We start from the raw sequence: 70,881 nt of genomic DNA on the forward strand, positions 1-70,881 counted from the left end.
AAGAAATAATTTATAGTGAATTTTACAAAGTCAGAATTCAGACTTCTTTAAATTAGGAGCAAACTTTTGGATCGATCTGACTCAGGTCTTTTTTTCTTTTCCGCCTACTTCTACTCATCAGCCCCTTTATTTTAAACTATTATTGTTTTGTCTTTATAAAGCAGCAACATATTACATATTGCTACAAAGTCCATAGTCATGTCAGCTGTCCCTCAAAGGAGCTCACAATCTAATGTCCCTGCCGTAGTCCTATGTCATTAATACAGTCCAAGGTCAATTTAGGGGGAAGCCAATTAACCTAACTGAATGTTTTTGGAATGTGGGAGGAAACCAGAGTACCCAGAGGAAACCCACGCAAACACGGGGAGAACCTGCAAACTCCATGCAGATAGTAATCTATCATTTATATATAATAATTCAGATCTTGTGGCAATTGAATAAGATTTTTTACAGTGCTGGTCGATAGCAGAAACTTTCTAACTAAAAAATACAAAAAATACAAAGTGAGTAGAATTCCCTTTTCACAAGGCTGTCACCAGTATAAATGTGTCTGTTGAAAGTCTTGTGTTCAGGGGACAATTTAAAATGATGAATTTCCCTTAACATTCTGCTTCGGGGACACTGATCATCTTTACAAAGACAGTTGTGAATCTTCCCAATGTGGAAATGTGGACATAGACAGCAATAAAACCTATGAGAGTTTAAGCAGCTCTAAAATGCAACAAAGGATGAAAACTGATGAAACATTTGTTTAATATGATATACAACACTTTAGCTAAATAAACATCAGTCAGTAGAATTTACATCTACTTTGAGTCTTTTTAGGGGGTTAACCATACTTCTTCCAAACTTAATAAAATCCTCCAACACATTTGGAACAATAGTCCTACACCAAGACGTATCGTTTATTTTTAAACGCAGATCTCATTACTGTCAAACTTGAAATGGAAACGAAGCACAAAAAACACATTTGATCGGAGCGACGGCGTCACACCTGGTCTATATTAGTAAAATACCATTTAGCTGCGGTACGTGGTGACAGTTAATATTATTTGTTTGGGCAGAAATAAAAAACCTCTTACTTGTAGCTTTTGGCAAAGGTGTTCGGCTTTAACAATACAACACTGAGACAGTGAACGCACATAGAAGCTTAACGCTAAATCGCTGCAGCCAGGGTCAAAGACACGCCAGGGTGGAGAAGTAACAAAGTGTTCTTTCTCTGATTCTGGCACTGGGGACCAATTTTGTTTCAGTGGCTCCTTGTCGGCCATAAGCGAGGTGCCATACTTCCTCCATTCAGAGCTGGCTGCTGTTAAACATTATTAAAACGCTGCCCTTGTGTCACACATCATTCAAGAGATCCTTTTTTTTCTTGCATGACAAAATAAACTTAATACTTCTTTATTCTCCAGCAGAGAAGCCTGTTTTGGGGTCTTTTATTTTTTAGGAAAATATATACCGTGTTTATTCACTGTGAACCTGGCCCGATTGACCCCCAGACTATTAAACCAGGGTAACCATATACAAAGGAAACACATTTCTGTACAAGGAAAAGGTGAAAGAATACAGACAGGAATGTGTTCGATTTTGTTTCTGCCAACGCTGATTATTCGCACTTAGGGATTTGCTGGAGGGACTCTCTTCTACAAATTTACTACAATGGCTTTTCTATTTAAAGGCAGTTTATATGACCTTTTATACCCAGGCAGCTTTTTCTACAATGGTGTAAGGTATTTTGCGGAGCTGCCCACATTTGGAATTTGGGGTTGGGGTAAATGTGCCCTCAGAATTCACCATTGGAATTAAGGAGAGTTTAGGCTAATTTACCAAAGTAGCTGACAAGCTTGATATAATAAATTGTGTGAATAGTTACTTCAATTATCTAATCATGTGAAAATCCAATCCCAGTGTGTCTATTTCATCTTCACATGATTGGATAATTAAAGTTAATGCTTCCCCAATTTATTTTAAATAATTAATATAGAAGATTATAAACTGTGTTACTAAATCAGCCCATATGTAGCAGTGATTAGCATTAGTGATTCTGCTTGAGAAGTGATTATTTTTGCTGCACTTTTTTACCAGTCGGTGCCTGCACTTCTAAATGAAAGCTGTTACAATTGTGAACCAAGTGTTAATGAATGAATGTAATATATGCTGTAGTTATAACTGAAGCACTATACATAAAACTTAACTACACTTGCTAGATAACTGTTGCCCAAGACTGGGGATAACCGCTGTAATTTTTTGGGGGAGGATGCAGCGGGGTGCCTCTCCTGTTTCCTCCTCTTCCCCACTCATAGGAGGATTCCAAACATTTGCTAGCACAAAGCAAATTACTTTCCATTCCAGGTTTGCTGGATCACCCAGCTTCACTGATAAAAGTGTATCTTCTCCAGCCTTGAGGAGCTTTCATAAATCAGGCCCTTGGAGGCAGTGTGAGAATAAAAGACTGCCTTTTATTTTGTTCTTACTGGACTATTACATGGTTTTGTTTTGTTTTTTTACCTGGATTTCTGTTTTAGGCTTCTTGCCCAAGCACAAGAATGCTAGAAGTGGGCTCAGTCATCATGAGAGACTGAGTTGTGAAAATAGTGGAACTGTGCATTGCATAGAGCTTTAAAACTTTTGATTTTAGTAAGAATTACAAAGCTACAGCGTATAAATAGGGAAAAGTATAAAACCTCTATATCACATGTGCGTTCTTGCAAAGATTATTATTAAACATAAGTACACTTGCTAGATAATTGTTGCCAAAGACTAGGGACATCACTGTAATTTTTTGGGGGAGGATGCAGTGGGGTGCCTGTCCTGTGTCCTCCTCTTTCCCACTCATGGAACTGAAAAGTGACATGTGTACAATGCTCATTCATTCTACTGTCACTGGGTACAATTGCAGAAGATTGTTTCTGTTGTATTTGACTTATGTATGTTGCTTTACTTTTACCAACTGCACAAGCAGTGCGGCAGGTGATTGCTTTGCTAATATATATATATATATATATATATATATATAAATATAAATACACATATATATATATATCTAAGGGGTCTAAGGGTTATTAATACAAAACTGTTCTAACACGGCCCCAATGAGCTCTCAAATGTTACAATTGAAACCTTAGTGTTGTATACAATAATGGTGTGTCCCGATTTATTAATTTAATTTATTCTTACCCTATTCTATCATATAGTAAGGGTTTATACAGATCAGATGCCTCGTTCTGCACTAACTGCATTTTTCTCTGTACAGGAAGATGGAATGAACTTGGGAAAACCCATTTGGGGTGTAAAAAATATAAAATAAAAATTTCTTGCATATGATTGAATGGTTGAAGTCAGTAGAGCACCATCCTATTTACCTTATTTACTAAGCTAAGTGATCTATCTCTTGCAAAGGGAACATTCATCTTCATCTGTGAACCAGCGTGGATTCCTTTAGTATATAAACCCCATTGCCTCTAGTATCTGAACCCAATGTTTATATGTTCATGTTGTGTTGCTGTGCATTAGGTAAAGGCATGCATGTTATATGTCATCCTCTCGTTGTAGTAAAGCTAGATCAACACCTTCTCATCACGATTAGACTATAAAACTTTCAGCCTCAAGAAAAAGCATGAACTGTGTTGGATGTCATGTAAATCTAGAAATCTGGTCATGGAATAGTTTATTCTTCTGCTTTGGTGGTGGCAGTGGACAATCCTTATTACTGTATGGAATAGTGCACATATAATAACATTTAATCTCCATTTATTACAGAAATACTGTGAGCCCAGGCTCAAGGGATGTGTTCATGACATGGGCTCAAAAGACACGTCTACTGAAGCATAGGACATTTTGGGCCTGATTTATTAAAGCTCTCCAAGGCTGGAGAGGATATACTTTCATCAGTGAAGCTGGGTGATCCAGCAAACCTGGAATAGATCTGGTCCAGGATTCAAAATATTTGCTATCAATAAGCAAATGACTTTGAAGAAATCCATTCCAGGTTTGCCGGATCACCCAGCTTTACTGATAAAAGTGTATCTTCTCCAGCCTTGGAGAGATTTCATAAATCAGGCCCTTGGAGCCAGTGTCAGAATAAAAGGCTGCCTTTTATTTTTGTTCTTACTGGACTATTACATGGTTTTGGTTTATTTTTACCTAGAGTTCTGTTTTAGGCTTCTTGCCCAAGAACAAGAATGCTAGAAGTGGGCTCAGTCATCATGAGAGGCTGAGTTGTGAATATAGTGGAATTTTGCATTGCATAGAGCTTTTGATTTTAGTAAGAATTACAAAGCTACAGCGTATAAATAGGGAAAAGTATAAAACCTCTATATCACATGTGCGTTCTTGCAAAGATTAATATTCACCTGTTTTCAAAATACATTGCAAAAAGAAAATAACAGCAGTTTCGATGGAGCAGGTGCATGGGAACGTCATCCATTGTCAGGCCACCATGGGAAATATCAGCAATCATTTCAGATGACAATATCCACACAATGACTATTACAAATACCTGCACACCTATTACACAGGTGGAAAAGAAGCTTGAATAGAAATGTTATATTAAACCTACAAATGGGAGATTTCACTTGATGTACTTTAGATAACAGTTTAATAACCTTTCATGACTTTAGCAGGTGCATGCTTAATATGTCCTTTCTCCAACATGGATGTGAATGATGTGAAGGTTTTCATGAAATTGATTCATCTTTTCATACCAATATATGGATGGGGCATTTATTGTATTTCTTAAGCTAAACTTTTTAGGAAGACTCCTGCCATCTGCTGACTTACTAAGAATGGCATTTAGAGAACCCCTGGAAATCTATTGGGGGGTCATTCATGTTTCCCCTCCCATTGGATTTATATATTGTGACACCAATGCAGGATTGGAGGTGGAAGGGAGATATATTTGCCCAGGATTCCTCTCCTGTGTGAAGTAGCAGGTGGAAGACTCCAAGAAGCACTGAGGGTGGGGATATAACATAGAGCCAGGAGCTCAGTCAGTGGTTCAGCTCTGTTTGGAGACACAGACAGGTGGACTGTGTGAGTAAGCTCTGCTTGGAGAGACACAGACAGGGGCGCTGTGTGAGGGAGCTCTGCGGAGAAACTCAGAAAGTTGGTCTGTGTGAGTGAGCTCAAGTCAGTCTGTGTGAGTGAGCTCAAAAGTGAGTAGAAGGTTGCTGCAAGCTTGGTTTTGAGCTGACAGGGAGAAGCCCTCCAGCTGATAGACAAGGACGTCTGATGTATAGTGCCGGACATGCAAGGTTTTCTTTTGCTGTTTTTGTTATTTTATCTGCAACCTTCAATAAACCTGGCTGCAAGCCAGCTTAAGGCTGATATCTTGGTATGTGATCTGAGTTTGATGAACCAGACAAGTGTCCTTTGACCCCAGCAAAGGCGATCATAACCTCTGAGTGTAACCCCCCACAATATATATATATATATATATATATATATATACATGCTGATTTACTAAAAGAGTTGAGCATATTTACACCAAAGTGTATTAACTTCATTACCCATTACCATAAAAAGCAAATTAATTTTCACCTAGAAAATCCAATCACATTTAAAATAAAAAAACAGGAAAGAGAGTCAGTCCTGCAAGAATGAAACATTGGGAAATGTGTTCATCTGTTAAAAGAAAGCTGAATGATTATAAGTATCTATGATAATAGCATGAAATTTTTTTTCAATTTTTTTTTCATTTCCTCTGCAGTCATGTGATAAAGATTTACTTTGAAATGTATCCCTTTTGATTTCCTTTGTTTAGCCTATTTTATATGAAAAATGATTCTATATTAAACTATAGGCCTCTATCACACAGTACATCTAGTATGGAGCTTGATGGACATAATTTTTATACAAAGTACAGTTATGTTTCTTGGCTTTGGTCAGGAAAGACAGCAGTCCCTCTGATTACCTCCAGGACCACCCTAGTGGCACCTGCAAAAGTTCCAAAACCATCATAAATTACAATAAAATATACATATGCCTTAAGAATACTCCTGTTTTGCTCCCATTTTGTGTTAGATAAACCATTAAAAGTGTTTCTTTTCTATAAGTGCAAAAAACACCTACTAAACTTTTGAAAAATTCAGAGCTGTCCTGTGCACCCTTCCTATGGTATTTTAGGGAAAATTTCCAGTTCTTATATTGCACCACATACTAGTTAGTAGTTAGTAGAATAGTTTGACCTGGGCCAGGGCTGACAACCAGTCTTGCATCTTTGATCCAATAGGTCATGTAGACATTTGGAGTTGCATTTTGGCAGACCAGCCTATATTCTGTACTTGGAGTATCTTTAAAAAAATAAAAGATAGGGTAACCTGTGTATTGTAGATATTCTTTTTTTCTTTGCTCTGACAAATATTCCAGCGCACCTTACACCTTCTCAATTCCTTGGGCATAAGAAATGACAGTGTTGAAACAATACTGGCTCCACTTCCTACAGTCTGTGTTATATGTTTGGTTTGTGCTTTCATTACTTAAAGTCCCAGCACTTTATTAATATTATTATTATACTTATTATTATTAATAATATTAAACAGGATTTATATAGCGCCAACATATTACGCAGCGCTGTACATTAAAAAGGGTTTTATAAAAAAAATTGTCTGGCAAGGTAGAAAGATGCTACACTGTGGAATTAATTTTTAGAAATATATAATAATATGCTGTGTAAAATAATTGTGGTGATGTCCTGTAATTTGCAGAGAAGTAAAACCACAACTGTTTATAAATATCCCAATTTTCTGTGTTGTTTCTATGTTTAGCCACAAGATGGCGGTGTCTGCTCCACTAACCTTGAACTGAGAACACAAGGGAGAACTCAAAGTAGCAGCAAAGTATTGCAACCTGTGCTAAACATGTTTGGAATGAGAAAATGAACTGCAAATGATTTTAATTATCAGCAAAAAAATGTATGAAATGTTTCCTGAAAATATTAAGACATTGATTTTTATTTTTATTGGTGAGCTTCTAATCATCCTTTTTATTATTCACAGCCATAGTAAACAGATTGGACTTCAATGTATCAGAGCAGGTAAACCTTATTAGTGCCCAGCCTAATACTGAAATAACTCAAATTTGGACGTGATAGGGAAAGTGAGGAAAAGAACAGACTTTTAAGGTGGCACTTAAAATGTAGTTAAGATTTTTGTGTTCCAACTCAATGTATAAAAAATTCCAATAAATGGAATATCTTTAATTATACTTTCATAACATAGAAATATTTTGCTACATCTATACAAGTACAGTTGATACTCAAAAAAAATACTTGATTCAAAAAGTCCTAACTCTCCTTTTACCGATGCATTTCGCCACTTAGGGCTTCCTAAGAGGATTTTGAAAAATGTAAAAAATCTTCATTTCATCATAATTCAAGTTTACACAGTAAGTTTCTTTTTATTAATTCATTTGGAAACCATATTCCTAAAAATCACAATATCATTATGTACTATATCAATTCTTTTGTGTTCACTATATGACGATTTTGTTTTTGTACTACAGTATTTCCTGTAAGGATATGACGAAGATTCATGTATTCTACTTATGTACAAATATATTCTCTGTAAAGTTAATAATAAGTATTTATATGACTTGTCCAACAAAGATGAGTAGGACCTAAATAACTATATACAATTTAATTTCAGTTTGTCACTGTATATTTCTCCAAATCTCCTGAGGAAGCGCTTAGTGGTGAAACGCGTCGGGCAAAAGAAGATTCAGGACTTTTTGAAGCAAGTATTTTTTTGGGGTATCAACTGTACTACAAAATATTTCTATTTTATGATTGTATGATTGAAAATATTCAATTTATTGGGATTTTTTATACATTGAGATAGAACACAATAAAGTAAAAATTATAACTACAGCCTTGTATTAAATAACATTTTAACATAAAATATTCATATTGTGGGTCAGCTATTGAAATGTGTTAAATTCCCTGGGAGACCAAAATAAATCAGGGGTATAAAAAAAAATATATATATGTATATATATATATATATAAATATATATATATATTTGTTTCAATATATACTCCATACACTTTATATTTATATTTTATAATATTTAAAAAAATGCCTAAATATAGGGATTAAAAGTAGATATTGAACTGAAAAATATTCATATAAAACATACATTTTAATGCATATTAATAAATATATTTTTTATATAGTGACATCAACGGGTAAGGGTAAACAATTGTTTTCAAGCATTATTGCAGCAATACTGAATTAATTTTTTGTGTCAGTGTTGGGTGCTGGTAGGGAAGAAAGCAGGATGGAATTCTTTCTACACTGACAGTTTTCCTACAATTAAATAAAATATATAAATGATCCAGCTTACTGAGTTCTAATATATTGTCTTGCTGCAGCTGTATCATGATCATATTGTTACATTCTTACCAATATAATGACCCAGGGTAGGGCCAGTGTTGGTGTACAGATACACATTGCATACATTGTTTTTTATCCTGTTTGGTATAATGTTATATTTATATCTTGTGATCACAGCTTATTGTAGTGTAGATTTAGGGCTGATGTTACAAACCAACAGCTGCATGTTTGCATTTGTGTGAGGCCGTAGAGGGGTTTCTAGTGTCATCGGGGTGTGAAAACATTGTAAGAACTGCTGTAAGCAACAGCTGCTTTGGTGGAACAATGCCTGACTGTAAAGAAGGGTATGAGGTATTCTTTACGCTCTACTCTCACCTCGAACATCACCCAATGTTAAAGCACAACTCCAGCCTTACCATCAGGCTTACAACATGTCCTTTCCTGTATTGTAATTGGTAAGTGTGATTTCACCGCACACTGAGAACTTCTCACAATGTACATTACAAGTTCCAGCATCCTTTTTCCTGGCTGATGGACATCAAGCATGATTTATCCCTTTCCTTCCCAGGCTAGTTTCTTTCATTGTTTTTTATTTTTTTTTTCAATCATGAAGGCTTAGAATAACATGCAGGTATTATCTAAGGTTTGTTTAAACACCTGCACCTCCAGAATAATATCCACCCATCATTTTATATTTTAATATTTGCACAGTTCATCCCAAGAGCCAGCCCTATTCTTGCATTGAAGCTAAGAACATGTGAGGGGTGCTGTGATATTATTATTATTATTATTATCAAACAGTTTTATATAGCGCCAATATATTACACAGTGCTGTACATTAAATAGACAGATACAGACAGTGACACAGGAGGAGGAGAGGATCCTGCCACGAATTGTGTTCAGGTAGCTTTGTACAACACCCTGCCAGCCCTTTCCACCAGCAATGTTCTGACTGTATGAAATAAAATTGCACAGAAGCCCAATAGTAATGTTGCTTGGTCTGAACTTGGATTTGTAATAAAAATGATTGGAATTCATATACCAATTTTAGTAGCATGTTAATGAGTTGGGTAGGGAGAAACCAGGGGTGGATAATATAAGCTTTAAGATGCAAACTTTAGCTTCAAGGCTCAGCTTATGCTTTATGCTCAGCTTGGTAAAGGGCTACAATCACTATCAAGGTTTGTTTATGCCTGTATTGGTTGTATAGAGCAGAAATACCCTGCATGGAACAGAATTACCCCCTCCGTCCTTGACAGGGAACCACAGGAACTGGAATCAATGGGATATCTACCTATCCCTGACCCAACCCAACCCACCCAGAAATCTTTAAAGTTAGGTTATTACCGGTAGATTGTCCATTCTATAAAGTGTCAACTACAATACAAGCAATATTGCTCTGTGTCTGCCTGCCCTACTCTTCATTTTTTTAGGTATGGCAATACAGAAGGAGCAAGGACTGAACTACCTTTGAAAGCTGTGGTCACATCGGGTTTGTATTTTTCCCCCTAGGCTAGATAGCTTGTGCTTGTGTGGCAAAAAATGAGGGTGACCATCATGTAAGTTGGCACCCATTCTTGGGAGCCATGATGACTGTGAGCAGAACAGCCCTATGCTAAGCACTTTATGTATTAAAATTATACTATTACAGCTGCTGTAAAAATGCCACTGCTAGTGGTCATGGCACCCTAGGGCACAGCCTAGGTGGCCTTGTGAGAAATCCTTTAGTAAGCACCTTTAGTAAGCCCCCGCTCGGGAGACAGGTTGGGTCTCCCAGCACTCGGTTGCCCCCAGGACTTACTGCAGAAGGGATCGTGTCTGGGAATGGACTGGCAGCAAGCCAGGAGCCCACAGATAAAGCAGCACCAAGATTCCAACAGAGCCAAGTCCAGAATACAGAGCATCATACACAGAATATCTGTCCATCAAATGAAGTACACAAGGGCAAAACACAAGCTGAGTCGGGGTCACAGGCAAAAGGTCGGTCCAGGCTGCATGCAAACGATAAGCCAGGAACAGGCAGATTCAGCAATGGTAAATCACACAAATACACACCAGCAGCAAGTCAGCCTAGCTATATGCTACAACAGGCACGGGTGACGCGGAGCAGAGAGGCTATAAAGTCCCAGCAGCCAATAGCAGTGCAGGTCTGAGTCCGGAGCTGATCAGCCTCTTGGATCCCCTTCAGCTGTGCACAGCCTAACAATGGATGCTGGGGATGCCATAAATCCATCAAGCTGCACAGCTAAAGGGAAGCAGGGGCTGCAATTTCTCTCTGTCTTGCTGCTGCAAGACGTTACTGGGCAAAATAGGCTTTGTGGGATACTGAGCTGGCACACAGCAGGGAATCGCCGGGCTGATAAGCGTTTACTAACATCTGTCAAATTTTTCCTGTCTAGCAACTGTTGAAGAGTTGAGCGAAACTAACTAATCAGGGGATCAGGGTTCATTCTGGGTGGCATGGTTATTACAATGCTCATGTGGTGCAATGGCAAAGGGCAAGAGTCAGGTGGCTTCAACTCCATGGTCCATTACTAAGCACAAGTAGGGCAGGAGCACGGTTCAGGGGGCAGAAAAAAGCTTCCAATATTATTCCAGCCTGTTCATCTCCAGATGGGTCCTGGGCACACATTTCCCTGAACCCATCAGGTGTTTGGGACCAGAAAGTTTGTCCAAAATTAAGAAAAGGGATGTCACCCAGGGTGAATTTTGTATTGTACTCTAACATATTACATTTTGCGTCAGGACCATCTAATTTTTATTTCTTTAATATAAATGTCACTTATCTATGGTAAAGAAAAAAGCTCTGGCACATTCACTTGACAAGTATTGACTCAGATCACAGGGTCGTCCATACCTAGTGTGATCCTGATTTCACACATAGGCTTCTGGCTTTATATTAGGCCGAGCTCCTCTGTGGATTATTCAGTTTCAGACAAAACAAATCATGTAAAAGCAGAATGCAGACTCTGCTGCTATTTTACCTCCTTTGAGGGGTCTACAAAACAGAATTGCCTTCTAAAAACAAACTACTGCAGATTATTTGAAAACAAACACAATTTGGCATTGGTAGTCAGGGAACGGAGCCCAAAAAGTTGGAGAATGACTGAATCACCCCCGAATATAAACGCTCAGAAGAAGCTTTGAACATGATACAGATTGTAATCCAATCCCGCGGAATAATGTGAGGTTTCAGTAGCTGCCCGAACAAACTGTGAACCAGCTTGAAAAATTTCAGTGGCTGCTGATTCACGCAGATTGAAAAAATATGTCCAAGTCATCTCACTTCATAGAATAAAATGTTTATAAAGCCAGAAATAACATTCATTATTAGGATTTAACAAAAACCATATAGGCGAAATGTTTATATTAATCTCATGAACGGCGGTAGAATGGAGGGGGGGGGGATCATGTCACCTCCATTGTCTTATGTATGTTATATGCTTTATTGGACAGATTGTAGAATGCACTTCAATGTCAAATTATTATGAAATATTGCTTTCTATGGCATATTTCTAGGAACTTTGTTTTAGCTGGTACTAAATTCCAAGTTTAGATTGTATTATGGGGTCATTGTTTATGGTATTGTATTATGGGGATATGTTTTCTGATTGGCACTGCTCTGGAGTGTGATCAACTTTGCATGTGGTTTATGACACTAAGGGACTGTTTGTACTTTTGCTATATAGTATTGTTGGGATTATTACTCCCAAGAATGCACATGACATGCAATGGCACCACAATGCACAAAGGCAGTGTACCTGGGTCCTAGCACTGCATCCTGGAGTTTAAAAAAAGGACATTGTGCACATGCTAGGGTACATTGGCATCACATTTTTTGTAATGGGTTGCCCTAATAAAGTGCAAGTTTACACTCAATATAATATGCATTTAGACATGTGCATTAAATAAAATTTTTGTGAATAATTGTGTAAATGTTTTATGTATGTGTCCATATTGTGCACAATGGCCAATGCTGCTCTTAAGTTGTGCTGCTTATTTTCCACACATACCAAAAACTGTTTTTAGAGGAGCCAGTGAACCTAACTGAAGTGTGAGGAGTGCCCATGATCACAGGATGCAAACTCCTCGCAGAGAGTGTCCTCCATGATTTTACCCGAGTTTGCGGTGAGGAAATGGTGCTAGCCACTAAACCATCTTTTTCTCAATAATTTATTAAAATCATTGATTGATATTTGTGCTGGATCCCTTAGATGTCCTCAGTAATTCATTTTTTTAGACCTTGCTTGCAGTCTGGCAATCAGTTGTCTATTCAATCCACTCCATCTCCGACCTCCGTCTGTCAACCAATAAAGCAATGTGGTTAGTGGTGGCAGCATTTATATGCAGTTGTGCACCCTTTTTGTAAGTTGGCAACTGCATTTTCAGCCTTTTCTATTGCTCAAAAAGACAACTAACTGCCAAATACTACAGGTAGTGTCTGAGAATGTAAATGCCACCATGGCAGCTGTTAAATGCCTGCCAACCACCTATTATGATTGCCTTCTGAATGCTCGTATTGGTTTTATTGGGTCTGATTTACACTTTCATCAGTGAAGCTGAATGATCCAGTAAACCTAGAAGAGATCTGGTCCAGGATTGAAAGTAACTCTAGCAAAAAGCAAATGTTTTTGAAGAAATCCATTCCAGGTTTGCTGGATCACCCAGTTTCACTGATGAAAGTGTATCCTCTCTAGCTTTGGAGAGCTTTAATAAATCTAACCCAAGGATGGAGCAAAAGAAGCTGTCATCTACCTGGTAACTGCTGTGTGAACTGTCCATGTGGAGCAACCAACAGCTTTATTAGGATGGTAAATACTAGTATCCAAAGTGGATTCCATTTAAACACCCTATGAACTTGTAGTTTAGAGCTAAAAACAAGACATCCTGAATTCTCCAACTCAGTAGAACGAGTCTATAGGATATTCACCTGAAGTTTCCTAAACTTCTGTTTATTAATGGAATGCTAGAACCACAGTAGTTGTGCTGTGGCTCCATGGACCTTCCTGACTTTCACCTCCAATGCATTCATTTTTTACAATTTTATTTATTCATTGGATATATAATGTATTATTATTAGAGTTGTGTCTTAAGAAGTGCTAAAAAAGATTCTACTTGTTATGGTTTTTTCTTGTGTTTGGTGGAAAACACTGCAACCAATGGTTGGTGGACTGTTCTATATATCTTCTGCAGTCCCGTACATTAGCAAACCATCCTTTTGGCCAGCTTTCTACCCTCCTAACCTTGGTCCAAACTTTATTGGGGGAATGTCGCTAACTAAATAAATGAACAAGCATTGCTTTAATAGTTTATTGGCTTATTTTGAGCTTCAATAACTAAATTGTGACTTGTAGATGTAGACTTTTGGAAAAACCAGCAAGTCAATCACACCAGCAGGAAATTACATTTCTGGGGGTTTTCTGTATACTGGTAGCCATATTGGAAAGAAGCACCATTAGAGAAAAAAATGGAAAGATTATTTTTAATAATGTTGAATTAGAGAATGGCTTATGTAGCAGTTATGTGTGGTTTTATTATTACTATTATATTTTAACTAATGAAGAGTTTTCCTGACATTTAAATAAAAGGCTTTCACATTTACCATACAATTTGACTACAAAAACATAAAACAAAATCAAACTTGATACTGGACTATTATACTTTGGATGTTTTTATATTTTCTCAGAACAGGGACAGATTTTTGTGCATCTGCAGACAGACTGCCATAATAAAGTGTGTTTTGTCATGAAATGATGTCTTCTGTAAAATACAGGGACACAGTTTATTTAAGCTACATTTGCACACATAATTAAAAATGACTTTGGCTTGATGTTCTGAGAAGCAGACTGTGAAGTCTTTGGTCACCTTCCAAGCCTTTGTCTGATTTTCATTTCAGTTTAGTAGTCAGTGTGTTACTGGGCTTTTCACTGTTCTGTGACTCCGCTGTCTGCAGGCGCACAAAATTACTGATAATCTGTGTCTCATGAAACAAAAGCAAACTTTATATCATCACAAAAAAGAAATGATGTGTGGCTGCTGAAAGACGAAATATTTTGGCAAAGCCGCTGTGGAATTGCACAAAAATTTGTAAGTACTGTACAAACCAGAGGTGTTTCTGCTTTATGAATTGCCTTGGCAATTAGTAAATGGTAAGCCTTGGGGTTCATTTAAAAAGCAAGGGTATGGCTGCATCTCCACCTCATCATTAAAAAATAAACCCTACACATTTATAAAGCACAATGATGAACCCACTTTCCCCAGGCTTTATTTCTGGCTAGTCCAGACCCTTCACTTGAACCTGGCTTCCTTGCTTAATAGCCCAGACCCCCAACTTGACTTTTGCAACACTGGAATTTTTAGACATGAAGTCCTGCACCGTCCCGCCTCCCTTTTCTTCCCGGTTATTTTTCCTACACCACCTGATCTTATGCTGTGCAGGTACAAGGTTGGGTGACACGCTTCCAGAAAATGGTATTTGATACTCTACTTTTTTAGGCAGAGGAATCTTTTTCTGCACATGTCCACAGGTAAAGAGGGCCTGATTTAATAAAGCTCTGCAAGGCTGGAGAGGATACACCTTCACCAGTGAAGCTGGGTGATCCAGCAAACCTGGAATTGATTTCTAAAGTCATTTGCTATTTGTCAGCAAATGTTTTCAATCCTGGACCAGATCCATTCAAGGTTTTCTAGATCTCCCAGCTTTACTGATAAAAGTGTATCCTCTCCAGCCTTGGAGAGCTTTAACCCCCCCAGCGGTAATCCCGAGTGTGGATTTTACCTGCAAATAGCGGTAATCCCAAATCACACTCAGGGTAGCTTTAATTTAAAAAAAAACCCACTTACCTTGCTCCATTGTCATCCCCCGTGGTTTTGTTGACACGTCCTGCTCCTCGGATCTCCAGCAGTGCAATGCAGAGACGATCTCTGGGGTTTCCTGGTGACGCCGGTGCGGGCGGGCGGATCGGCAGGAAATTCAAATAATTTTGTTTGGGATTCAATAGCTGTATTGAGTCCAATACAAAGAAATATTCATATAATATATATATATATAATTATAATATAATTACATATATTATATATGCTACTGTACATTACATTACATTTTTAACTATTTTTTACATTTTTTTAACAGATTTTTGTGTTTTTTTATTTAAAGTTTATTATTAATTTTATTAAATTTTGGACATATTTCGGGGAGTTATGCCTAAATTATAGCCTACAATGTAAAATAAATTTCCATGCAAAAAAAAAATGTAACGCTTTTTGCATGTAAATACAGAGAGATTTAAAACACTAGGGAGGTTATTAATTCAAGGCCTAAGTGGGAAACCCAGAGCCTCCTGGAATACATACATCACTTATCCCACGAGGCTCTGGGATTCCCAATCTTTACTGCCGTGGCAGTAATGACAGAAGCACATGGTCTCTCCTTTAAATGGTAAAAAAAAAAAAAAAACATTTTTTTTACCTTATTTAAAAGGGTGGTTTTCTATTTTTTTTTTAAAAAAGTAAAAAATGTGATTGTAGTTCTGCTTTAATTCCATCTCAGAAACATTTTATATAAAATCTGTTACATTTATAACCATTTTCATTTGATGTGATTGTGGCATTAGAGTAGACCCATGCCCTTGCCCATCCATGACACAAAAGTGTCACTTTACTTTTTCTTTAAAGTAGTAAGGTATATTATTCCTGAGCCCAGAGCTGCTTCCGGATATAGAGGACATAGAAAGTTTTGAGCACCAGCTAGTGAAAGGATGCCATATTGGTTCTCACACACCTGTCTGCCAGCCTCCACTGTAAATCAATAATGCAGCTCCCCTTTCCTCCAGTCCTTTGCTGGGTAGTGTAGGTAAGTTTGGTATATTAGCTACAACTAGCTGTTCTAGCAACCACTTTTGTGAAAGTCCAATTACAGCACTTTTAATTTGATGTCAATGTTTACAACCACCATATTTGGGCTATTCCACTACACTTCCTTTTGGTGCCATTGATTGGTAATTTTTGAGGTCGGTATTGGTTGCCCACTCTGAACATTATTGATGGCAGAATCCTTATTGGTTGGTGATTGATGAGTGGTGCCTCTCTTGGCATCCACTATTAACAAAGCATTTAGTAATGTAAGAACTGGTTGGTACAATGGCAACCACTGTGATGTTCATCGAACTTGAGGAACCCAAGTTGTGGAGATTTAGGATGTTATCTTTATGCTCATCTCTTTGCAAATCACCTCCTTTATATCTGAGCCTTGAAAATGGGATATACCTTTATTTCTAAGCAATTCAGTCGACTGTTTAATGTGTTTAAAAAAAAACACAAACAAAATACAACTGAAAGAAAGTGCCCTGCAGAAGTTAAACTCAATATTTTATTGGAGATCAAGAAGTGATTTTTTATTCATTGTTGGGGTACATTGGATCAAGTTTTAAAATGGTTTAATAATTCCACATCACTTACGAGCTCTGACAATGTAATGTATTTATATAGTTTTTTTTTTTTATTTTTATTGATGAACTTGTTACCACTTAGAAAAGTTAGCACTAGACTAAGCCCCCTGGAAAAATGGCATACTCCCTTAATTCTTGGGTATGAAAATAATTTATATAATAAATTGTCAGTTAGCTGAAATATATCCCTCAACGAACCTAACAACTGTGAGAAAGTGGTGTGCTTCTTTACAAATGGCAACATGTATTGTGTTGTTTTGTTTGGCCAAAGTCTTTTATTTTTATATTGAACGCAATGACTTTTTGATTACATTATGGAATGCGTAAATTGAGCTTTCCGCTAACTCCAGTATGCCATATGATGGACAAAGCCAAATATTGCACATCATTAGTTACGTTTCTTACAAATAAAAGGCTCCTCCGTTATGGTAAGTGACACCACTATGGCCAGCTTTCAAATGGTAATACAAACAAATGAACTGGAAGAATGTTCTCTGAAAATGCAGATAATTATCATTTTCTTACTAGACATGTGTTGTAGTTCCAGGTTTTCTAAAACTTACAACAGGACACCACCCAAGGCTTTTGGAAAAAGAGGTTTAAACTGAACTTAGCTAATTTTTACCCATGCAGTCAGTGGTCAGGTTGGTGGCACGGACAAACTTAGGAAGACTTATCTAATGAAGTCTACTTTGAGACCAAGCAGTATACTGTTTGCTTTCTATTACATTCCAGTGGACTTTTTAAACAAAAAAAAAATAAAAAGAAACTGTATATACAAGCAAAATTAACTAGAACATCTACAGCTAAGAGAGAAATGAATTAAAAAAACACTTTGGAGGGATGAATGTGAATGGAAGCCTTCACCCATGGATTTTTACCATTTTGGATAATTTGATCTTCTAGACTTTCTAGTCAAGTCAGTAGTATATTACCTGTATAGCTATTTGATGAAAAATAAAAAAAACAGTTGCCTGTGAAAAACGAAAGATAGCCATGTTTACTGAACAAATATGTCAGATGAAGAATTATAACCCAATAATATGGAAAAGTGAGATGTGAATTGGGCTATAAAGTGACACAAAGGCTTAGCTATACTAGGGGTCATTAAACACTCCCATACGCTGTACCAGCACTAGAACTATCAATCATGCTGCTGTGCAGTCTAAGGAAAAATAACAAGACTTTAACCAGGATTTACACCTTTTGAAACCAGTAAAATTAAGTTAGTGTTAACAAAATGTAAGAAAAGCTGTGAAGGTCATAGGCATCTGTTCAGAGCCCTAACCAGCTTACCAGCAGAAAAAAGGGTTTAGGGAGAGTGAATACCCCAACAACTTGCACTTCAAGGTACCTGGCATTACCTGCATTATCTGTATTTCAAAAGAAACCATCCACCCTTTGAGCCCAGAGGCCACCTTGGGTGCTTGGCCCCCTTTGGTGTGAGTTGATGGCCAAGGTTGATGATGGTGATGATAAGATGGGAAGTCTACAAATAGTTTTCTATCCGCATGATTAGATGGTTGAAGTTAGTAGAGTAAATTCTTATTTACTAAGCAAAATATTCATTGTATGGGGATAATTTATTTTGCCATGTGAACAATGGGAATTCCTTAAAGTGTACCTAAACTCATGGAGGACTTAGGTAGAAGGGCAGAAAACCCTTTTATTCAAAGTAAAAATTTTGTTTGTTTTTTAAGTGCAACACCCTTTATTTAAAAAAAAAAAAAAAAAAAAAGGGTGCAGAACCGCCCCTGCATCCCGGAGGATTTTGGCTTTTGGCTCCTTCTGCGCAAGCCCTAATCTCTCCCTAATTAATTTCATCAATAGAAAAAAAAATCAATAGATCCCAATCTACATCACCCAATCTCTCACCAGCGCAGTGCAAGATCAGGTGATGCAGGAAGAAGAACACGTAAGAAGAGAGAAGAAGATATCGGTGTCCAGCACTCCCTTTGTGCCGGGCCGAAGACGCATACAATCAGGGACCACGCAGGACCCGATGGAAGAAAGCTTCTGATGGATAGACTGATCTGCGGGATTAAAGGTAAATATGTTTTTTTTGTTTTGGGTCTATGCATCTGATCATTTCAAAGTAGAACAGTCTTTTGAGAAGAATTAATCAATGTCCTGAAATCGGCTTTAATGGTCAACCTTTGGTGTTTGTATACTGACTTATCCATCATCAAGTTTTGATGTGTTATATTCACATGCTCAGTTGTGATAAGTGTAAATAAGAGAATATAGTTTATTGATATTGCAGGTAGAGGATTAGCCGGGTTTCGCAGGACATGTAAAAATCATTACGTTTATCCAGAGACACGCAGCAAGGGCACGGCATCTGTTCAAGGCAGTGGAAAGGCTAAAGACAGACTCTTATTTGGAGATTGTCCTGTCAGATCATCACCGTCTTTCATCTGATGCGATCAAAGCATCCAGGATTAGCTTTAAAAATGGCTTTGTTGTAGGGAAAACTTATTGGTTTTTGTGCTGGCTGTTAACCTTCCTTTGAGTGCTGTTTAAGTCATGTCAGCTCTGGCTCAATGTTAACTTTGAATTTATTGATTTTATTAAACCCCTTTTCTGCTTGTGCGCTGACAACAGTCATTGGAAAATGTTATCAGTGAAAGAGAAATTCCAGGCAAAGGGTAAAATCAGTCGTTGAACTGCCCAAATGTTTCACTTTGCATTCAGTAATTGAATGGAGCCGTGAGGAAGTAAGAAGGTAGGTACTGCTGTAGGACCGGCAACTGGTCACTTTGTATTGCATGAGCAAAGCAAAAGTCCAACTCCATCTTCCCAGCCAGTCCGACCTCCGCCAACTGAGCCCTATTGGGGTTTTGTATAATACATTTTGGAAAAACCTTTTTCAGGAAGCCTTCAGACCAGTCATGGTAAGTTTTAATATGTGTAAGCACTGCAACTCACTCAGCTATAGACTAGGATATCAGAAGTCATAAATATAAAAAGTTCATAAACAGTTAGGAAAAGTAATTCTTCTTAAAGCACACCTTCCACCAGTAGGTCCCCTACACAGTCGGGGCTCCCTCTCCCAAAATCACCTACTATGAGTAGGTTTTAAATTCACCTAAAATGAAGACATTAGAATGATACTTACCCAGTGAATGAAGATTCCCAGTGAATGTTGTGCAGGTGAAATCCCAGGACCTGCGTGAGTCTATTGTTAAGCTGCGTACACACGTGCAATTTTTGTCCTTGGAAATGATCTTTCACAATCTTTTCCAACGACAAAGGATTACATGATGCATGAACGGTGCTGTACATACAGTACTGTTCTGCTCTATGGAGAGGGGAGGGGGAGAACGACGGAGCGGCACCCTGCTGCGCGCTCTCCCCTTCCCTTGCATTAGGATCGGTCGTCGTTCATCGTCCGTGGATCTGCCACGACGGTCGTTCGGACGATGGACGCCGCCGACTGTACACACGCCAGATTTTCGCCCAATATCTGGCCGATGCTGATTATCGGGCGAGAAAAATCTGACGTGTGTACGCAGCTTAATATGTCTTCTCGCTTAAGATGTTCTTCTAGTTACTAAAAGGTGATTTAGGAAGGCGGGAGAAAATCTTCCCTTTTTTGCAAAAGGTAGTAACAAAAAATATTATTGTTTTTGACAAAAGACAGCAACACAATGATTACAATTACTTAAAAACAACAATAACAACAAACTAAATATATTTGTGGAATGAATGTTCTGTCATGAAGATGTTTTGCGTGTAGCCCCTGAACACTCCAGTAAGGGAATATATGTTTCACCTTCTGGTAACTGAGATCTGGATCTGATTTGTCATGTCCAATATACAGTAAAAAAGTAACTTGGTGCAATAAATAGGAACAAATATTTTCTTGTCAGTTCATATATATGTAATCTATTGGTCACAGTTATAAATAACTCTGTATATTCATTTCTGTATCAATTTCCCTAATAACCAGTGAAGGACTACACAATTGTTAGCGTATAAAAAGCCTGTTCCAGGTAAGCGGCACACAGGTTCCTTCAGGGGTGGGTGGGAATACAAATATTGTCTTTTTTGTGAAAGAAATGTCTTTATATATTGAAAAAAATTTGGAAGGTCAACATAACATCAGATTTTTACAAGGGTTACCATACCTGCCTGCTTTTATTCTCGTTCAATAACCACAGTAGCCAATTTTGTATGCAATTCTTTGTTTCTTTTAACCCAAATAACACTATATTGAAGGTATCTTTCCAGCACGTGGATTAAAGGCTGCAGATATATTCTTCATTATCTATTGGAAATATACCATACCGAAATTAAAAACTATAATGGCTGTGGGCTAAACCATAAATTCTGTTTTTTTTTTTTCACAAAAGAGCCAACATGTAAATAAACGTGACACCATCCACATAAAACTGAAAGCCGGATTTGGTGATTTTTACTGAAAAAAAAAAGGACTGGAAAAAAAAACACCAAGAAAGGTAAATTAAAACAAAAAAAGAAATATACAAGATCAGATCATAGAAAAGAACTAGGTATGGGCCTATTGGTAACTTTTGGAAATTGGTCATTCTTCTACAAGATATTTATATATAGAACTTCTATTTCAGGAAAGATAATTAAGGGCTTGAGACCACATACAGGAGCATTTCTAAAAAAGTAAAAGATAGCATGGTTTTATCAAAGCCAGATGCCAAAGCAAATTAGTATTTTTCAGAAGTATGCATAAACTTAGAAACAGGCGGGCTATAGATGTAGTGAATTTGGACGTCGCCTAAGTGTTTGACAAGAAACTATTGCATTAGGTAAAATTATTAGGTTTACAAAGGTTAATCTATAAATGGGTAGAAAATTATTTTAAAAGGTTCACAAAAAGATATTTGGGAGTAAAGCAGAATTACAAACTGGCGTAACATTTCCCACCTACTTATTGTCCATAAAGGTATCCTACATGTTTTTGTTCCAAAGAAACTGTGAAAACAAACACACATGCTCTCCTATTTCATTGTACAGTATTGCTGGAAGCAGCCATTTTTTATTTTTAGGCCAAATCTTGTTCACATGGAGAGCTGTACATATCGGAAAAAAAGCATTGTGTTCTTATAGACAGGAAAATCTTCACGGTTGTTCCACTTTAATGAATCTTACTCTGAATGGTCTAGGACTGCAAGCAAAATGGAATATTCATTGTCAGGCCTGGTGATCATTAAATTGATACAAGCATGCCATGACTATCTGCAGTGAAAAACATATTTAGACTCAGAGAAGTAAAATTCTCACTCCAATACAAGGTACTAGTAAGACTTCAAAATGGATAGAAAACAGAGAAGGGCAAGTAGTTTTTTTTGGTATTTGAGGTCCTCAGCTATCAGGAAAGGATACTATGTGGATGTATTTAAAACTGAATTAATTTCGTTTTGGGATTAAGTCATTTTAACGAATTATGAATTTATGAACTTTTATGAATCTATGTAGGAAGAGTTATCTTGTGCTATACAATGCTGTTACTGTGTGGTGAGCAACAAATTAGGTGTACCTCCCTGACTCTCTGACAGTTTAGAAACCAATTTTTTTTTCTATTTATAGGGCTATTTTGTGTCTATCTTCAACAACTGTAGATGCTGTTTAGCTGCTGTGCCCACCATTGTATTTTTTTATCCAGGTAAGATGATTTTGCTCTTAAGAAAAAAGGGATAAGTTTTCAAGCATGCATCCCACTTTCTTTCTGTACCATACCAGGTTCCATGCCTCCCTTAACATTGGAAGGGCCCATTGTTGAAGGACAGAATGCAAGGGTTTGCTGGAACGGGATATCATAGCATCTGGAACCTCTATATTAAATAACGGGTCCACCAAATATCTTCCCCCAGTCCTAAGAAATTAGGGGAACATTCCATATATTACATAAACACATATTCCCAGAAGTAATCCATTATTGATTTGAAATATTTGTGTTTTTTGTGTGTATTTGTACATGTCTCCCATAACAGTACTCAGCTCTCGATACATTGTTTTCACAGAAGTTTGTGTGTGCAGTGAGATCGGCACTCTTTTTTTTAGTTAAAGCAGGCTACATCATCCGATCTCATGGCAGCGCAGTGCGGGATTGTATGATGTAGCCAAAAGAAGGAAGAAGAAGATGGTGGCACCTCGTTCCTCCTCTGCTTTGAGGAAGATCCGGGCCAGGTATGAAGGCATCGGGGGCTCTGCAGAAGTAAAGGTAAGTGTGATTTTGTATTTTTAATTAAATTCTACTATAGGAAACAACATTGTAGCATGTTAACCCAGTGAATCACTGATTCCCTCTTACAGACCAGTATAAAGCCCCTTTTGGAGATCACTTGATGTAGGATATTTTTTTTTGTTTCCCTGAATCCACTACAGAATAACGTTCTCAAGATTCAAAGTTTTTTTTTTTTCTTGAACCTGATGAATGTGTCTAGCCATGTAAGTACATACAGAAGACATCTGAAAACAGAATACCCATTTGGCGTATGCCCTAACCTGGATCACTAGACAAATATAGTCCAACTTTGTATTATCCATCAGGTTATTATGTAAATCCCTCCTGCAATGATTGTCGTATTCTGAAATTGCACTTCTCAAATTGCTTCCAAATAATGTCTTCTCAGACACATCACATGACTTAATAGAGAACCTTTTCCGCTGTCCGCTGTAATGTAATAGCTGTAAGCAGGGCATAAATGCTCCCATTAAACTGATGTCTTTGTTGATTCAGATAGTGACAGCAGCTTCATACATTCCACAACCATCAATGTAATTGTGCAGGAAGTCTTTCCTAAAGACAAGACAAACATTACACCAAAGTCAAATATCAACATTTCAAATAGGCTGAGCAAAAGCTGGGTTTTCCTTCAAAGTAAAATAAAACACGAAGGAAAATTGTTTTAAATATATATATATAAGTACAGTATATTGTATATTGAAATATTTATTTTATAATTATTTGTTTTTGTTTTTTGTAAATAAAAGGTAGTTTCCTTCAGGGGAGGTAAGTTTTTATTTTAGGATTTTTATAAATGTCATTTATACTTGTGATTGGGTCCTGTGGCACTGTGTGTTGGGCACTTGAACGCCCCAATGAGCACAGAAAAATGTGCATACATTTATTATAACATGAATAATAGACCAGGGTAGAGCACTATGTTGTATTGCATTATATTGGAATTCGTGTTGCTAAAAGGTTACATTGAAGTACAATTAAAAAAGAATGGAACTGAATTGCACCGTATTGCAATGTGCTGCTGTGTGATGCTGTGGCAAGCGCATGAATGTGCATGTTCATACATTGCATAGGCACTTACTATTTATGAGTATGATTGGGACTAGAAAGGCCCATAGTATTGTTTTTTTTTTTTTTACATCTAGTTGCTGGCAGCATAATAACAGGAGACCCATGTTTTCCACCTATGGAAGGGAGGATGCAGCAGATCTAAACAAGGACATGAAGAAGGAAGAAGATGGCAATGCCCCTAACGGAACGGGAACAGGTGAGGACATCTGAGAATACACTGAAAGAATCTAATTTTTATATTGATGTATACGGAAATTAACCCAACTTAAAGCAGACCTAAATTCAAAGCCAACTTTGACTACTACTTTTTCTACACTTCCACTCCGTCAATGCAAATCTAAACACTGTTGGAGAACTCACAGTATACTTTAAGAGCAATGTCCCTCAGCAATCTGGGTGAGGCAAATGTTATGCGGACAAAGCCCTAGCACAGAATGGCCTCAAGTAGCCATGTCATTGAATCCTGCGGACTGGTTCTTTCTCAAACTTGAACTCTCTATCTTTGCCCTAAGAATGTAAATGACCCCATGGACTAATAATGAAATTCTACAGAGACTAATGTGACCTCTTCAGAATGTCAATGATATTTTAGATAGCAGAAAAGACCAATCGCTGAGGAGGATGAAGAGAAACATCAGCTCATGACATGATCAACACCACTTTATGACACATGACCTTTGTTGAAGACATTTGTATTTAAAATGGAAAGAACTTTGAGCAGGTTTTAACCACATTCGTCATACTTTGTATCTTCAGTACTAAAGGCTTCCTACTCTTCTATATGTATTTTTGCAGGGACTAATTACCTCCAGTCCCATGTGTGAGAGATATGTGATTCACCAAAGATGCCAAACCCAGATGACCCCAGGTAAAAAAGGTTGATGCCCCTGCAGGCCCCTTGTTGTCCCAATAGGCATTTTGAGGGGGGGAAAGGTTCGGGGAAAGAAGGAAGTGGGGGGGACCCATTGTTCTGTTTTAGCACTGTCAAGCATGTTTTCAAAACTAGTGCCAAAAGTATAGTGCTCTAGTGTCAGTATAAGCTGACATCATGTTCTAGGCTGACCTCAGCAGGGAGATTCTGATTGTTTACTATGGGGTAGAGTATTTCAAATTAGAATAATGCTTATTTAAAAATGTTGTGTAGCATTTTTAGAAATGATTACAAAATCTTTGCTAATAATAAGTCCAAACTCACTATGGTGCATACTGTAAATCAAGTGTGTGCGCATCCCGTTTTTCTATAGGATCTTGCTACCAGGAGAGGGAGCTTCTTGCGCATGCTCAGTGTTAGCTCGGTATGTACTATAGACCTGGCAATCAGCCGTGCATGCTCCCCACCCACCTTGTACTGTGAGATAATCCCAGCAGAAGCAGCATGAGATCTGTGTCTGTGTCCATGCAGCTGTCATTATCACCATGTATAAATTTTCATATCTCCTTCACTGATTATCATAGAAATGTGAAATTATTAGGGTACATAGGGGACCCCGAGAGATGTTACAAAACCAAATATAAAAAACATAACAAGTTGCCAGATAGACAAGCACAAAATCCTAATAACAATCAGGGATATTTTCACATTAAGGGGGAGCTATTTCAAGATCAGGTCCCCAAACTGAGTTCGCATGTAAGGGACCCCCGTGGGACCACATCCATTGCAAAGAGCATTAGGGTACTGTCAGTTCGTCTGTGCTGGGGTGCCTCAAATATATACTTACTCATTCACAAAATTTCAAGGCTACATTCGGACTGGGGGTGAGGTGGCACTGCTGTTACCCCTTCTTCATGCCATAGAACCCTGCTTAGGGGGAGCGCATAGAACTGCTCATTGCCGCCTGTAATCAAATCTTCTGAGGCTGCGGTGCAAGGGACTGAGCGACTGGTACGGTCCCTAATGCACATTGGTCTGGGTATGCCTGAGCCCAGTAGTTTGCAGAAGAAAGAACTCTTGAATAGGCTGACTGGTGTAATGTTCCAATATGATTCACCCCATCATACTATAATTTTTATGTATAAGAACAATCTCAAAGTATTTTTCCAGAAGAGAAGATATGGTTGCTGTTCAGTACAGCTGAGTCGTTATTCAGAACTAGACACTCATACTTATTTAGGACATTTTCTTTGAATGTGCTAAAAAGTATAGGAAAGGGAAAGTAAGAAACATGTTCAGAGAGGTTTCAGCAAAGGAAATGAATTGATTCTCTGCTCTACTAAATTACCCATGAACTTCCTGTCTGAGTGAATTAAAGTAATTGTAGCTGACAGGCCGGGGATATTCCATCATTCAACTATCCTTCCACCTTCTTACATTGAGGGACAGAAAGAGCGAGGAAATAATGCATGGAAATAAACCTAGTACTATGACCTTTTTGTTCCATTACTCTGACCTTTTTGTTCCATTATACATTTTTGTATAATAGCTTTTCTTTTACAAGTAGGATGTTCACATTTTGTGTTGTCTGCCTTAGAGGTATATTTACAGCTATAGGTCAGTAATAAAATACGGAATATCTGCTAAATACGGAGTATCTGCACAGATACAGAATGGCATTGTATCTGAAATTTATACCCGCAACAGTAAATATTAAAAGCCTGTATCAAGGGTTGGTTCCTATCCAGAAGTCAATTAAACATTACCAAAGTCAGAAAAAATGGTATCCAAGTTCAGACATTTTTGTGAGGGCTTTTCTAGACCTTCTATGTAGATGATTGTGTAAAGGACTGCAGCATCTTTTCCCAGAACTCTATGTCACATGACATCCTTATTTGTGTATATCTTATATATATATATATATATATATATATATATATATTTATATTTATATGTATGTCCTATTATATCCAATATCCAATATCCTTTATTGTGTTTCAATGCAACTGCATTAGTTTTATAGAGGTCATGTTCACTGGAAACCAAAAATGATAATGCAAAGGCAGTTGCAGTTATTTACACTTTGTCGCAACAAGTTGGTCCCTTACCCCAACTAAACTATTGTTAATGAGGCTGCAAATCTCAAGGGTGAGCAATATGGAACGCTGGAGGTTGGGAATGGCATGGCTAGACTTGACATAGACTAAACAGCAGCTCTGGATCTACTGGTGATTTAATTTGGTTTTCCACTGAAGGAAAGCTCTACATTTGCATATTTCATCCTATGTTCAGTTTGACGTGCCCAAGATTGTGACCTGCAGTATTGTGTTTGTTTTATGGAAATATTAGGAATGTTTGGTACACAGACCTGTACAGACCCAAACATTCAGGGTTAAAGTAGAACATATGCTGATACTATAGCTTTTCTTGCATATACCCCCCCCCCCCCCCATCTTATTCTCCTGTCATCATTCCAACAAGATATTGCCACCTACCCTACAGAGCCGCTTGTCTAAACGTCTAAGGTGGGCCCATGATTGCACTTTACACTTTCAAACCATTGCTTCAGCAAACTACAAACTCCTCTGGAGGGCCACCATGAATAGAAGAGAATTGGACTAACATAGGTGGGGAAACATAGAAGGGAATCTATCATTATTAATAAAGAGCAGGCTCAGATAAAAGAGGTAAAAAACCAATATAGGAGGGCAGATGTCAATAAAACAAGGGAACCAACAATATAGAAGGCCAAACACCAATAAAGGAGAAGCAAAGCAATATATTACAGCAGGGATTACGAAAGGAAAGGAAGCATCAATATAGAAGTCCAGACATCAATAAAAGAATTGAAACAACAATATAGGAGGGCAAGCACCGATAAAAGAGAAGAAGTAGCAATATAGGAGGGCAAGCACCAATAAGGGAGGATAAACATCATTATAGCATGGCAGGGGTTATTAAAATAAGGCATTCATCAATATAGGTGGGCAGACATCAATAAAGAGGGGAAAAATCATTGCACGAGGGCAAGCACAAAAAAGAGAAAGAATCAACATAAATAGGTAGGCATTAAAAAATAGGAAACACACTAATGTAGGTGTAGCATCACCAGAGGTGCTCCACTTTAGCTCTTCCATCTCACACTCAACAATTGACATTTTAATAAATCTTCCCTGTAATTCCCTTCTATTTGTCATTTACCCCTCTACAACATTTGAAACCATTTAACACACCCAAAGCTACCTATGTTATCTTCTTCAATTACTGATCTGGATCTACTTCCCCCTCCAGTATGATAAGATACACCATCAACTCTTATCCCTCTGATAACTTATATGAGCAGGATTCTCTCTTTTATTGTACCTTGGTAATGCTATCTATTTGTTTTGTAATTGTGATATGCCATTGTATGTACATTTTAATGTTTCTATGGATATGGCTATTACTTCCATGGAAAAACAATTACATATTATGAAATAGTTGAAGCAATTGATCTGTTGTGTGCATGCTTTTAAAATTTATTAAGCTATTACAATAAATATTTGTTATATTTTATTATTAAAAAAATGTTTTTTAGAACAATTTCTGTCCAATCCAATTAACAAACAAAATACAAGATGCAGATGTCGTATTATTCCTTTAGTCTGCTTGGCAACATCTAAAACGAATTAAGCTAATTTTTCATTTTCTTCAGCGGTTTATGATGAAAAAAAACAGGATATGAAGTAAATACGTAATTAAAAAAAAACATTGTCCTGTTTCCAGATATATCTTATTAAAGTACATTCTCAAAATAAATAATAAATAATAAGAGTTCCACACTTTGGATAACTATGGAAGGTCCACATACAGAGGTCCTCCGACATCACTAGGGCAGACTGATGGATAATCAAGCGGGGATGACCACTGTATTTTCTTAGGGACAAGAATGCAGTGGGGAGTCAAATTTGCACCTCTTAGTGACACTACTAGGTTTACAGGGTTTGACATTAGCTTGTAAAGTTGGTAAGGTATATTTATGAAATGGCAAAAGTTAACATAACATTTCACCTCTCTCGAACATACATTTTTAATAGTGAAATATGTTTCCCTGACCATCCCTAACAAGTACTTTATTCTATAAATAGTCAATAGTAATCATCCGTAAGAGCCCAGTTACAACTTCTTCCCAGCTTTCCCTGGGCTCTTCCTCCAAGAAGACATCAGCGAGGTCAGTTCATGTTAGAAAGCAGGGCAACTGTAGTCCAAAAACCCTTTACAAGAGCTTCCTCGGGGGTGGAGCCCTGAGAAAAAAAGATTACTCTGGAGGGTCGCTCCAACCATTTATTTCCTCCCCATTAGCTCACACTGAACAAACTCCTCCCGGAATACCTGGGGATATTATTAGTTTAGATACTGGTTCTCTCAACTATTATTACCCCTTCAATACTATCATCAGGCAGATCAATACTCCAAGCTTAGAAAAAACAGTACAGGCAGTCCCCGGGTTAAGGACATCTGACATATAGACGACTCCTAGATATGAATGGGGCTTCCCTGCTCACTCATGTGCAGGACGGAGGCTGGATGGGGGCAGTTGCATGACTTGCAGAAATAATTTTTTGCTAAACACAGCTGAGCTTGTGGATGATCTTAAGGACTGAGCTCTTTCGGCAGCCTCTTGCAACTCTTTAATGACCAAGACAAACTCTGCAGTTGTTTCATTTTGCATATCAAAGCACAGCTTGCTCCAGAAGTTAATGAATGTTTAGGCTTCATAAAGTTATTTTTATTTTGCTTTGTTTGTGATTAGCTCACAGTGAGGATGTTATACAGTAACTGACACCACGCTGCCTAATAATATGTTGAAACAACTATCTGTCCTAATTCATTTATTAAAATAATGTACCTGTTCTGACTTACATACAATTTCAACTTAAGAACAAACCTATCTCGTATGTAAGCCGGGGACTACGTGTGCAGTGCACAAAAAAGGAAAACACAAAGCTCAGACTACCAACAGACAGGCTACCAAAGCAAACACAGTGTAGATTTGGACACCCTAGTTTTGAGCAGGGTCCTTACGGTTTATATTAGCTTTAATTTTAGCATATTAGAGATAAAGAAGTGGGCATTTCTGACTTGTTTTTATAGGCACATGTTTCACGTGTGTTATTCCTATTTCTTCTTAGTCAGTCACTGACCCAGAACAAGCATTTTTTGACATCCGACTGCAGTTGCTCTTTAAATGGAAGAAGAATAAACGACGCATATTAAAAGTCCATTTAGTGACCGAAGTGGAAATTGTTATCTGTATATCTGTTAGATTCGGCCTTCCTGGTAACTTTATAAGTGTCAAGGTTCTGCGGTCACCTTCCTGAGCCCAGTTACAAGCTGCCCATCATTGAAAGTGACAAGCAAGCAATTGCCTCTTTCCAGACTGTCTACTGCATTACATTGAGGCCCAGCTAGGAAACTTGACTCCTGATCCCCAATGACAGCCAAACACATGTTCCCTTTACACCGAATTATCATATAGATTTCATCAGAATGACTTGTCTTCCCAAGCTATTTCTTTATCTTACTTCTTTACATTACCTGATCAAGTGTAATATGTTTTAAGAACAGGTTAATATATTCTGTAATATGTTTTCCTTGCAATTTTTTTTTCTGTAGATCTTAATCAAGTATATCAATGTAATATTAGTAACAAAGTTACCATTGTGAGGGCATAAAGCTGCACAAAAGCATTATGAAGCCAAAGTCAAAAAAGCACATAAAAGTAATAGTCTACTTTTATTTTTCAGTTTTACATAAATGAGGGAAAGTTTAGAGCAGATGTTACATCATTGGTGTACTGAATAGGGAGATTTTCTGTTGGTTTAATTTTTAGACACCACCTACATAGCACTAATCTGTCTCTTGTCTTTAGAGGGACCTTCCTTCCTTACTTTGGAACAGAATTATCTTCCTCTCTTCTTCTCCTTTGTTCCTTTTTGTCTGATGTTTAGATTCCTACTTTTTTTAGGACAACTTTTTTGTACCTATTGCATTTGCTTAAAGTATGTGGCCTATATAAAGTGCCAAAGTTTATTGGAGTATATATTGAAAGAAAAAAAAAAAAAAATATATATATATATATATATATATATATATATATTCAACATATACTCCAATAAACCTTGGCATAAAAAACACTATATATATATATATAGCTCAGGAAAATATAAATTATTTAAAAAAGTAAATAAAAAGTAGATATTGAACTGAAAAATATTCATACGAAACATACATTTAACTGCATATTAATAAATATACATATAAATAATATTTGCATGAAAGTGGCTGCTCATTGCCTACACTACAAATTGTATTAATTAAAAATCTTTTAATTAAATCTGATACAAATTCATTAACCCCTATATCAATTACAATCAAGTTAAATTTTAAAGATTATCACTATTTGGGGGATTCCATCCCCTATTTTAGCAGTGGCCATTGTTACTAATACTAGTTGTCAGAGAGGTGATAGAAAAACATTATTGGGGAAAATTGTTTCAATGACAATTCTTTAACAGGTAAATTCTGATCATTTTGGAGAGATTTCCTCTTACAGGCAATTTATAAAGGGAAATCTACCCAACAGAGATGGCAAATATTAATTTCAGTGTGCGTGTGTCCAGTCTGTGCCAGGATGAAGAAGGAAGACGGCATGGGACCGACTTGACTAGAATCGTGGCGGGATTGACAGCTTTCCACCTATAAAGGTAAGTGTTATTTTATTTTAATGATAGTACCACTTTAGGTGCAGGCATTGCCCATCCTAAATGTTCCTGTTGTATTTTATCAAAGGTATTATGCATGAGAAGTCATTAATTTTCTCAAGAAAGAGGAAACCACTCATCCTCTATGCCTACTCTTCAACAAAACAAAAATACGAATCACCATCATAAATCTACAATGATTTTACATTGCAGAGCTATATTCAGAGAAGGCTGAGAAATTTGAATCATCACATCCAGTTTAATGAACACAGCAGTGACCAGAGCTCCCAATTCCATGCAGTTTTGCTATGGTGGGAAATCTAAATAGTAGGTGCCAAAGCCACAGGTTTCCTACTGCTGACTAATATGTATCAGCAGAAGGAATGTAAATGTAAATATGTGTTTCACAATGTGCAAAGTATTTTACAGAACTGTGATTTATCTCAATATGATTGCATGCTTTAAAGGAGAGTCATTTTGCAGGAAAGCTATGGCTACAATTATGAACCAGGGGGTATCAGTACAAATCTAGCTGCCAGTAGTTGCCTGTAGCTGGAAAAGCTGTCTTTAAAATCCTACTACTATTTGATGTAAATTACAGGTGCATTAAAAAAAAGTATTAAAAGTCTTAAAGATTGATTCCTATAGAAACGCCTGTCACCTGTAATGTCAGGGCACCCAACAGTTTGACTTTTTAAAGCTCTCCAAGACTGGAGAAGATCGATATCACATGTGAACCTGCAAACCTTGAATGGATTACTTCCTGTACTTCCTGTAGAAGGTTTGTTCCTGGTTTGCTGGATCACCCATGTTCCCCCAGTCTAGGAGAGTTTTTATGGCCCTGATTTATTAAAGTTCTCCAAGGCTGGAGTGAATACACTTTCATCAGTAAAGCCGAGTGATCCAGTAAACCTGGAATGGATCTGGTTCAGGATTGAAAACATTTGCTAACAAATAGCTAATAACTTTCAGGAAATCCATTCCAGGTTTCTGTATAACCTAGCTTCACTGATGAAAGTGTATTCTCTCCAGCCTTGGGGGACATTATTAAATCAGGCCCAATAAGTCAGATGCAATGGGCCTGATTTATTAAAGCTCTTTAAGGCTGGAGAGAATACACTTGCATCAGTAAACCTGGGTTATACAGCAAACCTGGAATTGATTCAGTTTAGGATTGAAAACATTTGCTAACAGCAAATAACTTTCAAGACATCCATTCCAGGATTGCTGGATCACCCAAGTTCACTAATGAACGTGTATCCTCGCCAGCCTTGAAGAGCTTTAAAAAATCAGGTGCAATATATAGAAGCAATGGTCAGAAGTTCTACACACCCCCAGATAGCGGGGAATAAGATGAGTGTTGCTGCTTTGCTCTCAGTGGTCATTGTGGAATTCTTGTGGAGCAACAGGAATTTGGTTCCAAGACAAGACATGTCAAGTCCTGTATAATGGGAAGCCCAACAGCCAGCTAAACGAGTACCCATGCAGGAACGACAACTCTGCAGCTATTTGCAGGGCAGTGGCCTAGTGTTGTCACCCTGCTGTCCCGTGCAGGATCTCCTTGTTTCCTTTAAAAGAACCAAAAATATTTGTTCAAGAAAACAGTACAGTGAAGCATGATGCCAAACATACGGAAAAATAAATGTAGGGTTTATGTATTCTATTAAGCCTTTGTAATATTTTAATAGCTGGGAAAATGATGATTGGAATCTGTTTCGCTGCCACGCTGCGGGCACTCTCATTCCTTACATAAGGCCTGATGTTCTTGCCCAGTGACTCTCTATTAGATAATGCCTTCTAGTAATGCCTAAAAAACGTTCTGTACCACTGGAGTGGATTTGAAGATTTGATTTTATGAGTTCATGACAGAAATATGTTCATTCATGTTAAATTGTCAGGAGCTGGAGGAGCGCCAGGCTCCCTCTGGAGAACGTTGAGCGGGAACGCGGAGCAGCGGCTTGTTTTCTTTCCTGGATACGGCACATGTTTCTTACCAGCTCTCTTACCAAGGTATGTTTTAGAAATTGGAGTCAGTCCTCTTTGAATCTTGCCTTCCCTCGCCACTTAACTGTTCGTGCTTTGAAGTAATTTTTATTTTTTATTTTTTATCCTTTCCTTCTGATTATCCAACAGAGAATGCGGTCATTCAGTTTACTGGAATGAGCAGGATAAAAGTTTTATTGATGTTAAAATATTTTATAAAGAAGTCACTGTAATGTGCTATTAACATATGTTTACGCTTAGGGTAAAAAGAGAGGCGTTCGGTTTATGGAAATATCATTAGGTCTGGTGGTAAAGGTTTCTGTCAGAAGTAACAAAAACATGTCAGGGGCACGGATGTATTATAAAGTCACTAGGCGCTCTTTGCACGGCTGGACCGTTTCAGGCTGGATTAAATCATCTGCAGGAAAGGATGTGGGGAATGGCACAATATAGGAGCACCATGATGATTCTTCACAAATAGGCGATTTATCTTTATTGATACATTACAGCTGAACTCAATAATGAATTGTAAAGTGAATGCAGATCTTATTAATTAATCATTACATTTCTTAGAACATTCCTTGGTATCAGTTCCTACAACTCCCTATTAAGCAGTACTCGGGATGAGGGGGGGGGGGCAGGACGCGAGGCCATCTAAGTGTGCTTTATGCTACAATGATAATAAGCATGCTGATAAATGGAGAGAGAAGAGTGACAAAGGACTTGAAGATATGATTCCAAAGGCATGGTTCTTCACAAACAGGAGAGGATACACTTTCATCATAGAAGCTGGGTTATCCAGCAAACCTGGAATGGATTTCCTAAAAGTAAGTTGCTATTTGTTACCAAATATTTTCAATCCTGGACCAAATCCATTCCAGGTTTGCCGGATTGCCCAGCTTCACAGATGAAAGTGAATCCTCTCCAGCCTTGGAGAGCTTTATTAAATCAGGCCCATAGTGTTAAGAAAAGGTTTCAGACATGCATTAAATACTAATCAGTATTTCTTACTGTTAGGCCCCTCTGGGTCTAACGAAAAAAAGAAGAATGTAAATTTTTGTTCTGAATATCGACTATTGAAATATCTAAATAAAAGAAGAATATCTAAAGCAAAGAAAAGAGAAACCTTACAAAAAATTTTACAGGATATAACCAAAAAAAGCTTTTGATAAAGCACTTGGCAACTTTTACAGGGCGCCTTCTATGGGATTAAAATTGAAGAGGATTTTTAGGTTGAGAACAAGCAATTTTTATATCATTTTAAACTTGTGCATTTACCAGTATGAAACTGAAACCAAAAAGTTTCAACAAGAATCTAAAGTTGGGATTTTCTGTAGCTCTGTTTCTATAAAATTGACCACCTGCTGTTAGGTAAAACAAGGCTTTAATTGCAGGATTGATAGCACCCATATCCTAGACACTCGTCTGAATATGAGACAGGAACAATTCAGAATTCTAAGTAGGGAGGAATGAGGTTACATCGAAACTGCTAATTTAAGTGAAGGTTATGCATTGGGGTACTGATTCAGGTTAGTTTGTGGTAACAATGAAGCACTGGGCAGGGGAGTTAAGGTTATGCCTTAAGGTTAACCCAACTCAGAAGGGGTTAGGCACCAAAAAAAGGATTTAGGGTTAAGCACAAAGAGGAAGTTAGTGTTACCCAACCAGAAGGAAGGTGGGGTTGGTAATGTTAAGCAAAGTAATCCAGGAGTCAAGAATAGGTAATAGGATGGGATATTAGCACTTAAAGCACGACAATCTGACAAGGTAGGCTATTTTACTATACCATTGGCCTAATATCATGGAGTATCCCTCATAGTTCTAAAATTCCTCCCATGTAAAATATACACAAGTAAAACAATATAATATATTTACAATTTTGCAGCAAATTTTCATATCTACTATGTTATATAAACTACAGCCATCTGTTTAAAATGGATATCCAGGCAAACAGCTAAATGCACTTATTTTTACCTAAAAATACAGGAAAATTGACTTGAACACCTAGCGCACAAAATTTTCAAATCTTTGGTAATATTCAAAGCAGTAGTTATTAGAAATGCAAATAAAATTAATTTGAATAAATACATAATGGTGTGATAATTTAAAAACTTTTATTTAAAATAAGAGAAAAATTTGCTAAAGCTCAGTCTAAATATTCCCCTTTATATTACAGGTTTAAGAATTTTGTGTTGGTTAGCATGGGTCACTTGCTCTTAAGTTATCTTTTGCGTTTTGTTAGCCACCAATAGATGGCACTGTGTCCTCATGTAATGTCTGCAACAAACTCTTGTCTTTAGTCTGCAAAGGTAAGGGTTTGTTACACACAGCTCCATGAGGACACAGCTCCATCTATTGGTATGATTTGAGTAAAGTCCTAGATTCTTTTTTATTGGTATTTATACTCAAGTATTTAATGATATATTGGAGCTGTTTTAACTTCCAAAGAATTTGCAAAGTTGGTCAGACATGATTTACATATCCTAGTAACATCCCTGACCTGTCTCTTCCCTATTGCAGTATCTCAATACAGATCGATCATCTTCATATCCCTAATTAGTGACTGTATTGGTAGTGCAAAATCCTAATAGAAAGGGAAAGATTTATAAACAAAAGACATACAAAGTTCATATTGTATTGCACTGTATTAAATTACTTTTAAAATAAAAAAAAATAAATTTACACACATGGACCTTGTTAATTTATTGTTAGAAGTTTTTCCTATTGCATGTTTTAATACCTAGGGAGCATGCGAGATCTAGATCTCTGCTGCTTGCCAGATTCTGACCTTAGAACAATTCTCTATAATTGACGATGAGCACTCTTCACCTCAAAAGAACAACAAAAGAGACCCATTTATTTTTTAATTACATCCCTTTGGCTTTTTCTTTACCAAGCCGTACTTCCCTAGCTTCACCGCCAGTGAAGACATCTTCCTTTAATATTACCCCATAGAGACATCCAAAATCTGCAGCCTTTGTCAACACCGCTTCATCTTCTGCAACTGACAACACAGAAGACCGTGGAGAACGTCTTATAATTTGCCAAGAGACTGAAAAGCTTTTCTACCAAGATTTAAAGATCGGAATGCTTAGTATCAATCAGTATTCTCTTTTCTTAATTTTACCCCTTGATTAATAGCAGATGGGGAAGCAATCATCCGTAGGAAATGAGAACGGTCTGTGGGACTCCATCATACGTAATACCGCAGATGAGAACATTGACTTGGAGAGTCAATAGTGTGTTGAGTTTACCTTGTGGTTACTGACAAGATAATGCCTGATGACGATCACATATCATATGTAATTTGTTTATTATTACACAGATTGGGAATTTAATCGCTCCTAAGTGAAATCCATTTGTGGCCAATATTATTCTCATTAGTATTACACAGAGAGATATCCCAGATAATTATATTTGTACTAACATAGGCAGACATGGGTTAATTGCACTACGTACATGTGGTTAGAATGTGATAGCGGGTTATTGGTTTTATTTTGGTGTAGAGGTGAAAAAATTACCATTTTAAGATCTCATTTTCAGCCAAATATATGTATTTTGTTGTGGATAGGGTGGGAAGGGGAGAGACCCCCCTCACTTCTTATGAGTACAAAAACAAAAACATATTTTGGTAGGAACAGGAAAGGTTAGAACTTTGTTTTTTTTGCACGTGCCATCTCATTCCAGGACACCTACATCTCCAATTTCTTGCATGGGGACATAAATCAAGACAACATTTCTCCAATGAGCAAAAAAAGCTGATGGAGATGCCAACTTTTCCCTGCACAAAATAGAAATATTATTTTTGAGTGTAGATGCTTTTTAAACTGCTATGATAGTCCATAGCAGTTCAAAGAGCAACTACAATCAAAAATTATGTTTCAAATTCACTGTTCAGTTGATTCAAAAGACCATTTTGTATTTGTATGCTCTAGCTAGTGTAGTTCTGTAGGGGGCAGTACTATCCATGGCAAGCGTGCATGCGCATCATTGTTATGTAAACGTGCCCGCTACGCTACACCCCTGCCTATGTGTCACTCAAAGGGGAAGAAACTTCCCCCAGAATGACGTCATGATACCAGAACCCACCCACAGGCTCAGACCTGCAATTTGCGAATGGGTGCGTTCTGGTATCATGACGTCACTCTGGGGGAAGTTGCACAGCCCTGAGACTGAAGTTCCATACAGGAGACATGGCCCACGGCTCTTGCTGGTTGGACCACCAAAGAATTCTATGAAAAATAAGAGTGGGCACGTGCCCATTCCCGAAAGAAGAGAGCACTGTTCCCACCAGTGCCCATCCCATTACACCCCTATCTATTAGTTTGATAGATAGATAGATAGATAGATAGATAGATAGATAGATAGATTAGATATATTAGTTTAGGGAATCTCAAAGTGTTACTGAACTTGTATCCAGGCTATACGCACAAAAATATTTTTATATTCCAAAAAATGGTAAAAGGACTGGATCACCCAGGTTCTCCCTGGTTCTCTCCTCTCTATCTTCTCCGGTCTTGGAAATCTTTAATGTATCAGGCCCCATGCTGTCAGCACAGTAAAATCTCCCTGTATGTCTGCCTGTATTTAATATTCCAACACATTTATATAAAAAATGTCTTTCGTATGTATTAAAGCCTCACAATCAGGAGCCCTTCAAATTTTTCACCACTGGCACACCAGTACAGAAATAAACCAATGGAACCAATCACAGTCCGCTCTTTGATCTTATTTTTTGCAAATTATATTCTATTAGTCAGAATTAAGAATGGTTTAAACAAAGAACTAATTGCATTTTCTTCTTTTTCCTCTGTAAACCTTTACCTAAATCTATGCTATTCCTTCTTAGCGTTATTTAAATAAATACTTTAGACTCCTGGTAATCCAATTTAATCCAACACGTTAAGTCTTTAAATATACAAAATATTGGAAGCCCTTTATTCGCATGGCTGGTGGGAATTCCTTTTTTCTTTCTTTTTTATTCCTGACATAAACAGCCAAAGCTAACAATTTAAAAAACGGCTTCTCAAAAAACCGCAGGGCAGAATGAACCTTTTTAGAAGATTACCTGCGCTTTTCCAGAACGGCGCACACAAGGCCCTTTGTGCGTGATTGGTTTGTGAAGGGTCGATTTATTATTAGTAAATGCATGCCTCGCTCAAAGCCTCAAAGGTTTCTGGATAGGCCGCACTTCCATATTCTATAAAAGGAGCCTTTGAGAATTTCTTCTTTTGCTTTTTAGCAAAAATGAAAACATATGTCGGAATGTAGTCATTTCTTACACAGTACCCAACCGTAAAATGAGTCTTTATAACATAGAAGACATTCAGGTTGACAGCAGCATCTCTTCAATAACGTTTTTCCTTACATATAGTTCTGATTTTGGAGAACGGTAGGGATTTACTGTAAAATTTATCTGCGTGGAATGGATATTTTGGCATTTGTTTATAGCGTTAATGCAACCGCTTAATTTATCTTAAGCCACCAACAATTCATTTAATGCCTTGCATTTACCATAAAAGCTCATATGTTCTGTATAATGATAGATTTGACCTAGATGGAATGAAGTCGTGGAAAAATTAATTTCCTTGATCTTTTCTAAAAAAAAAAAAAAAAAAAAAAAAAAAAAAAGGGAAAATAGGGGCTACACAAACAAACTCATTTAAAGGTAATGTAAACTAATCAATTAACTTTTCTCATTGGTTTCCTTTTGATCCAGAAGAATGAGACTTGTAAAATAAGAGTTGAATTGTTGCAGCTCTCTAAGTGTTAATACAACCTTAGGTGTATTTTTTTTAATAGAATATAAATGCCTGAACTTGAATTGGTCTCAGGCTTTTGCAGTCCTTGTACAGCAAGGCAACAAGGAGTGACAATAAGAATTCAGATAGAAGGAGAGAGGAAAAGGACAGAAAGATGAGCTCATCAGTGTTTTGCTTCTACTGTCCAATCACATGCAGGGCCAGATTTCTCATAAGGCCCCCAGGCTTTACTATACCTTACTATATGGCCTTACTATATCTATTATATTACTAAAAATGGCAGGTAAATGGCTGTTTTACATACAACCAGCATAGCTCCCCCCATCAACCTTCCATTTTCATCATGGCCCCCTCCCATATTTGCCCCTCCAACTCAAGCAACTTGGCCTAGGGGAATAAAAAGTAAAACTCCTTCCCTGATCACTGGCTGGGGCAGGTTTAGGACAACCTGATTTTATAAAAAGTGCATTGAATAATACTAAGGATCGGACTGAGGATATCTACAAGCAGAAAATAAATATTGATTTTTACTTTTACTTTTTTGTATTTTAATGGACTATTGAATTGTATCTTAATTGTGATTTGAGTTCTATTTTAGATATAGAATTGGACAAATTTTCAATATATTTTCCCTATAAGGCCAACAAAATGCCCAGTGATTCCACCAGAAATCTTTAAAGCTCCTAACATTCAATCGAATTTGATCTGACATTGCAGCATTGATCTGAAAACAATGTTGCCTGAATTATTTCTGTGGGCATTAGAACATTTCCTTACTATGTTATAGAGATTATGATAGAGGAGGTGTTCTGCAGCTAACAAACAATCTAATCTAGGGTGACAAAAACATTCTTACATAGACACTGTCCAGTAAATTTGGGGCAAAATGTGAATAATAGGCAAGATTGCCAGCTAAAATGAAGGAAAAAAAAACTTCATTATCATGCTAGACTGCAATATATTATTATTATTATATAACAGAGGGGCCCTGAATCTAAGATACCCAATCATACAGTGATGATCTGTGCAAGGGCATTGGGTTTCTTATTCAGCTCAACGATGCCCAGATCTCACTTTTCCAAACAGCATCTCCTAGTAAATGTTTGTATGCATTAAGGAGATGCGAACATATATTCATACAGAAGGTCATATTGACATCAGCATTATTATATAATGCAAAGACAAAAACATCATGTTAAGTGAAAGTGCAGGTATACTTGGTAGTGCAGATAAACTTACACTTAGTTGCACCTCAGTGCTGCTGATCTCCTGCAACCGCTATGGAGCCATGCCCCGTCTTCATAAACTCTAGTGATGACTGCATGGCCACAGTGGATCATTGCTGCATAATACGTGATGAAAGGCCACTTGTAGTCTCCATCAGAAGTCCATGTATTGAGGTGTCTCCTTAAACATTATTGTGAAATATCAGGAAAAACATATGCCTAATAAAAAAGACAATAAAAAAATACCTCCTTAGTAATATGGCTATTGAAGGAAAAAATAGGGAAAGCTTTTCAAATTTTATTTAAAACATAAAACAGAATAGAAAATAAAATGCATGGACAAGGAAAAAATATGGTGACTTTGACAGGGATTACTAAAAATTGGCTAGCATAAATCATACCCGACGCGTTTCACAGATAAAACCGCTTCTTAAGGGGGTAGGTAGCCAAGAGAAAGCTTTAAAGCACTCAGCACTTAAATATTTTTTACAGGTTGTAGTTGTTGTACTTTAAAAGTTTTGCCAGCCTGTTGAATGATATGAATCCTTTTCTATGATCACCTACAATAATTCATCTTGATTTTAGTTGTTCTGTTGCTTTCTCCTTCTCTCAGACTCCCCTATTTCCATTTCCAATATTTTGTTCCAGAGAATCATCTCAAAAAGTATTGAACAATTGCCCAAAAACTTGCAAAGAAATATTTCAGTGACCTTCACAGTTTTGAGTTTTTGTGTGATCACTTTAATTGTTTTTTATTAGCAGTTTTGAAATGATTGTTCACAGATAGGATCATTTGTTTGACCACAAGCAATATATGTAATCTAAAGCATTGTGTTTTGTTTTCTTACTAATAAGTAGTGAAAGGAGAATATTTTAAAGGGAAACTATAATTCTTTTATCATCTTGAGTTCAAGCCAACCTTGAGTACTAAGCTCAGGAGGTAAAATGATAATTTACTGGGTTTCAGGTGCTAATTCAAAGCCCTCTATAGGGGCTCTTGTATCAAATCACTGTAAACCCAATGCTTTATCTGAAGAGGTGCAGTCAGGTAGTGGGACATCTTTACTTAGAGCTTCTCTAGCCAATATGGTCCCACAGCTCCACCAACACAACCTGGAGAACAGGAGCAGATATACCAACATAAGGATTCTTGAAGCTAAGGTGGGTTAGATTTGGAGGGTACATTTCCTACAAAATTTACAGATCTATAAGTGACCCAGCCCAAGGGACACACTTTAACCAGAAAGCCTGGTTAAAGGGCTGATCAGTTTACATGGCTCTAGGAAATTCTTCCAGGTCTCTGTAGACTCTAGAGGTACAAGATCCATAGCTTCAGAGGATCATACTGATGGGGGTAACATTTTGGATTGTCCAAACAGATCCTGGACTGGTAAAACTTCAATACTCTCTAGGCTCCAGAGGATTATCTCATCTCAGACACAACTCCAGAAATGAAGCTCTGATTGCATGATTTGCAGAAGAAATCTTTTGCTAAACACAGCTGAAGTTGTGAGTGATCTTAAGAACTGAGCTCTTCTGCACAGATTTACATCTTGTAACTTTTTAATGACCAAGACAAACTGCAGTTAATGATTATTGCATATCAAAGCACAGCTCTCAATTCAGCTTATGAACAAACCTACAGTTCCTATCTTGTATGTAACCCAGGGACTACCTGTAGATAAACATTTCATATCTGGGCACATTGGGCCTGATTTATTAAAGCTTCCCAACACTGGAGAAGATAGACAATTATGGGAGAGCCTAGGTGATCCAGCAATCCAAGAATGGACCTGGTCAAGGATTGAAAACATGTGCCAACCAATTTTTGAGAAATCCATTCCATGTTTGCTGGATCACCCAGGTTCTTCCATGATAGTCTATCTTCTCCAGTCTTGGAGAGCTTTAATAAATCAGGCTCATTGCCTTGTATCTGGGATGACCCCAAAAGCCTCCTGGGTGGCATGGGTATCCCGGGAGGCTTTCTGCTCCCAATTATTCTTGATTGCCTAGGCGATCGTAAAATAGGAGGCAGTGCTGCACCCTTTTTTTAAAAAACACCTAAAAAACAAACAATCAAACATACAGAATGGTTACCTTACATAAAAGGGTTGTCTTCTTCGGATTACTCATCCCACTTGGCACATTTTTCTGAAACAAACTGCATTTTTTTGAAATTGTTATTCTTACTCTCTAAGTCTTGAAAACTCCAACAGTGACCTCATTCTACTGAAGTTCCTCATTCTGTTCTTGTACCCATGGGAGTTTTTCTGGCCACCCTTGCACTCTTCAAGTTATACTGTTCAACTCTTCACAATATAAAAATTATTTTAAAATTCTGTAGGGAAAGCAGAATCCTTCATTAAAGCCACATTACTTGCGCTAATCTAGGAACTCAAGCTCAGAGAACTCATCAATGGAAGCCTTAGAGATATTGCCAAGTGGTTTACCTCTCCAGCATCTACCAAAAATCTAATTCTAAGTTTTGGATGCACTGACATATAATTAATTGTGGGTTTAGACCTTTGCTCATAATGATGGAAGCTGGTCCAACAGTTTTAATAACTAGACAATAAGTAATGTTCCTCTAGATTGTATGCCTATTAATGAATCGATTAGACAAACCCAACTAATATTTTGTACCATAACTCAGATGTAACCAGAACCTGTGCTGTGTCTCCTTCGTACAGTGAATGTGATGACACAATGCTCTGTGTATGCTGCATCCATCAATCTTCTAGGGTGAGGTCATGCTTTTTGGAGGAAATCCATCATTAGCAGAGCAAAGTAGACAGACAGCTCCCTGGCTATAGAAAAGGAGGACTGCAAATCCCATGCTGTCCCACAAATATTATGTATAGGGAGATAAGAACCTGCGTCCTCAGATACCCAACTAAAGGATATGCAATATGTTACATGGAATTACTAAGGAATAAATCCTCTTAGGATCTAGCTATAACTATACTTGCAGAGCAGCTGTTTTGTACTCGATTACACCCTAAGGATACTTGCTGAAAGACCTTTTCCATCTTCAGGACAATCTTGAAGGCTATTCAATGCACCAAAGACAATACTAAGCTCAGGCCAGTTTTTGTTTTAACCCAGTGGCAGACTTTAAAGCCTTGGCTTTGAGCCCATGGACCAGATGTTTTCGCTTCCTCTGTAATAGTAAATATAGAGATGGAATCCTGCAAATGGAATGGAATCCCTGTTGATTTAATTTGTTTGTTCTTTCACCACTGCTCAAATCGTCTCAAGGTAAAGCTGCCAAAGGGAAGACAGTCATTAGATGTCCGTGAGGAGTCCACTAATGTAATCATCTTTTGTACATATTGCATTCAACTATTTACTGGCTATCTATGTCTACATTTACATTGTAACCAATTATATTTTCCACTCCTATGAATTCATACAATATGAGTTTATCTGAAGATTTTGGTCATTCACAATGGTTCACTTAGCTTCTCTTGCATGGTATGAGAAAACTCTAATTCATTTTCTTAAAGCGGACCTATCATTAGATTTTGTAACATTATATAAAAGCATAGATAACCCTTTTTTTCATTTTTTACATTGTGTTTAATTAAAAGAGGAGGAGCCCGCAGCCTCCTGGCATACATAACCCACAAATTCCAGGAGGCTGCCAATTTCATTGCACATGCGTGAGATCGACACTCCTATTTTGAAAGCCCCTTTTGCTTCCAAGCATGTGCATAAGAGACTTTCCTGTAATGTAAAAAATGTGGTCATATTGGGTGAGACCAGCACTTTTTTAACATTTATAGGAAGTCCTGTCACCCAATCTCTCGCCTGCGCTGTGCGAGGCCGGTTGGCGTCACAAGAAGAAGGAAGTAGATTTTGGTGCCCAGTGTCCAGCTCGTGCAGCAAAAAAGAAGGATAGGACGGTGTGGGACTAATTGGAACAGGATCAAGGAGGAATCAACAGTGTTCCAGATGTAAAGGTAAGTGTCATTTTTTTCATGACACTTCCACTTTAAGTCAAAATTATATTTTAATTTAAATAAAGCAAGTATAAGGTAAAATCTGTTATTTTTTTTTTTTGCATTTTTTGTATTTCCTTTACTTTCTATAGCCACAACACCAAGTGAGAGGAAAACTACTAGAAGAAAACTAGGGATATTTCTGATCTTTCTGTTCGCTGATGGACAATCAAAACTTAAACACAGGCATCTCACATGCATCTTCACCATATTCCAGTGAATGTCAGATTCACTGCTTAGTGAGGGAAATTCATCTCTCAGACAGTTGTAGTATTGGAAGACTTTGTATTCCCCTCCTCACTTTTTTTAATTATATTGACCAGTGACCTCTAGGACAGAGTAAACCTCCATAAAGGAGAAAAAGACAGCAACAAGAACCTGACATACATTCCAAGCCTCCCCTATTCTAAAAAAAACAGTTTTAGGGTTTAGATATACAGTAATGCCAAGAATGTCTTTAGGGTTGACATATATCTGTTAACAACACTGTTATTCGGCCCTCCCCTCAGGCACGTTGTCTTGGTGTCACCTTTGACTCGGCCCTCTCATTCACCCCCCATATTCAGAACATTTCCAGGTCCTGTCACTTTCACCTACGCAACATCTCCAAAATCCGCCCCTACCTGTCCCCTGAGACCACCAAACTCCTTGTACATGCTCTTATCATTTCTCGTCTGGACTACTGTAACATCCTTCTCGCTGGTATTCCACTAACCCGACTCTCTCCTCTACAATCTATTATGAATGCTGCAGCCAGACTCATCCATCCTTCCCTCCGCTCCTCTTCCGCTACATCTCTTTGTAGTTCTCTCCATTGGCTTCCATTTCACCTTAGAATCAAATTTAAGCTCCTGTGCTTTGCCTTCAAATCCCTACACAGTTATTGTCCCACTTACATCTCTGACATGGTTAAAAAATACTCCCCCTGCCGCTCTCTCCACTCCTCCAATGACCTACTAATGACTTCCTCACTCATAACCTCATCACACGCATGGATACAAGACTTCTCTAGAGCTGCCCCGACTATCTGGAATGGTCTTCCTCGTCCTATTCGGCTTGCTCCTACTTTCTGTTCATTTAAAAGAGCGCTCAAAACCCATTTTTTCAAACTTGCCTACCCGGCTTCTTCTGTCATTTGAAACCATCACTACTTCCCACACTACATATCTCACATCCTTTTGTGTGTGAAATTCCCCCACCTACTAGATTGTAAGCTCTTCGGGGCAGGGTCCTCTCCTCCTGTATCACTGTCTGTATTAGTCTGTCATTTGCAATCCCTATTTAATGTACAGCGCTGCGTAATATGTTGGCGCTATATAAATCCTGTTTAATAATTAATAATAATAATAATAATAGGGTTATGGGTAAAAGCCAGGGGTGGACATAGTGAAGTACAAAAAGGTACCACTACACAAGGGCCTGTACCCTAATCAACCAACATGGTCCCATATGAGTTTTGCACAGGCGCCCAATGTTGGCTTTGTCTGCCACTGGTTTAAATAATATAAAAAACATTTATTTTAGTATCTGTAATTTACTAATGATATCAATGTATGGGCATCTATTTAAAAAAAATGAATATGAAATTATTCTGATGACTTCTAAAAGATGCAGTACAGGAACAAGAAATCCTTTCTTGGATTACAGAAGTCCTCCACATCTTGAGTTGTCTTTATTTAAAGTCATAAATCTATCAAATCCTCTTTGAATCTGATGCACTAATTGCCCAGCATGGGGTATTCTTCCTTTTCAGCATACCCAGGAGGTGACAGAAGTGGATAATGCACAGTCCTACATCTGGACCGACACAGCAGCTTGTGATCTGAGGGACCTCTTCCTGTAGGACATCTGTAAATTGGTTGTACCTTGACGGATGTTTTCAATAGAAATGTTCCATTTTAAAGGAGAGTTCCAGGCAAAAGACAAAATCCAGCCATAAATATGCAAAGTCATTAGCTAAATATTTGTGTCTGCTTTTCATTTGTGGAAAATATGTTCAAGTCTCAAACTACAGCTAAGTGCTTTGTAGTTTGGGTGCTGATGTGACAACCAGCAGCCTACAAGGACATGTGTTACCAGCACATCTTTATCTCTTTTTGGCAAGATTTTGTTAAATCCTTGTCCAGCAGAACTTTGTATTTCAGATAAAGTAAGGAAAAGGGGTAGAATTTCTAATAAGTTTTTACAGCTATATGCAACCTGTTAGAAATAGTCCCCCCATTGTCCCTTGCTAACAAGAGTTTCATCAGAGCGAAAATAGAGGAAAATCTGCAACGGAAGATAGACAACATTAAAAAATCTGAAGGTATTTTCAGCCCTTTTCCAAATTACAAACTATAAACTTTTTTCCTGCCTGTATTGTTGTTCCATTTCCATCCATAGACGTGAAGGTAAAATTCTCCAATGGGATGCCAGATAGCAGTAGCAGTCCCAGGTTTGAATCTTGTCCAGGACACTATCTACATGGAGTTTGCAGGTTCTTCACGTGTTTGCGTGAGTTTCCTCCGGCTAATCGGGTTTCCTCCCACATTCCAAAAACATGCTGTTAGGTTAATTGGCTTTTCCCCAAAATTGACCTTAGACTGTGGTAATGTTATATGACTATGGTAGGGACATTAGATAATGAGCATCTTTCAGTTAGTGACATGACTATGGACTTTGTACAGCGCTGTGTAATATCATGACACTATATAAATACTGTATAATAATAATAATGATATATATAAAACTATAAAAAAGACAAGGCTTGACATAAACTTTTACTTATGAAAACCTTAAAAGTAGTCAGAGATTTTGGAATCACCTAGGTTCCCTTTATCTAGGCAAACGTTGTGACTACTTTGGAAAAGAGCCATATATGGTCTGAATGTTCTACTCATTTCACATGATTATAAATCAGTGTTCTTGAACGTATTTTACAAGGGAATAATAATCTTTCGTGATCATTTCTAGTGACAAATAGTAACAGATAAACCAACCAGAATTATACACACAACGCTAATTATGTTCTATAGAGAGTGGAGCAGGAACGAGGGGCACCTCTCCTGCCTTGACTTGTATACTGGTCATTCCCCATTGGTTGGAGGGATCCATGAATGACTTCAGGCGACCGTTGTACTTGTACATGTCAGATTCTTGCCTGAGACAAGCACAACCATTTGTCTTGGTCAATAATCATCTGACGTGTCTACATTACCCTACATGTAGGCAAAATCATTGGTATTCGTTAATCTGACCTGAGAGGCACAAATTGCCCATTGCTCAAAGAACCCCTAACAATATCTGGAGGAACCTTGGTTGAGAAACACTGATCTATTTTTTTTTCCAATAAAAAATTATCCTTTATGAGTTCCTGTAGTCTCATAATAATATGAGTCTCCAATGCTTCAGAATGTTTGGTCCCAATGGAAAGCTAGTTTTGTTTCTGTGGCTTGTGCATTCTTCCTTATAAAATGAAAATTAAAATACGGTAATATGTTAGTTCTTTTTGTGAGAATCAGTAATTTACAATAAACTACAGGTTGTTTTTTGGAAAGCCCTGCTCTAAAGCTAAGGTCTAATCTTTGTATAAATTTTGTTTTCTCATTTTTTTGGTATATATCTTCTTTTAGACCCAGTGACATTATTACCTGACTTCAGTAGGAATAGGCAAGCAAATTTTTTTTAATTTCGATCTCACGGCGAATTGGGGTTTTCTCGCTGACAGAACATTAAAGTGAGAACAGCCTTGTGATTCGCCACGAGGTCGTGTTCTCTCCGAACTCAGATGAACTCTCAATGGCACTCGCGTGCCTCCAATCAGCTGTAACCGTGGTTCCCACGCTCCCCAGGCTGTACTTATCAATGATAAGTACAGCCTGGTGACTGTGGGAACTGAACTCAGATGAACTTTCAATGGAGAAACTCCACTGAGAGTTCGTCTGCAGTCACAACTAATTGGAAGCACTCGCGTGCCTCCAATCAGCTGTTACCGCAAGTTCCCAGGCTTCCCAGGCTGTAATTATCAGCCCAGTGACTGTGGAAACTGAACTCAAATGAACTCTCAATGGAGAAACTCCATTGAGAGTTCGCCTGCAGTCACAGCTAGATGGAAGCACTCGCGTGCCTCCAATCAGCTGTGACCGCAGGTTCCCACGCTCCCCAGGCTGTACTTATCAACCTAGGGAGTGTGGGAACCTGCACGCTGGACTTCAAAGGAATTCGCAAAATCGGTTCGATGAAATTTCGCGGACCCATCGGAGGTTGGGGGGAATTTTCGCAAGAATGTCAGAGGCATTCTCGCTCATCCGTAGACTTCAGTGCGTCTCTAGACAGTGATAGACTGCAGATCCGGAATAAATCTGAAGGCTTAATTTTCAGTTTTAAATAGAAAGTGAAATGTTCAGAACCATTCTTAGGATTTTTTAATGTTCTTGTAGGTGAGATTTGCCCTCACTTCTATTCTCAGACAGCAGACAGGTAGGGAGAGGAAATCTCCCCAATAGTAGCCCATACACTTTTAAAGCCAAGCAGAGGTTTTAAATCCTTGCTGATCAAAAATTACTACTTTGGTTACAGTTGGGCTTTTTAAAAATGATTAAAAAACAAAAAGCTGTGTTTAATGACAATCCGTCACTTCTACTATTTGTCTTCTAATAATTCCGAAGAAATACATGACAAACGGAGAATGTATTCACTCTATGTGTTCGATATACAAAGAACATTGTAAAAAAATAGGAAAAGAAAATGCAAACACAGACAGCTCCCTGGAAAACAGAGCACAGACAGATAATAAATCTCTCTTCATTTCAATTGGTTTCCATCTCAGATGGAAGTTATCTGCTAATGATTTACCTTGCTGACTTCTAAGATACACACTCCTTTAATGTTCTGAGACATTTTAGAAATTTTTGTGTTGACTGTACAGAAATGTAGACAACTGAAAGAAAGCTTTTATCACTGTGATTTGTATAAGCCTTGGATATGTACTTGTAAGTAAATTCCTAGTGATTTATTCAGAACATGGTAAAAACATGTGTGACCACACAAATGACATGCAGAGCTCTTTTTAGCAAATGTCAGATGGGAAATTTTGCATTTCTTTTGAAACCTGTTAAGTAGAAAGCCTTTGCTCTGCTGACAAGTGTTAGTTGAACTGCAAGTAAATTGGAGATGAAAATTCCCATTAATCAAATCAGCAAAGAGGTTCACAGTTAAGCTAGAGGCCAATGAGGGCTAGAGGTTTTTTTTAGGGACTGGGGCAGCATTCTGCAATTTTCTGCTATAAAAATAGAGCCATTGTACAGGGTCCCTCGTTCTCCAGGGCCCCAATTGACAGAATGATATTGTAGCATTGAACTGGAATAATGCTTATTTGGGGCCTCCTCTTCATATTTATTAAAGGCCCTATTTTCTGAAAAACCAATGCTGCATATGGAGCTTAGGATACTGTCTTGGAATATACTGCCAGACAAATACCCCCAGAACATGGAAAGCAAACATTATTAAAGTTGTTTTGCTGTCCTCCCCCCATTTTCACCCATTTTTCCGCGGAGAGAGAGAGAGCTACCTGTCTGGCCTTAGTGTGAACTTAACAAAATGTGATTCTTTCAGGGCCATTTCTTCGTTCTCCCTTCCTAGTTAACTCCCCCCGAGCATGCAAAACACTTCTAATAACACAGAAAAATGTTATATGCAACAGGAGGATTGAAGAGGGTGAGACAGGATATCAGTCACATAATTTTACATATAGAAAAGGTGCAGGGAAACAGCACCCATATATATATAGCCCGTATGCAAAGATGGGACATTAGCAGCCTCTGGACAATCTCCAATGGAGAATCTCCATTGAGAGGTCATATGAGTTCAGTATGCCTGCGGTCACAGCTGATTGGAGGCACGTGCCCTGCACCCATGTGCCTCCAATCAGCTGTGACCGCAGGTTCCCATGTTCCCGGGGCTGTACCTAAAATTGAAAAGTACAGCATGCAGGCGTACTGAACTCATATGACCTCTCAATGGAGATTCTCCATTGAGAGGTTATATGAGTTCAGTACTCCTTCCTGATTTTTTTCTTGCTTTGTACTGTGTTGTGCAGAGCTGTGCGAGTCTTGACCTGTCCTTTTAAATGTGATTGGAGGCTGTTGAAGCTCTACACCGTCCCGAAAAAGAACCCAAATTTTCCCCCTATTGACTTTAATGGTGTTCGAATTTGATGTTCGATCGCCCGAACAATATCGGCCTATTCAATCGAATAGCCGTCCAATCAAATAGTGAGAAGTTCAACCAACACTATTAAGTGGTGACACTGAAAGGTCGGTGGTAACAAGCATTTGAAATGAGCAGCCTGCAAGCAATCAATGTGTGTATGTTTTATGTGTGTGTATGTAGAATGGTCACACAACATGTGGTCACACTCCTTTTATATACCGTATTTTCCGGAGTACAAGACAACTTTTTAACCCCGAAAAATCTTTGACAAAGTCAGGGGTCGTCTTGTACGCCGGGTACCAGTACTTACCTGCAGCGCCCGGTGTCCCTGCGAGTCCTCCTGTGCCTCCTTCTGTCTTCCTGCTTTTCAGCTTACACGAGTCCTCCTGGGCAGGCTCGCGTTGCTTCACAGCAGGACTCGTGTAAGCTGAAAAGCAGGACGTGAACCTGGATTGGCTCTCCAGTGGAGAGCCTGGATTGGCTCTTCACTGGAACACGCCCATTCATTAAAGGAACGTGCCCATTCATTACTTAGAACTAGTAGTGTACAGTTCTTTCTGCCTCTCAGTTCTCTCACAATAGTGAGATCTGACAGGCAGAAGGAACAGTACAATACTGGGCATATAACACGACCCCCAAATGATTGGTTAGAATGGGGGGTCGTCTTATACGCCCAGTCGCCTTATACACCGGAAAATACGGTATGTATTTTTTGGGGATTTCTTTCCTCCATCCCTCTCCATTTCTGCCAGTGGACATATGCCCTCTAGTGTATGTAACATCTCCCATTGGGCTGCACTATAGATCTAAACTCAATTCTTACTGTAGCCATAAAAAGACATGATTAGAGCTAAAAACAATATCTGAATAAACCAGGAGACCTAGGCCTAAGTGTCCACCATATTCCACTTACAGACTGGTGTTAGATAAAACAAAGTACTAGAACCAGGAATTGGAAAATTTGCACCACAAAGGCCAAGACAAGGACAAAGAGTGTAAACTGTTTTGTGTTTTTTCTATAACTAGAACAAGCAAAAAAATAGCATGTATCTATGAGGAAGAGGTCACTACAAAACTCTATAACCAGGAGGACAAACTACAGTTTGTTACATGGATCTACCACTGGGATGTCGTTACATCCGCCTTACTAGCAGGTCACACAGCATTACCCAGGGGGCAGAATCTAAGCAGTGTCTCGTCTTTATCAGAGCACCCCACAAAGAGTGATGGGACTGGTAACCCTAGTGATTACCGGGCTCTGTGCTGCAAGATTTCAGAAGCCTACAAGATCACGGCACCTAAGGAAGGGCCACCAGACAAAGGTTCTGTGTAGTGAAAATCAGTGCATCAGGAATGATCACAGAACAAACTATAGGCACAGCATTTTTGGCATCCAAGCTTTTCCTAAAAGCTATATAATTCTATATTTAAACAAAGGTTTTAAAGCAGAATTAAAGTAAAAATGCAAAATTGTTGGAAGATTTCAGAAAGTCTTTTCTGACAAAAACCTGCCCTGGACACCAGCAGTTTTTATGTAATATACACTGCCCAGTGCAGTTTACTACCCTGAGTACAGGCATTTGTAACATGCAGAGGAGTTTCATCATCAGTTACTCTCCAATATCAACACAGACAGAAATAGAGTCGAGTTATACCGAAAAATAGGAAAATAACACACCTTTAATCCTGCAGATCCCTTTATCTTTCCTTGATCGGGTCCCTCACCGTCCTGGAATTCTTTTCCATCCTGACATGGAGGAAGTGCCGGGCACCGCCATCTTCGTTATTCTTCTTCCTTCTTCTTGCTTCATCACCCGATCTAGAACTGCACAGGTGCAAGACTGGGTGATATAGTCTGTTGTAAAGGGGGAAAAAAGAGAGCCAATCTCATGAGTAAGATCAGCATCTCTTTCCCTTTAGTGTAGGAAAATGTCCCGATATCAGCATGCAGGGAAGAACTAAACAGGAGCTTCCCGGGATGTGTGGCGTAAATATTTAGGGCTATGTGACAGGTTATTGTATATCTAAAATCTAAATAAATTTTCCATTTTGGACAGCATACTGGTAAGTTTATTTAGTTTTTTTTGCCATCTTTATCTCATTAGGAAGATTTCCCTTCATCCTACTATGCTTAGTGAGAGGAAATCCCAAATTAGGGGTAATCCCTGCATACACAGCTGATTTGGAAACAAGCATCCTCATTGAAGGATTTCTCCTCTATTCCTAAAAGTGATTTTCCACAATACAGATTACACACTGTGGTTTTAACTCCAAACTAAAAAAGTTTTATTTTTAAATATACTTGGGTAAAGTTTGGTTAGTTTACCTGTTACGAATGTAGATGAATCTGTTTATTGTTATGCTGAAACAATGCACATTAATAAATGGCTATGCACATTTTTATTGCATTAATATCTTGCACCAATAACATCTGCACTGGGTCCAGGCTCTGAACACCAACATACCAGATGCACTATAGTTGCTGTTCATCCTATTATTAATAGCACCAAGACTGCACAGCATCTGATGTAGGAGTGCAATGTGATCTATTTAAATAATGCACTTTTAACGAATGTCAGATTCCATCAGTGGCTGCTGGACAGGATATGTCATTGCTTCATTTATCTCTCTCATGATACATTTATCTTTTCTTAAATGATTCTTTGTTGAAGTAATCGCTATATCACACATAAAAGGCTCTGAGAGTGCAAGATGGAACCTGAGCAACTGAATGTTCTGTCCTCCCTCCCTTTCCTATCCATTCAAGCAGCGGGGATTTCTCTAAGTGAAGGATCAGGTTCCTCTGTGTCAGCATTGTTTTAATGCTCCACTGATAGATGTACTTACTTTTTTATTTTTTTTTAATTTTTACCAAATTTAATCCACTTTACTTTCCATGACTTTGGCCCAAGGAATGTATAGAGGTTAATTAATGTATTTTTTCATCCTAGATTTACCCAAATTTTACCCAAATTTACCAATTGGATTTTATTAGTAAAAGTGAATTTTTTTTATTTCCTAATAGACTCCAGTGTAAAAAATGTGTACATTTTGGGTAAAAGATGAGTAAATCTTGGGTGAAAATATTTATAAATAGACCCCTAGTCATCTAGTATACTAGTATGCAGTATACACACATAAAAGAAATAATAACCAGACCTCTGTTAGTTGGGCTCATATTAACCACAAGGAAGGTAATAGAACAGATGAAGGAATTATTGTAGAATTGAAATTCACTGCCCCCCTTAGCTGTCTTTAAACAGACCTCTTCTCAGAAGATGCCCACATTGGGAAGTGAGAATGAAATGCCCCTTTTCCTTTCTTTATCTACCAGGTCACATATCATGTAACCAAAGGTAGAAAAAAGTCTTCATTCTAGGGTGAATGTCCGAACCATGGCTTTTACAATAAATGCAGACCCCCCCTCCCCACCAGCTATCCTAGCCCTTCAGGCTCTTGACCCTTTAGAGTACCCCCGACCATCAGTCCTCCTCAATGTTAGTGGCCCCTGGTCCCATTTCCCTCCACAATTTTTCTGTTTTCTTATCGTTGACATGGTTTTCAAGGCTGTTTTCATCTCACGGACACCACTGATCTGTGGGCAAAGTTCAAATTATTGCACCGATTTCGGTAGATTGGGAGGAAGGACAAATACAGATGCTCAGTTTGGTAGCATGTGGTGTAGTTGTATCACCCCTCTAGTTGTAGTGCCCCTTTAAGGGGAGGACCCTTAGTATAGAACTTTACAAGATTTTGGATCAAAGCTGTGCCAAGGCTAGAACATTGGACTGCCAGGAGGGGAGTAAATTACTTCCTGCGGTCTGGGGAAATTTACTGCAAAACGGGAACCTGTGAGTGCTGGTAAGGGGGCTGTCATAGAAAACAATAAACCTCAACTTTAAAGCTGATCTCTCTATTCAATTAATAGTTATATATATATATATATATATATGTATATATATATATATATATATATATATATATATATGTCACTGCTCCAACTCATTCACATTCTTTTCCAACAGAAGAGCAAAGGAGAGCCTGAAAGAGTGATAAAAAGAAGCAAAGAGCTCCCTCTAATGGCTGCATGTCAAATATTCATTCTAAATATTTAATTTCACATAAAATTTTAATTTTTTAGCACTGACCAGAAAATACATACAAAGCCACTACATATTTTTTAAGCACAGTCAGCAATAAAATAAAATAGTAATTTATTTATGTATTACACTTGCAAGCCCTGTGTGATAATATATGAAAAACAAAGGTATTGCCTGTATTGTAGTACTGTTCCTTGTAGTATTATCATATGAACAATATACACGGGCTCATAATTTGATCAAAGAAAAAAGTGAAAAATAGTTCATCAGGAGTTTGAACGTGAAAAAGCCTCCCTGTCCGGGGAAACCTTTAGACAGCTGTTAACCATTTTGGTAATAATTATTGCAATAACCATCTGAGGTTTGGAGTTCCCACCATGTTAATATGCATACGGTACATTACCTCTGCAGATGCACCAGTGTCCTGATTGCAGAAAATGAAGAAATGATTGTTTTTAGCGTAATATACATTAAACTTGGCTTAAGCCAAACTACAAAATCTACGTGAAAAAATTGTTATTTCTTCTTACAGCTGGTCAATTTCCCAGCTTTGCTGTCCTCAGTGGGATTCCCGTTTCCTCAGCCGAGCTGCACACTAAAATCCTTCCATTTCACTTTATATGTGTATTTATTGGTGAAAAGGTCTCCAGATGGAAGTGCAGGTGTGACTTTTATGAATGGAAGGAAGAGAAGGGACAGCCTGGTAGAAGGGTCTGTCTATACAGTTTCTTTTTTTTTTTTTCAACAAATGTAACTTGAAGTGATGGATATTTTTTTGGGGGGGAGTTACCTGTGTGTTGCTCTTTGTCTTCTGGATTTCTTGTCCACTCTTCCTGTCCTTTGCTAGCCATGTAATTGGTGTTTTCAAAAGCAGAAAACAGCGGTGGCAGTTATCTTTTATCTTTTCCAACTCTCTGCAGCAAATAAACATAATACTCATATTGCTTAGGCACTCCAGCGGGAAACTTTTCCCATCCTAGTTTCTGGAGCATTTCGGGGCCCCTCTATATAGTTGGCCAAGGCCCCATTTTCTTTCAAACCATCCATGCCTTGAAGTCTTACTTTTGTAGCTTTGATGTTTTCATTTTACCAGTGGCATTCTCCGGATTAGCAGTAGATGTTAGACACCCATATCATCCTTACTTTAGGTTTGCAGAACTCCAGCATGCTAATCTTCAAAGTTCCAAAGAGATAACGGAAAAAGAAGTCTATTTAGAACCTATTTCCACTTGTATATAAAATATGTAATAAATGCTACCACAATGCGGACTAATCTGATAATGTGGTGTGAGTTACAATGTAAATGGCAACACAATCTACCATACAGTTGATACAACATGCCATGGCATAATGTGTTGCGGAAAAAGGGTTGTGTGTGGGTTTTTATCTGTTGTGGCAGCCATGACAAATTTGAACCCCCATGTCTTAATGTACAGCAACAAAATGCTTGAGCATTAGTCCGGCATTAACTTCCAAAAGCTACAACTGATCAAATAATATTTTGGCTGGGCTTAATATTTATTTATTATTAGTTATCTAATAATATTGGTAATACACATTTAATAATAGAATATTTACACTTTTACCACTGTTAGCCTTTAAATAAGAAAATAAGATTCCAGCCTGGAGATTTCTTTAGTAATGGTGGTGTTAAATATATAAAGATTTCATGCATGACAAAAGAATTGCAGAGTCCTATGGGTTATCTAGAGATATAAGGGACAACATGGCAGAAATAGTTACCTTTCAGACAGCTGATTCCTATTGAATCTATAAACTTAGAAATTAGTTAAAGAACATATCATTGTCCTAATTTATTCAGTTCTGTGTATAAAGCTGGGCAATACAGGTAAATCATACAATCTCTGTACAATTTCTTTAACATTTACCATCCCAAGGTTGACCTAAACAGGCCCTTTTATTTGTATCAAAGCTTTTGCATCACATAGTTGGTGATTAGATTGCAAAATGCATGGTCGACTAAAATTTGAACTTGCTCAATTGATGGCCCTATTTTCAATATGTAGGAGCCAAAGTGTGGGTCATACCGCTCTACCTGCTGGGTGTATACATAAAAATAGATTAGAAAGTATATAATTACCAAACAAATGCAGAAAAAGTATGAAGTGTTATCATTATTTTGTATTCATTCTGAGCATAACAATAAAAAAGAAAATGTGTATAAAGCCACCATGCATTCCCTTTAGAACTGGCCCTTAAATATAACATTCTAGTGCCATGGCCATCCATAGACAAGAAGGCTTGTGCAATATACTGAGCCGCGAAGGATCTGAGATAGAAGCACAATTATATTGCAGGAAATAGGCCACGTTATACAGGGATAAGTCGGCGTCTTCTGGGAATATTACCAATTGTTACAGGAAATGAGCTAATAAATGTGTTTGTTATTTCTCTACCTTATTCTCCTAAAACAGCCAGATGGGGATCAGGTTTGCTTATTATTTAGAAGGAGAACATTTTACGTAACTCCACTGATTATCCACAAATGAAAAGACATCTTGTAGCATGTATATAATTCTACTCCTAAAACCGCTGCCCTGTGCTCACACATCTGGATATGATATCTGTCAGTCAGTGATGTGTTGTAAATAGCTGTCCTAATATTCAATCTGAAATGTCTGGGATCACGGTGTAGGGACTGCTGCTTTTCCAGCTGTAATGGAGGTGTGAGCTCTATGGATCACACTTATCAAAGTATCTGAAATAAAAACTGCCTGGGTGTATTAATGATGCAATCATGTTCTCTTGCACAAAAGTTATTAATGATAGTGATGTGCACACATAAATATTGCACTGGTGTTGTATTCTTTACAATAAAGCGAAACTAGACCTTAAAAATGTAGAAATTGCTACCAGGTAGGTCCTTTATTACAGAATGGACAGGTGGTGTCTCTTCTGCAATAAAAGAACCTTACCTGCCTAAATGCAATTTTTCAATCGCACTCACCTGTCCTTAGTCCAGCACAGGGGCCACCATCTTCACATGATCTTCCCGGAGTCAGGTTCTTGGGTAGGACCAGATGAGGCATAAAAGGGAGTTCATGCATTCCCAAAACATTCCGGAATCTTACACTGAGCTGCACATGAGCAAGAGGTGAGTGCCAATTCATTCTGAAGTTGGGGTTTTGACTGTCATGGAGCTCTAGATTCAGGTGTTTATGTATATGCAAAAATAAATATACCTAAAGAAAAAATATTCAGACTGCAGCCAGGATAAGGTTGTTAGCAGTTGTATTTGGGATCCATAGACACTGGTTTATGCTCATATTAATTTGCTGAATTCAGCTAATAAAACATTTAGTTTATTACACCATGGGCCATTGAAAATGCATGGACAAGTTCTCAACTATAAAATGTTTGGTGAATGTCCAATTCACTACTTTATAGTAGTATCAGATTAATACGCATCCATGCATTCAACAAACACTACAACTAGCATTACTCACAATTGTTCAACACGGCAAATCCAATTTAACAAACATATGATATTTGGGTCTTAGCTTTCCCTAGATCCCTGGCTGTAGTCATGTAAATATCACAGCCATTTCCTGATCTTGATGAACTTGACAGGATCAAACAAAGTTTTTTTTTCCTGAACCTATGGTAGAATAAAATAATATACAAGAATTATTCATTCCTAAACATATAAACCCTGGTTATTGTTCATTGCCAAAATTTTGAGGTTTTAAGCTGGACAATCTCACAGCTGTCAGGTGCTCACGTGTTCATTGAGCCAGCAAACAACCAATGCAACCTTTTCATTTCTCTATTCTTCTACATACTTAATACTCCCAAAAGTTCCATAAAAAATAGCTGCTTTTCTTTGGTCAAGCACACATCATAGCTAACGTGTCATGCAAAAATTTAGAAAACTACTGGAGGACTGCCAACAACGTTCCTTCAGCCAAACCCACATGGGAAAGAGGAAACATTTTAGAAAACAAAATCCTGAAAATACAAGAAAAAAACATGATGATTGTCAGTTTCTTAGTTGCTACAAAACATTTATTATTTATACATATATTATTTAAACTATATCTATCATAAACTACGATTCGTGTGAGTTAGAAGACTTTTGGACAGTAGTTTCTAATTTGAAATTTTCAAGAACTAATAATACACACCTATTTTACATTAAAGCCCAATTCCAGCAACAACTTGCTTTTTTGGTTTGGAATAGAGCTGAGAAGAGTTAGAAACTTAAGTGAAGTATTTACTGCTGTCCCCAGGAGAGAGAGAGGGGGGAGCCAGGGCTTACATAAGTCATCATCTCTTCACTCTTGGTAGCTGAGAGAGGCATAATATGCAGGATAGAGGGGTGAGGCACTGTTAGGGTTACATCCCCTGGCAGGTAGCCTGAGATTACCTAAGTTTTAGAGTCTCCTGGTCTTTACCAGAGCACCCTGCATGGGATAGTACCTCTAGTGGCCACTGCACTGCTTAGCTTCTGGGTTGCAGTCCCCAGGCTCTACCTACCAGGGATGAGCAGGGAACAGATGGGCATAGTGCAGGGACAGCCAGTAAATGGGTACCGGGATCGGGCAGGTGACAGATCGTACTCATGGTTAAGATGGTTCAAAGTCGGGGTAGGCAGCAGACAATAATAATTGTCAGAACAAGCCAAGGTCAGAGCTACGAAGAAACATGTAGCAAGGTCATTGTCAAGCAGGGGTTGGTATCCAAGAAAGCAAACTGGCAGAATATTGCTTGGCAAGTAGCAGGTAACAAGCTGAGGATCCAACAATCCCGTGTCTATGACTAGAAGGGCTTAAATAGGTCTAGCAGCCAATAGTAGGACAGGATCATGATCAGGAATGAATCTGCTCATTGGCTGCAGGACATACTCCCTAATCCAGCTGCTCACAGTGTGCTGAGGATGCTGAAATAGAACTAAGTGCATATAACTAAAAGAACATTGAGGATTTTGTAAGCTGCTAAACACTGTGTAATAAGAGGTATGAGGCACTGCATGTGTGTGTGTTCTTGATTGGATGAATATGGAATATAGAGTGAGACATGTGCTACAGTCCTATTCCCAAATGTGATATTAGGTCTCTAGTCATGGAAGATGTGTTTAAAATATAAGTAGGAGAGATCAGCTAGTGTTAGGTAGTTTAAATAATATTCTCTATGAAACCAATAAAGTGCCACACGCAGGAAGAGGTCTTTGGTTTTTGTTATACGGATGTCTGGATTTGGTTTAGGTTTAGGGTAGCTTTAAATATTTCCAATCTGGAAACATTTTATTGGCTGTATTTTGCACTACCCTAGAACTGAACATACTGATGTATGTGGACATTACAGGATTGCATACAAGGTCCAGATCTGTCCAGGACAAAAAATGTAAAGATCTATGTAAGCATTCTACACTTACCTCCTCCTGAACTTCAAATCTGGACTTTTCAGAGCCGTTCACTACACGTTAAAATAATTCTTTTGACTTGAGTGTTGGCATTTTTGAATCTCTTCCTTAACCAGAATTGGGGCCCCTGTTGAATATTTTTGGACAACCTTTTGGCATTCAGCTTCAGCGATTAAAACATTAAAAATTTTCAACTGTTCCTGGCGTCCTTGATCTCAGAACACGGTATGATGTATTCTTGGACAGCTCTGGGTCATTTGTAGCAACCACAAAACTATTCCGTGGTTGAGTCTCCGGAGTTTGTTAATCAATCGCTCAGAAACAAAACTTTAATTCTTTAAATAACATGATGAGGATGGAAAATCTCATAATTCACATTCAGCAAAGGAAGTCTTCCAGATAATGTTAATTATTACTTGTTTTTGGAATGGTAATGTTGTCATAAAATGTTCAGCTCAACCATGAATAATGCATTTTAAGTCCAGCTCTCTTTCTGGATTCTGGTAAGTGTAGTGGGATCCAATCCATTAGAATGAAAAAACACATGGAAAACAAAGACGGTCTTTAAATTTGTTTCAGCCTAATTTTTAATTGCTTGACAGGCTTCCCCTTCCCCAATCGTGTAATGCAACAAGTTGAAAATTAATTCAACAGCTTACAACACATTGAGTTAAAACTGTAGGATATGTCAGCTGCAATTAGGCTTCTTTTAAGTCATTTCTAAGCAGATGTGCTTGTTGGCAAAACGGCAGATTTATGTCTCACAGTTCCCTCTCCGGCCATGTGTCATGTTCGGAGTTGTATGCCATGGCCAATAATCCCACAGTCCTACAAACCTCCAAAGCGGATTGTGTACCTTAGGAAAAATGTAAAACCTTCATTTGTGCTTTCAGGTATTTTATATATTATATTTGTATTATATATTTTGAAGTTGGCAAGAAATATTTACGTTCTATTCATTTGTTTTTAATTTGAGATTTGAAAGAATGTAAAACATCTGTCAGATATTTATTACTATCACTCAATTATTACACAAAGTATTTCATAATTAAAATAAAGCCATACTTAGATGATTTTGTCTATTAATGTGCACCTACCTTATGTTTTCATGTTGGTGAATTAATTTCTTATCTGTAAAACTCTGCATGAAATATCCCCATAGGTCCTCCTATGGTCAAGGAAGTAAAAACAGGATAGTTCCCAGGGACCAGGGGCATCAATGAGCATTTCTGAATAGTGCAGAGGGGTGCATCCCATAGACATGAAATGACAGCTCTGTTGCAGACATCTGCTGGGTGACAATCCAATAAAAATAGAAAACATTTCCTAATCACTAACCACCCACGCCTCATCATTCAAAGAGTCAAAATGGTCAACAGAGCAACTCATCTCATGTATCCGCTCCTCTACATGGACATTGACTCTGCCAACCCAACAAATGTATGGAATGGTCCTCAACACACAGAAGGTTTATTGTCCTAAAGAAATTTGGAAACTGTTCTCCAAAACTCTATGGACAGTCTATAGAAATAATGCTGAGGGATAAAGAAAAAATATAATTTCTCCATGCATGGAGCTCCATGCTCCATGCTATGCCACAGTAGCAGAAAACAGCTGAGAAATCAGAGGAGGTTTGCCCCAAAGAACTTTTTGGCTAAATGTATCTATGTTACTCACCCAATCACTATTATCCGCCTTACTTTTTGTAAAGCAGAGGGTAAACATGAGAAAAGGGGGGAAAATACTTGCAAATGTCCCTAAATGCACAAAAACACCAGTAAATGCAATCTTGAATGCTATTGGAAGCAATTATGAGAGTTAATAGGAGTTTTAAAGGCACCAAACACCTACATTCCTTATGTAGCCTAAAGGCACGATATCCAAAAACATACTCTTGTGAGTACTAGCACATTGAAATGAATGGAAATATCAAACATGGAATATTAAATGATTTGGAAGCTGTACGTGTAAACTTAAGCTGAGTACACACGTGCAATTATAGTCGTTGGAAAGGATCTTTCACAATCCTTTCCAACGACTAAGCACTGCACCATGCATAAACGAGTGCTGTATTTACAGCATCATTCTGCTCTATGGAGAGGGGAGGAGGAGATCCTTGCATTAGGATCAATTATTGTCCATCCTCCAATGATCCACCAGTATGGTCGTTCAGATGATGGATGGTACACATGCCAGATTCTCGTCCGATATCGGCCCTGAGACGATTATCAGGTGAGAACCATAGGACGTGTGTACGTAGCTTTTGCCTTGGAGGCACTGCCTCGTGTCATAGAAGGTATGGACTTTTCTTATCAACAACGTAGTATCAACAGAGCAGTAAAGCATTACTGACCTAAGCAAAGACATTGTAGTTTCCATATTAGTTCACGTTTTCCGTTTTTGTTGGTGATGCCTAGAGCAAGTGGTGATTGGAATGATTTTCCTCCTGTCAGCACCTGTCTAAAAAAGATGTTATATAAATGCAGAAAGCAGGAAACAATTACCTTGCTGTGTGTACTGCCCTCGCTGTCATGACAATTTCTGGCTAAGAACAACAGTGGATTTTGGCTTGTTGTATGAGCTCTGGCCCAGCTTTCTTTCCCTATTGCTTCCCGTATGGCTTTAATTTTATAAAACAAAATCACCAGCAATCTACCTCCTGTCCTTGGCTGTCTGGTTGGGCAGCAACCTTACTCTTTCTGAGCAAAGCAGTACAGAATTTGGACACTTGGTTCCCTGAATGAAGCGGTAGGGCAACACCCCACACAATGCTGTGCTTCAAATTATATTTTGTTGTCTGCGTGTGCTTCCATGTTACCATGTAAATGCACCTGAAAGGTCAAGTAGAGTATGGAGACCTGGAAGAAAAATGATTGACCTATTGTCTAAAGCTGAACTCCAAGCTTACCTTTCTTGATGTTGGACATCCAGCATCATCTGGACCATGGTGGAACCCTTGAAATACCTTTCAGTTTTTCGGAGAAACCCTACTATAAATACTATAGCCACAATGAGAAGAATGTCTCTCACATTGCCAGGATGAAGAACCTCACCCTTACAGAGAGACAAAATGATCATTGATGCCAGTTAAACTCAACTAAAGGCGCAAATTGCTCATTGCTCATTGAACCCCTAGCATCTTCTGGAGGAACCCTGGTTGAGAAATATTGATCTATACATTTCCTATCTGACATGCCCCTACTTTGCTGCTAAATTATGTGGTGATATAAGTATTGGAAGAAAAAGCCACAGCGCTCAGTGGGGAACACAATTATTCCACACTGTGGTGTGTGAAATGCCTAAGGGGCTTATGGATCACTGGGATGGAGGTGAGGTAGAAGACATGGGCCATCAGAAATATGTGTATAAAGGCTCTATAAACACTCTTCTATTGCTGGACATTTCAGGTCAATTTAATCCCCAATATATTCTGTTTACCAATAGTTAAGTGCAAAGGCTGTTCCAACTGCTGAGATGGATGCAGTTGCACCAGAAAAGCAATTTTCAAGTCCACCAACTGAAAACTTTTATTTGGCTTTTTGGTTTGTCCTGAACTTCACCTTTTCTTTGTGTGCCTCTCTGGTCACCCACTGTGGATGAGATTTTGAGGATGGGACTGAAATCACATATGATCATCATCACTTTATCAATAGAGCGGACCTATACTCAATATTTTCACTTTCCATAAAAGGGTAGACAACCCTTACATGTAAAGGAAACATTGTATTTCTTAAAAAAAAAAAAGGGTGCAGCAACTTCCCTCACCATGGCAATCAAGACAGAACGGAGCGCAAAGCCTCCCGGGATACCTACGTCACACATCCCAGGAGGCTCTTGGCTGCTCCATTAAAGGAAGGAGCCCAGTCTTTAATGGAAGAAAAAAATTGTCGATCTCATGCGCAGTGTGATCGACAATCCATTTTACCATATACATCACCCGATCGAGTACGAGATTGGTGAGGAAGGAAGAAGAACCTGGAAGGGGAGAGAAGAAGATGTCGGCGCCCGGTGAAGACAGATACCGGAATGACGCAGGACTCAAACGAAGAAACCTCCCGATGGATCGTGGGATCTGTGCGATTAAAGGTAAGTGTTTTTTTTTTTATTTTGGGTTTTGTTCCGCTTTAACAAATATACAACCATTGATTATACATTCCTGAAGAAGCTGATATTACCGCGAAACATATCAAGTTACATTGGAGGTGGAAATATGTGATTGATACTACTGTATATTATTGTGCGATATTTATTGACACATTCTTATTATTTTGCTGGTTGCTATTACTATACCAATGTTGTTGTAATAAAAGCTGTATTTTTAACATAAATTTGTATTAATTTTATGCCCAAAAACATTTATTTGTTCTATTTCATATCATACAAATATTTAAAATTTCACAAATAGTTTTAGACCTGGACAGAACGTAGAGGATGATATGGATAAAGTTTTCTGTAAACTTTGCTCAGTCAGAAAGTGGGCTGGTTTGTCTGGCACGGATTAAATATCTAAACAGCTTCTATGTTGTAAAAAAACCCCAAGATTCTGGGATACCATTCACTCTCCCCAGACACTTCACCCTTTGGTCCTGGCTCTTGGCAGCAACATGTAGGAATTTGTGAGATCTATTCCATCTTAAATCTTTTTTCGGTCTGAAATGAGGCATGACACATTTTTTAGTGGTAGATGATTTGGATCTCACTCCTCACGAGGCTCCATCCTCTTACAAAATATATTTCATTGCAATGTGCAGCCAATTGGAGGTCAACAAGAAAGGTCATCACACTGCTAACCATACTAGTGAAGCTAAATATTTGTGGGAGCTTTGGAAAAGTCAGCCAGAATCACAGCACTGCTCAGTGAAAAACAAATGAGTCTAACACCACAGTTCATAAAGAACCATAAATTATTTCCATAGACCACCAACAGGGACCTGTCTGATCTGAAATAGAACAGAGGGCGATGGAAGCTACTGCGCTATATTCCCCACAGTGAATGCCTTTATATCACTATAGCATATTAATAGGACTTGCGTGCTGTTCCCTAACAGATGGGATAGTGACTGGTATGTAGCAGATACTTACTGAGCCTAATATTGTTATCCAACAGCTAGAAGTCTTCATCAAATAAAGCTGTGTGTATACAAAACATAGTCTAGCCACATAGACTCATGCGTGTTCCACTGTCATCTATATAACCTCGTTTTTAGTAGTTTATATATTCCCTGGAAATGTTTTTGTAAACTTTCCTAGTTTCCAAGCAGTGCTCATCGCTACTTACCCTTAACTCAAACACAAATGTTTTTGACCCGTCTATGGCCTTGTACCGCGATATAAATCAATGAAATGTTTGCATACTCTTTTTGTTTTCTTGGACTGAAATAAATAATAGAACAATTTAAAATGTATAAAAGAATGTAATAAGTAAACTGAACTAATGTCAGACTGAAGAAACAATTATCAACATATATAAATCAAATACATTTTTAATTTTTTTTCTATCCATGGCAAAACCCTAAATACATAAATGGAGAATGAAAGTCTTATGAAACATGGCTGCCTTAGGCTTCAGTAAGTGGTCACTGTATTCAAGAACCATGACTATGAGCTACAAAATTTGTAATATCAATACAGCAGTCACACACAATTCAGCAGAGCTTCACCACCCAACCAGCCAATCCACGCCACGGTTTGTTGGTTGTTCTAAATGTATTACTGAAATTGAATTTTTTAGTAAAAATGATTTTGAGGTGGAGCAGCAGATAAAATAGTAAATATGTAAATTGCATCTAGGAAATGATGGATACAGACAATGAACCCAAGTATATTAGGTATTTTCTATTTTAAGCTATGTGTCTGCAATAAAACAAACTTATCTGCCTGTTCACAATCTTCTTTAAAATGTACACACAACTCTGTGCACATTCTTGGGATACCCTGGTGCCAGAATTAAAGACCAATCACCAAATTTTTACTTTAATGAAAAGTGTAGACAACTCTTTTATGTGAGCTAAAAATGTATTCATTTTTTAATTTTTTAATCATTTAAAAAAAAAAAGATCAAGCCCCTCCCCTTTTGACTTTACCCCCATGGCAGTAAAGACAGAATGGGAGCCCAGGGCCTCGTGGGATACCCACATCACACATCCCAGGAGGCTTCTGGCTGCTTCTTCTGCATAAGCACAATCTCAGGCATGTTCAGAAGGGGCTTTCTCCTGTAATGGGGGAAAAATGTCGATCTCTTGCATGGGCCGTGAGATCAGCACTCTTTTAGCACGCTTGCACAGTGCGAGATCAGGTGACATAGACAGAAGAAAAAACACGGAAAAATGTGGCAGCACCTGGCCCTTCCTCCGCACTCGAACGAAGGCGTATTTCAGGATTGCATGGGATCCAAACGAGGACAAGGCCGGAGAAATCAGGGCTATGTGGAAGTAAAGGTTAGTGTGATTTTTTTTACTTCCGCTTTAAGGTCTATTCCAGTAAACATACATGGGAGTTCAATTCATTTGAGCCTGGCCAATCAACATTGCCATAGATCCCAAAACAACCTTCCCTTGGTTGAAGTAAAAATAAAACCCTTTGTGAGATATACAGTACATCTCTAGCCCGGTGTTTATTGACCTTTTGAACATGGAGGAACCCTTGACATAACTTTCAGGTCTTTTGGCAACCCCTTTTATAATTACTATATCCATAGCTCACAGTGCATATGTTTTACATTCTTGACAATTGAGAGGGCTGCCATCCTTACATATATCCAAAAAGATCACTGTAATCAGTTAATCTAACCAGAGAGTCCCAAATGGCTCATTGTTCAAGGAACCCCTAGAAACGTTTGGAGGAACCCTAGTTGAGAAACACTGCTCTAGAGTAAAGAGTTAGGGCCAAGTTGGATGGGCAATTGCTGGCTTCAGGATCACTTAAAGACTTCTTGCTAATCTCTAAAGAATTGCTAGTAAGCCCACTAACATTGCAATTCCAATGTTGTTAGAGATGGTGATTTTACAGAAGCCAGCACAGGAGCAATTGTACAGAGGTTATCAGAATGCTTTCTCAGGGCCAACAGCAAAGTTCGCCATGTAACGTGGCACTGAAATACTCACATGACAGCTCTGATTGGTCCAGCATTGTAACATGAAGTAAGTCACATGCCTCCATACTCAAAAATACAATATTTTTTTATTTTGCCTTTAACAGTAGCATAGATGAGAAAGGTAAAACACATGTTGTTGGCCTGTAATCAGTGACGGATCATTAAATCTATTTTTTACATGTAATCAGTGTTCGCACCTGAACATGAGAAGTAGTTACAGTAGGGTTGAATTGTGGGAGGAAGAAGCAGCATAAGGAGCCAATCTGTTTATGTGGTGATAGGAAGAGAAAACATAGTGATAAAGAGATGAGCTAATAACTATGCTTCTTTTTTCATTGCCCATTCACAGGCTGGAGACAAATTTAGGATGACCTGGGCTTAGAGGAAGTAGGTTGCTGATTGCTGATGGCCAACAAACTGAGGACATCTAGGGGCAGAAAAAAGTAAAATGGGCCAAATCTTTAAACCTGGAAGGGGGAATAGAGAAAGAAAGAATAAGTATTAGAAAGGTACCTTAAGATGGATTTGGTGCACTATAATAATTTGCATAGCACTGTAAATTATTATAATACAACATCCAGCCATGGCATCTCTTCTATTTGGATCATATTCTTGCTAGTAATGAAACCATCTCTCACTAGTCACTTGTGAATCACATGAAGCCAAGCACTGAGGTACACACTGACATTTCAATGATGCACCTGCTATCGAATGCATCAAATCTTTGCTTGTTCGACACTACCGATCCCAGCCATGGGCAAAAGCTGATACGGCACAGCTGTTGTCCCTTCTTTGCTTTTTGTTTTGCCAACAGTAGTATTGCCCTTGAAGTTTTGCCGCTAGTGTGGAATCGTGTTTGAATTTTCTAATAATGGCGGTAAAGAATAGCCTCTTTGATAACTAAACCTCAAAGGCACAAAAGCATTTATAACATCTAACAATATAAATGATTTCGCCCAAAGAGACTGCGGAGAATGTATTGGAGTCATCTGAGCATGGCTTGACTTGAAAGCTCTTCAGATGGCCCTGGTATCACATATAGTTGGCATGGGACCCAGCCCTCTCATCTCCGAATCTCTGATCTGTCTGTGCTCTTTGTTGCTGATTTTACATTCCACCGTGAACAAGATGTAAAAACATCTCAATGTACACTGATCTAGTGGTCAAAGAGCTGCCTGGCAATTCATGATAGAGTTCATGTGTAAGATAAAAGATCCTTACTCTAAAAGACATCAGCTTAGTGTGCACCTGTCATTCTTGTAACAAAAAAAAATCAAGTAAGGTCAGTTAGTGGTATGCTTTTTACTTTTCTTTTTGTTTTATTGTATTCTACATGTTTTGGTTTCTTTTGTTTACATAATAGGAGATATGCAGGGACATTGCATTGCATAAAAAACACACGTACTAAGGGTGGGACTGGTCTTGGAAGAGCCTTTGGCAAATATTAGCAAATTTTTTGATCTGGTGGTCCTAAGTGAAGATATTTCACCATTCAGGAGTCAAACAAAGACAGACCTGTGGTCCCAACTCCCCTGTAGGTCCCCGTGAGTATTGCTAAGTTATGCAACCACTCCCTCCCTCAGACCTATACAACCAAAAACGCTACTTATACTGCAGTCCAGGATAAAAACTAATGTGGCTGGAGGTGCACATAGGAAACAGAGCAACTTTTCGACGTTATTATCTATTTTTGTACTTTAATAAATCTTGTGGGGTTGGAATATAATTTAATTTCCCGTACCCACCCGCAACTGGAAAGTGTGGCTAGGACACATGCATTCCATCAGCTAGCAGTCTACGGATACAAATGTGAATGTTGTCCTCAATGAAATCTCCTGTTCCTGCTTGGGGCCCATACAGTCGGGGAAGAATTATATACATCCAAAGATTCTTAAGGCTCAGTATGTTTTTTGAATTGGTTAGCGGAAACAGCATATACATAATGTTATTGAATGTTATTGAACTTTCCTGAGGAAGCAGAATGAAATCTGTGAAACGCGTCCAAGAAGTCACTATTATTATTGAAGGTGGAACCTTATATAAAGCTCTTTAGCTTCTTTCTGTGATTGTTGTCAACTGTTAATACATTTTTATTTGTTTTAAACTAACATTGGTGTATCAAATATTTTGGTGCCTAAAAAGTCCCCTAATTTCAAAAACAGATATAACAAAATGCTATAATGATATAACAAACGGACCAAAAAGAGAAGTTCATTGTTAGGTTTTTCAGTAAAACAGCCTTGGAACTGGTTCAAAGAGGATATGTTTGTAAATACCAATGAATAGGATCACTAAGTATTAGATTAATTAGGGTGAACAATATAATATGTGGTGGTTACAGTAACATCATAAAGACCTATGGCGCACCTTTTTGTCTATCCAGGTTCTTTGGCTTCAGATCTCTCATTGGCTTCAGAGAGCAGAGAATTATCAATTATCAGAAAACACAAAAAAGGGAATGAAAGTAAAAATATGGAAAGGTCAAGATAATGTATCATATAATGATATATATCGAATAAATAAAATGGGTACGGATATTAATGTTTAGGTAGGCATGGTTGGGAACTAGCCTGTAAAATCCTGGCATTTAGGAACAGAGAGTTCTAGAAGGCTTAGGAAGGAGTTAGCAGTACTATATGGATTTGTTGAAGGAGAAAGCCTAGCATTTGGAAATGGTGATAATGGAATAATACTTAGAGGCCTGCTGGATTTCCCTGCTGTGTCTTTTCAACAATTAATTTCCATGACTGGCTGCAATGAACCTTTGACTATAATAAATATGTTTTCTGAGCAATCATTTTCCTTCGAGAAAACCCTGACACTCACATAGCTAGAATTATTACTAAGAAAACAGCTTTAAAGTGGTTATGGGCCTCCTAAATCTTATTTTTTACTGGCTCTTGTTAGCATTAAATAAATTGTCTTTTCTTACTTTGGATTAATCCAAGATTGATTTGTAGAATAATACCTTGCAATCTGATATTCTGAAATGACTTTGTAGTTTTAGTTTTACATTTAATCTCAATGTAATCCTGCCTTGCATAAACATAATAGAAAGTGTCGGTGGAGAGGGAAAAAAAGTGACTTTTAATTTGTAAAAGAACAATTTTCTGCTTACAGGCGATCTTTGAGCCTATTAGAGGGAATTGAATAGTGGAGCTAAAAAGACAACAAGTACATTTGTTTATATAAACTCTTTCTAGATTTAACTCGTTTGACTTGTTATACTTTATTTTTCTTTCATCTTTCTTTCTTTCATCATCAACATGTGGAGGTATGTAAAGCAAATGAGTTAAGGGTGAAGTATGACATTCTGGAGTAACACCTTATTATTATTTATTATTATTATTATTATTATTATTATTAATAATAATAATAAACAGGATTTATATAGCGCCAACATATTACACAGCGCTGTACATTAAATAGGGGTTACAAAAGACAGACTAATACAGACAG

General features: G+C 38.0%; 1 long non-coding RNA gene across 1 annotated transcript; it reads left to right on the forward strand.

The window, feature by feature from the left end:
• Positions 1-33,622: 33,622 nt before the first annotated feature.
• Positions 33,623-46,583, forward strand: LOC140327835 (uncharacterized). The gene is made up of 3 exons (XR_011920145.1): positions 33,623-33,695; positions 44,442-44,618; positions 46,411-46,583. It is a non-coding gene; the product is annotated as an uncharacterized lncRNA (long non-coding RNA).
• Positions 46,584-70,881: the final 24,298 nt, after the last annotated feature.

This window comes from Pyxicephalus adspersus, chromosome 3 (genome assembly GCF_032062135.1).
Source record: "Pyxicephalus adspersus chromosome 3, UCB_Pads_2.0, whole genome shotgun sequence".
In the NCBI taxonomy this organism is placed as follows: Eukaryota; Metazoa; Chordata; class Amphibia; order Anura; family Pyxicephalidae; genus Pyxicephalus; species Pyxicephalus adspersus.